Source organism: Papaver somniferum, chromosome 10, assembly GCF_003573695.1.
Source record: "Papaver somniferum cultivar HN1 chromosome 10, ASM357369v1, whole genome shotgun sequence".
Taxonomy (NCBI): Eukaryota; Viridiplantae; Streptophyta; class Magnoliopsida; order Ranunculales; family Papaveraceae; genus Papaver; species Papaver somniferum.
In genome coordinates, this window is record NC_039367.1 from 123506388 (window position 1) to 123578476 (window position 72089).

Here is a 72089-nt window from a genome sequence, read left to right on the forward strand (position 1 = left end):
TATATTTTGAGTAGTGAGAAAGTAATTTATTTTTGACGCATACGGCAGCGATCAGGCATGTCTGCTAACACAAGAACCAATATTCTAGAGTCTCCTCACTCCTCTGCTGTTGGGGGTCATTCTGGAATGCAAGCAACATACAATAGAGCTAAAGCTTACTTCTTCTGGCCTGCAATGAAGAAGGATATTTTGTTATATGTTTCCACCTGTGATGTCTGCCAAAGAAACAAAGTGGAGCATCAATTTGCGGCTGGTTTACTTCAGCCCTTACCAATTACTGATCATCCTTGGCAGCACATATCCATGGACTTCATTGAAGGACTTCCAATGAGTGAAAGAAAGTCTGTCATTTTGGTGGTGATAAACAGACTTACCAAGTACAACCATTTAATTGGCCTTCATCATCCTTACACAGCTTCCTCTGTTTTCAGATTGTTTACTGCCAATGTGTTCAAGCTCCATGGTCTTCCTGCATCAATTACTTCTGACAGGGACGAGATTTTCAAAAGTCACTTTTGGCAAGACCTGTTCAAAGCTCTAGGAACTCAGTTGCACCTCAACACTGCCTACCACCCACAAACTGATGGGCAGACTGGGAGAGTAAATGCTTGTCTAGAAAACTGCTTAAGATGTATGTGCAGTCACCAACCCAAGAAATGACACCTATGGATTCCATTAGCAGAGTGGTGGTACAACAACAATTATCACACATGATTGAAGATGAGCCCCTTTCAAGCTCTATATGGTTACACTCCTCCTCACCTGGATTTTCCATCTGCTACTACTACTTCAGTCATTGAGGTTGCTGCTTACATGAAACAGAGGGATGCCATGCTTTTTCTCTTAAAGGACAATCTCCACCAAGCACAAGAAAGAATGAAATTTTTTGCTGATCAAAAGAGGACTGAGAGGGTGTTTGAGGTGGGTGACAAGGTTTACCTGAGGCTACAACCCTACAATCAAGCATCTGTGGCACTCAGAAGAAACCTCAAGTTGGCATCTAAGTTTTATGGCCCATTCACTATTCTGCAGAAGATATGAGTTGTTGCTTACAAGTTGGACTTACCTTCAGAGGCTAGGATTCACCCAATTTTCCATGTATCACAATTCAAAAATAAGATTGGGACCTCCACTACTCCTTCTCAAACATTACCAACACTTGATACATATGGCCAGATTTTAGTCATTCCTGTTGCTGCTCTGGATTCAAGAACTGTCATCAGAGGGGGAGTCTTTGTACCTCAACTACTAATTAGATGGACTAATGCTTCTGTAGCTGATGCTACCTGGGAGGACACCAAGCACATAGCTCATCATTTTCCCAAATTCAATCCTTGAGGACAAGGATCTGCTGATGGGGAGGGTATTTGTCATGTGCATGTCTTATAACTTTCCTGAGTGGCTGCCCTCATCTGTTTACGGGGTGCCTTAATAACTGCCTCTTAGTGGTTGATAGCTAGTGTCGGCCAACCAATGCTAGGGAGACAGGTGTGTGGACTGTATTCGTCCTTAGCTTAGGATTCTTTTCTCCTTTTGTTTTCATTTAAGCTGTAAGAACATCCCATTTTGGGAACAAATATGAAATATTGAAGTGTTAATGGCTGCTTAGGCATAGGCTACTAAATTTTCCGTTCAATTTCCGATTGATTTACCCTTAATCATTCTAGTACAGTACAAATTGCATTTCTTGTTCCTATTTAAGATCTCTTTCCTTTACCTTCGGTTATGAGATTAATTTTTATTGACTTTAAATTTTCGGTCTCATATTGTTTATCTCTTATGATTTTGTGACCTTTTGATTTAGCAGATTTCATATCTAACTGTTAGGGTTGCTTTAATATTGATTAACTCATGTGTGAAGTCATGATTATACTATTATCGGTTTATGTTTCATAAGTTGTGTATTTAGTATACATATGAGTTCCGTTTTTAGCTTTTTACTTTGTGGTAGGTAATAGCTAAGATTTTTCGACCGTTCGCTGGTAAAGATTGTATTTTATTATTCTTTTATCTTGCATGGAATAACAAAATGATGTGGGAGCATTGAATTGGTGCTTAAACGATATATCTTTGTGGGGTGTTTGGTTGTGGAAACCGAGGGAAGAATTATGTTTGATAATCTCTTTCCTGACAAGCAACTAGATTGATTTTGATCTTAGTGAGACTAGTCGAAACAAGGTAACAATTATTTTTGGTAAATCGTATTCCTGATAAGAGACTAGTTATCTAACCTAGTTGTACTTAATGAAACAAGGTGCAGTTAATTCTTAATCAGTTTCTGGTAAGAAAAACTAAGTCAATTATGATCTTAGTTTAGGCTTATCAAAATAAGGTACGATTATTCAAGTCTAATCGGACCTTGATAAGAAAAATAGTTATCTAACCTAGTTAGGCTTATCAAAACGAGGTACAATTATTTTTGTATAGTTGGATTCTGATAAGTAAATAAGTTAATTCTGATCCTAGTTTGACTTATCGAAATAAAGGAAAATTACTTCGCGTAATTGTTCCTTGGTAAGAGGTTAAAATCAAATTACTTAGGTAGTATTGGTTTTAGTGATTCTTATCAAAAGTGGTATGTTAGACTTTTTTTCTTCATTCTTGTAGGTTGTGTCAAGTTCTTATGAACTTGAGGGTCATTTCAAAATATTTGTTGTATTTCTTCGTTTCTTTATCATTTTTGTGACAAAAAGGGGGTGAAATATATATGGAGTATATGGTGACTCATAATCATTGAGAAATGATATATGTTCTGAAAAGTATATATTTAAACAGAAAAGAGTAAAACATTGATTAGGGGGAGAAAGATATCATGTTGTCTATCTAGTATTACATACTACGAAAGTGAATAACAAATATGTTTGGTTTGAATATATAACTAGCTTTCCTTTAGGGGAGTAAATTTTTTGTTATTCAAATGCTTCAACAACGACATTTATATTTTCGAATATATTCAGGTTATTATGTTGTTAAAACTTGGAATCAAGCGTGAAAAGACGAGGGTACCCAAATACACCACAATCTTTAATTTATCCACCTATAAGTCCTCTAACCGAAAGTGATTGTCTATGGACAAAGTCGAGACAATACTACAAATCAGTATTCACACTTTGTGTGATTGTCTATGGATACGACATTGAGACAATGCGACTACCAAATGTGATTACTTGATAATAAGTTTGGACTTAACCAAACTCTATAGGATCACTATCAAGTAAAGCGGAGTTAAAGTTTGTGTAATTTAATTCAAATTATTTAAAAAAATATAATTGCGGAAATAGAAAAGTAAATCACACAGCAAGATTTTGTTAACGAGGAAAACTGCAAATGCAGAAAAACCCCGGGACCAATTCCAGAATTGAATACTCTCAGAATTAAGCCGCTATACAAAATCTACACCAACTTCGTATAGTTGAGACCAAGCAACTACCCCTAGTTCACTTAGTTTCCTCAGTATGCCTGCGCTTCCGACTTTGATGAGTGCACGCACTGGAACAATTCCTTTGGATCGTATTCCAAACAGTAAAGGAACAACAAATCTATTTGGTAACAACTATATTGATTCTTTAAGATAAGATATCTCAAGTCATATGCAAAGGCCGTTTAAGCTAATAAACTTCTTTGCCTGGTTAGATCAAACTATCCAATAACTACCGAAGTAGCCAAGTTTAGATTCGCACTTAATCCAAATAAATCTCAAAAAGATATATTGCGAATGCCAATCTCACGCAACTATCAATCGAATAAATCCGACTCTAGTTGGATTCAAGCCGATCAAGGTGGTAGGCTTCTAAAAGGTCCTACAAATTATAACCGCAAGTGCACGGTGTCGAAAGTGGCAAATGTGCAAGTACGGGTCGATCCACAGAGATAGGGAGTGTTTTGTAGTGTTTCTAGCTAATTGGGTCCCTAAATTGCTATTGGGCTATGAAGCCTTTTGGCTTAAATTGGGCTTTGAGTACTAATGGACTTATGGGCTTAGTGGGTTTTGTACCTTTGAGCTTTGGGCTTTGATTGAGCTTTGGGATCAATTTCACCCTAACAGTGAAGTGGTCTTTCACAGTAATTGGGCTTTGGGCTTCTGGAATGAAATGTACTGGGCTTGGTTATTGAACTGGGCTATGGGCTTGAGTGCATAGCAGAGCAGATGCAAGCAGTAGCAGCTGCAGGGGAAGGGGAGCAGCAGCAGCAACAGGGTTGCAGCAGCAGCAGCACAAGGCAAAGAAGAAGGAAAGCAGCAGTACTGCAGCAGCAACTGCACAAGGCACAGAGGGCAGGCAACAACAGGGAAAAAGCAACAGCACAAGGGCTTCTGGCTTAGCAGCAAAAGAGGAGTGTAAACAGTGGCTCTAGGCCAAATTGGAAGCAAACCAGAGAACAAAAGAATGGCAAAAACAGCAAAGATTAAACAGACTAAAAACTAAACAGCAACAAAACAGTGAACAAAAACAAAACAAAATGGAACAAAGTGAAAGTGACACAAAGGCAATTAGCCTAAGGCAGGGAAGATGGTGAAACTAACATGGTGACAATGCAAGGCCAAGGGAAGAATACAGGCATACAAATAGAATGGGAAGAGAATTAGCTTGCTATGAGCACTAATTTCTCCCAATGCTCAATCAACACAATGCACCTAAGCATACAAAAATAGAATGGAAAGATAATCAGCTTGCTATGAGCACTGATTTCTTCCATTGCACAATCAGTTCAATGCTTCAAAGGTATCTAGCCTAGCATTCCATCAAACTAACAGCAAATTAAACACATTAACATTACACAAACATCAACAAGAACATAACAAATTAACAGGATATGAAACCAAGCACATTAACAGTAACTTAAACAGGATATGAAAATACATGAAATTAAAACTAACACACATGAACAGAAATGAGTTTGAGCTGAAATTGAAAATTAACAGGACATGAAAGTCCTGGATGCCGGCTAATCCAAGCATACTTTTACAACACACCCATAGTTCCTATTTATAGTCCACAACACAATTAGGGTTCTACCCAATTTTCCCCCAAAATCAGTGAAATTAGGTTTTTCAAATTACCTAATTTTATGGCACAATTTCTCCCCCATGCGTCGACCCATTCTTCCTCTGACTCTCCTGCTCCATTCCCACGCGCCAATTGCTACTCTAGACTCGCCTAATCGATTGATTTTTCTTCTAGGGTTTCAGAGAAAGGTGAGAAGAAAAATCAATCAAATAGGGGGCTAGAAAAAGGGGGGTGATGATAGTAGTGATGGGTTGTGGTTGTTGTGGAGAGTTGGTGGTGTTTGGTGGCGTCAGGGAGTGGTGGTGATGATGGTGGTGCGGCAGGTGAAGGAGATGGTTCTCTGCTGTGGAGAAGTGAGGGAGGAGAGGTCGACTGTTTTGGGAAGAAGGGTATTATGTATTTGGGTGTTAGGCGGGCGTATCGAGTTTGATGTTCTGCGACGCTGAGTCACTGGATGCGAAGCTGGTAGGTGGATCGGATGGTTCCTCCTGATGAGGTTGGTAGCGACCGTCAGATTTTTTGATACAACGAAGTTAACGGCTCTAGATGGGGTTAGGTGTTGTAGTGTAAGGCGGAGATATCAAACGTTGATGAACAGCAAGGGAGCGACCGTTGGATTCAACTACCATCTAATCTGAAGGCTTGGAATTTCAGCGCTGTGGTGCTCGGCAGAGACTTCAGATTTTGATGCTCTATGAAGGAGCGACCGTCGGATGCTTCTGAGAACTGATCTGATGGCTGAGAACGGAGGCGTTTTTGTGTGTAGAAAATGAGGTTGTGCGCACCATTCTTCGCGGCTTCCTTGCGTGATTTCTCCCGGCTTTTCACTACTTTTCTTCTCTTTTCGCTCCGCGACTCATCCGAACTTTATTTATTACCTAAAAATGCAAAATTAATTAATAAAAATATTTATTCTTGAAAACAATGAAAATACAGAATATGGGATAAAATGTAGAATTAATGCATAAAAGATGAGTTAAATGCCAACAAAAAGGGATAAATATATACAATATTTGGCACTCATCACAAGGTTTGTGCAACACAAAGATATGAGAAACCAATAAGAAATCTTCTTCGTCCTCAAATCTTATTTAACCTTCAATTAAACCTGCACAATACCACTTGAATCTCTTGTGATCAATCACGCACAGAACAGAGTCTGATAACAATGGATTATCACAAGATGTCTATAGATCTACAAACAGTTCTAAAGATCCTGTCGATACTTCGATCTAGTTTAAGTGAATCTGATATCAGAAGAGAAGATTCTCAAGCATAAACAAACTAGGTGCAACCAAAGTTTGAACAACCGTTAGTCAATAAATTCAATCGAAAACTAATAATACTGTAATTATCTAGTTTCCCACCAAAGGTACTCGTACAGCTTCTTGATCCCACAAAAGTCTTTAAACTAGCGGTCATAAGAGATTTCGCCTAATTAGGGTACTTTCCTCTCCGGATAGACGACTCCATCAGAAATAAGAAAAAGATGAAGTTTGCCTGGCTCTTAGGATAGTTTGCTAGAAATGGAAACTTAGGTATTTATAGACAAAGGAAGTTTGGACACCAAGGAATTTCCAAAACCGAAAATATTCTCAAGATATGCGATGAATGGAAAAATTTGGTTTTCATAATTACAGTGAATGTTTGTCCAATATTTTTCCGAAATCTCTCAATAGAAAATCTCCAATTAGTAAATGCACATTACTAATTTATATTCTCTAGAGATATGCATTTAATTGCTGGTCATTAAAAGCATATATAACCAAAAACCTTAATTAAAAGATTCTCAATTAATTTCGATACATGATCTCCTTGAGTACTAAGGAATATCTTTGAACAATAAATGATAAGAGTTATTGTCCGTGTTCAAAGTATGTTCACATCTTTTCTCTGTAAATCATCTTTCATATTTACATTCTTGGAATCGGTTGTACCACACTTCCAAAAACTTTAGAAAAGATTCACTTGTATTCCAAGACTACTATGTGAATGATCAAATATCAAATCACATACATGGGTTCAATCGGTTCTACCAATCACTAGGACCGGTTATATCCTATTATGGAAACACTTGTGTCGGTCACACAAGTTAGTGATTTTATTTATTTCTTTTAATAAGCATTTGGGAAATGAAAATAAAGTAATTCTCTATCTATTTACAAGCACACCGAAAGGAAGCACTTGACACAGACATGATATATGTACACGACACGAAGCGGATATAGAGGTGCCGCAATTTCTCATAAACCATGACGCAAATACGTTATGAAATATATAATATTTCCTACTAACATAAATACATATAAAATAAATATGACTTCTAAGAGACTAAAATAATGTGAATAAATAAACATTGTTGATGGTGGTTTTTATTTCAGGGTTAAAATTGTAAAACCTTGCATTTAATATGCCGTCACTCTGCAAAGAGACAGGCCCATGTAAAGTGACGAGTGTTCAACCTCTCAAAGGCGTATTTGTTGAGCAACTCAATATATTCACATGAAATTTATCCAGAATGGTGCATGTAGCAACAATCTCAAATATTCTGTAAATTTTGGCACCTTGCTTGTATTATTCAGTTAATATAAGTTTCTTTGAATGCTTTATGTGCTATGTTCCCCGGTTGAACCCTTAATATTGGTATGGCATGACAATTTGTGTTCACTCGCAGCAGGGTAGCACGAATTTCCAAGTATCAAGGTTAAGTTCCTTGCATAAAAGTATTCAATCGGAAAGCATACTGCTCTCTGGCAATAAACTTAAAGAACTCTGTGTCAACACATAGAATTCAATTAGTTTTGTGATAATTCACATGATTCAGATATTACCCTGACTAATTTGCAAAAATTAGGGTTTTGCGCCCTGCGCAGTATATTAGACCTTACCTGTCGAAATTAAGCCTACGCGAACTAGGCAATTAATACGCCATGGATTAGTAGGTGCAAAATCCTACCCACAACCAGAAAACAAGGAATAAAAGGAGCCGCGGAATAGGAGCATCAACAAAGGGAGGTGTGGCCATGCCACAGGCCAGACGGCGCCACTTGCAAGTGGCCACACCCCATGCTGCTCGAACCGGCCCCTATTTCCCGTCGACCAATCAGGTCCCCTTAAACCCGCCACACGCACATGAGTTGTGGCTGGGCCGATACTTGCCGGCCCTATTTCCCATCGACCAATCAGGTCGCTTTAAATCCTCCACACGCACACCAGAAGTGTGTCCACGCCCACGTTTGGCTGGCCCCTCTTTTTAATTAACCAATCAAGTCGCTCTAAACCTGCCACAGTATCAAAAGAGGCAAAGTTTCTCCAATACGCTAATTAGCATGCCAAACATGCCAAACGTGCATGTCGAACGTGCCATTCCGCTCCGGCATGCTAGTGACATGCCGAACATGCCATGCCTCGCCAATACGCTAATTGGCATGCCAAACGTGCCACTTTGCCACAGAAGCATGCCGAACGTGGCAACGTACCATAAATAGAGCGCCAACGTGCTAACCCACTTCTTGTTCATGGCCAAATGCCATAACATATTCCAATTATGGAATTCTAAACACGGCTCTGCCTTAGTGGCATTAGTCGGAACCCTAATTTCCAGTCGTGGCCCAATTACGCTACTTTGGCCCTACAACATGCCACGAGCCATGGGGGACTCGCCAAACCCTAAAAAACGACGCCATTCTATAATCACCCGTGGCCATCCTTGTGCCTGTGGTTATTCCCATATTATGGCATGCCATAATTCCTTTAATGTGGCAATGGCACCGATTGCATAAAGCGCCACCGTGTCGCGGCCATGCTACACGCGCTAATTATGGTTTCGATAGGCCAAACCCTAATTTAGCAAAAGTTGTCACGCCAATTAAGTCAAGTAATTCTCCTAAGGTCTTAAGTTTGATATGGCAACAGGGCACCAGAGCCATATTTGGGTTTAACACCAATATGCCAAAATAGCTGCCATGGCTACGCCAGGTGCCACTATGCCACGGCTACGCCAGGCGCCACCATGCCACTGGCATGCCGCTATATACCACTACATCATTGGCATGTGCCAATGACGCCATTGTGCTACCATCAGGCGCCAACGAAATGTAGCCATAATCAGTGGCCACCCTTTCTTATGAGTTACGATCTCGACCGTCCAAATTTGCCACGGAATTGACAGGCCTGTGGCAAGTTTTGGGAGACCAACTAAGACAAGCAAAATAACATCTCGTGCTATTCTCTTGTGGCAAGTCTCCTGACTTTGACTTGCCGCACATAGCAACCTGCTACATGTTTTCCATGAAAACACTCGAGACATCAAACATGTCACAAACTGGGGGATGCTCATCAGGGTATTGGTCTGGCGGTTTATAGAGTGCGGCGTGCAACCCTCCCATTATAAGAAAGTGTCAGAAAGCAGGGCAGTTAGTGGCGGCAAGAAGTAGTGGGTGTAAACTAACCAGTTTCTTCCATAGTGGGAACATGTTTTCTGAAAGTTACACATAACCCCACTTCTCCATCGACTCAATCACTCCTACTTTCTACAAGATCATGGTGCGTTCAATATGACTTGTATAAATAGGTTTTACCTATTTTGGACCAAACAACAAGTTTTGGTGATAACAACAACACAGTATCCAGAAAAATACCAAAGAACTGATATCTTTCATTCCGCAAGCCAGTTCCAAATTCTGATACAAGTCATAAAACAGCCACACCTTCAGAATTAACCATTCTGGTCTCAACACCTTCTTCTCTTCCCTCCCTAAGACCAACCCTTCTCTTTTACTTTGTGACTGAAGCAAGACTGGAGCGACCATTTCTTGGTTTAGGTGTCAGGATTGTACAGATTTATCTCTCGAATCTAACGTACTCCCGTGCAGTGCATTTTTTTCGGTTTAGATTTGTTTCTCATCCACACACCCAAAATTACCAAAACCAGCAGAAACAGTTTTTACCCATAATCAACTGACGACCACAGTGGGAGATTAATCTCTCGGTTGCAATATCAATTTTCGATTTCATTTTTTCAATTCGAATTTCAAGATGGTAGAGGTTAGATCCGGATCAGCAACAAGCCCTGATGCCACCAGCGTTGAGAACGTACTTGGTATCAACGTCCCTTCTAGTGGCATCATTTTACCACCTGTCAGCATGACCAACACCAGCGGCTCAGGAAACGTTCCCTCAGGCGTTACATCTCCAATCACCAGAGCCAGAGCCGCTGCCGCCACCCCAATATTTATTCACGCATAACGCCCCCAGTTGTCACCAGAGCTGCCACCACTCCACCATCGGGACGAGAAACTGGAGGAACCAGAGGAGTCCAACCCCCTATTACCATTGCTGATTTGATGGAAAGACAGGAAGTTCTTGCTAAGGCTCGTACGGACATGGATTCAACTCAGAAGGAGGTACTCACTTTCCTCAAGACACTAACGGAACGGCTACCACAAGAACCACGTCAACCAGAGCCAATGAGGAGCACTTTTAATACTCCTGGCGCCAGCACCTCAGCAGGGCGCACCCTTGTAGATGAAGAGGCTTGTCCATTGGAGAGGAATCAGCCATCCAATTTCATCACGCGTGAAGATTTGGAACGACTTCTCCGAAATCGAGACAGAGAAAACCCGGTGGACATGCACCAGCATCAACCTCCATATCCTCCTGATGTGCAAAGAGTTCCTCTTTCGAGGGGATATTCTTCTCCTCAATTCTCCCTATATGACGGCACTGGTAATGCACGTGAACATATCTCTCGATTTCTAAAATCCTTGGGTGAACACGAGTACAATCATGTCCTCCGCCTGAAAGAATTTTCAAAGTCACTTACTAAAAGAGCGTACATCTGGTACAACAATATTGCACCAAACAGCATATCCAACTGCCGTGAGATGGTTGCAGCTTTCTATAAGAAGTATTTATTTGTGTCTGAGCAAATCACCTTTTTAGACTTAGGAAGGATGTTCCAACGAAACAATGAACATCCGAATGATTGTGTCAAGAGATACAGAATTCAGGCGTTGGATTGTCACGATCCAAACGTGACTGAACAACAATTGGTGGAATCTTGCATCAATGGCATGGTTCCCATTTATCGCGCCTTACTGGAGATTCTACGCTTCCAGACATTCTCTGAACTTCATAAGCTGCTAAGCGGTCGGCCACAACAGCACCAGCGTTGTTAGAAAGAACCAAGCCGGCCAGAGGTGAAGATGCACGCGAAACTCGAGGAAACATACGCCTCATCAACAAGCAATATAACACTGGCCCCTATGTAAGCATGGTGGGTGAAGGAGGAAAAAGGAAAGCTCCAACAGCAGAACAACATCCCAAGCGTGCAACACCAGCACATCAGGCGGCTCCACCCCGAAAGGCTGCGGCTAAAGCTCCTAAGCAACACCAAGAAACTGAAGAAGCTTCCCTAGATTTCCCATTCCCAATCGAGGAATTAATTGAGCTCTTGGAGGCATGGATCCAAGATGGTGCTATCAAGCTGCCTCCTATCAGGCGCCCGCCAACGGAAGAAGAAATAGCAAATCCCAAGTATTGCCGCTGCCACAGGTTTGTCCATCAACCGACTAATGAATGTAATAGGTTAAACGCATTTTCATGGAAAAGGTGAAGGCAGGAGAACTTCAACTGGGCAGTGAGGGGGTTCACAGAGATCCTCTTCCAGTCAGGAGTTGCATGCTCTCTGGGGACTCTGTTCACAAAACCGTGCAGTCCATGATGCAGCATGTATGCGAAATCCTATATTTCTCCAAGGCGCAGCGTCAAGAAATATTTACATCCCTCAATCGTGTTGTGTCGGGCAAGCGACTCTTTCCTGCTGAGGAAGCCATTCCGAAATCCCAACCTCTCTCAGGAAGCGCTGTTGGAAAGTGCAACTGGGGACTGCTGACCACGGCTTACCTAAAGGATGCTGCGTTCGATGACACACTGATTGACGCGGCCTCTGACTTCAACATTGTTACCGTCAAGACTCTGAGAGCTGCAGGAATTTCAAAACATGAGGCTACCCATTCCCCAATCGTGGTCAAAAACCTGGAAGGAGAAGCAATAGACGCCTATGGATACATTAACCTCGAAACTAAGGTGTGAGATGCTCAAAGAATGCCCAAATTATGACTTGATTATGGGGCGCTCGTGGGTACATGGCAATAAAGCAAAATTAGGAGTATCCCCTCTGCCGGTGTTAATACCCGAAAGAATTTCCAACAAGCCATCCAACCTTGAAGATTACATGTTGTCGTATCAACAACTTACCGATGTAACTCAATTACCTGGAGAGAGCCCGTCGACGTTCATCCGTAGATTCCGAACACAACTAAGTCTTATTGAACAACCCTTTCTGCACCCAGTTACTTCTCCTCTCGGCCAGGCATGGTGACTCGGTCCAGTTATCAACCCGGGCGTCACTAAGAGATGTGAATGGGATGCGGGGCCTTTTAAGTGTTTCATCAAAAATTTGGAGGCTGTCTTAGTCGAGAATAATAAACCCAAGAATCAAGTAGCCGCGCAACATCAAAACCCATTCCAAGTTGGAGATATGGTAGTAAAAGTTGCCGCTCAGCCTCCTTCGTCCAACTCCACAGACGAACCATACTTAGTAGCGGAAGTTATTTTTGGAGGTTACTGCAAGCTCATCAATTCCCACGAGTTGGAAGGTGTAGTAATACACGCTCAGTAGCTCAAACCCTTTTAAGCCTGAAAGCGTCACACCGCCTTTTACCTCACAATTCTTCTTAGTATTTCCTTCAGCAATTTCCCTTTTCTTGCAATATTTGTAATTCCTCCAAAATGATTGCGCTGGTTGCATTCATAATTAGGTTTTCGATTTTAATTAAAAGCATATTTATTTCAAAATAAGTTTTCCTGAATCATCCCAAAGGAAAAGTACCCAGCAAATCCAAACTCCCACAAATTCATCACCCATCAATTAAAACCAGAAAAATCAAACCCTACAAAAAATATCTTGTTCAAAAAAAGAAAAATACTGAAGAGGGGACTATGCAAGGAAGAAGATCATCAAGTGGCGGCACGGACACCTTCCTTCAAGAACGTCTGACTTCAACTTTTCCCTGGCGAGGTTTATCTACTTCTCACGACGTGTTTACCAGCTTGTGGCAGCTCACGCTTCTACATACCCAGGCGGCATGTCACGTCCTGTGTAATTTTCAAGGGAAAATCCAATAAGAGGTTGGTTAAATCCTTAACTATTGCTACTGTTTTCCCACTGTTTTGAGTTACTGTTGCCAACGACATGCGAGGCGTTGCTATGGAAGTAGCTAGAGAATGTGACACGTCTACTAGCATTATTGTTGCGCTATTTATGTGATTTGGCTTCCCGTCCGCCGAATCGCTCTGGAAGAATGGAAGAACTCGTTTTTCGCAAAATGGGTTTTGAGATTCTTTCAGGAGATTTTATTCATTCATCCAATTAAAGATATGAAATTATCAAAGCAAAATAAATGAAAGAATATTACTCGGAGAAGCATGGCTCTAGTCACATGAACAAAAAAAAAACTGAAGTATCAAAAGCATCTACAAGCTACGAAAAGATTGTTTTTCTACGGAAGGAAATAACATAACGAAAAACTAGTTATCAATGCCAGCGCCTGCTCCAGCATCCTCTCCAGCGGCTTCCTCAGCATCCTTTCCAGCGGCTTCCTCAGCGCCTTATCCAAAGCCCTCTTCAGCGGTTGCCTCAACATCCTCTCCAACAGTAGTTTCGGCATCCTCTCCAGAAGCCATTTCAGTCTCTGTCTCGTGGGTAACACCGACATCCTTCTCAGAAACTGCTCCAACAGCCTCTTGAGGATACTCTGGTTCATCAACATCAGAGTCGAGGATTATGATACCGTCATGAACAGGGTAATTGAACTTGCTCTCGCCTAGAGGTTTCTTAGGCTCGATCCTTCGCCGCTTCAGTCGAGCATCGAATCTTTCAGCCCTGGCACTGGGTTGCTGAGATGCTTCACCACACTGAGACTTGACGCGATGGAACGCTTCATCATGTCTCCACTTCTCCTCCATGTCAAGCGAAGCCATGAAAGCTTGAGCACGCGTCCGAACAAGGCGTATATGAGTGAGATGCATACCTTGTATAATCCGACGTTCCTCACGGAACAAAAGATCGATTTTGTCTAATACCTCCTCAGATGCAGAAACCCTGGGTTTGTCAACTTCAAAACTTTTCTCCGAAGAATTGGAAGAATAACCATTAGGAGTTCCCATCATATAATGCAGGAAAGTATTATGTCTACATCGATAACCTACGTAATGAAATGAGATAAAAGGAAAACTGCAAGAAGAAATGGAGCAATACCTAAAAATAGATGAACATGATCCTGTGGTGATCGATATGAAAAGAAAAGCTCTAATTGCTCGTTTATATCACACAAACTGATGAAACCTGAAAAAGAAAAACTCTTTACCTATCGTACATGAAGGCTCCAGATACGGGATATCAGATGATTAGGTACATATCTATCTGGGATGACTCACTCACCTGGGCTGTTGATGGAAAGAAACTCGGCGCTACAGAAGCAAGGCCAATGGAATAATGAATAAAGGTGGGCAGCGTCTTTTATGTGCATAGCACTTTGGAAGTCGGGTAGAAGAAGGTTTCTTTTTGGGCCCGCGGTGTCAATGTTCCATGGCACCAATCTCAGGAGCCGAGCCAGAAGTACGCTATAGCAAAGCCAGAGGTATGCCAAGCGCAAGCACCTTGTGGCCAGACCGCCAATGCAAAGATCATAGACTACTCATGCCTCTTGCCAAGGTCAGTCTAATTTTTCTCGGCAATCTCTTCATGGCATATGCCTTGCAAATTTTTTATCGTTGTTTGTCACCATCTCATGCTTACCCCGCAACAATGCCACTATTACGTGCTAAGCAGGGGACTTAATGTTGATGGTGGTTTTTAGTTCAGGGTTAAAATTGTAAAACCTTGCATTTAATATGTCGTTACTCTGCAAAGAGGCATGCCCATGTAAAGTGACGAGTGTTCAACCTCTCCACTGGCGCATTTGTTGAGCAACTCAATATATTCACATGAAATTTATCCAGAATGGTGCATGTAGCAACAATCCCATATATTTTGTAAATTTTGGCACTTTGGCTGTATTATTCAGTTAATATAAGTTTCTTTGAATGCTTTATGTGCTATGTTCCCCGGATGAACCCTTAATATTGGTATGGAATGACAATTTGTGTTCACTCGCAGCAAGGTAGCACGAATTTCCAAGTATCAAGGTTAAGGTCCTTACATAAAAGTATTCAATCGGAAAGCATATTGCTCTCTGACAATAAACTTAAAGAACTTTGTGTCAACACATAAAATTCAATTAATTTTGTGATAATTCACATGATTCAGATATTACCCTGACTAATTTGCAAAAATTAGGGTTTTGCGCCCTGCGCAGTATATTAGACCTTGCCTGTCGAAATTAAGCCTAGGCGAACTAGGCAATTAATCCGCCATGGATTATTATGTGCAAAATCCTATCCACAACCAGAAAACAAGGAATAAAAGGAGCCGCGGAATAGGAGCATCAACAAAGGGAGGTGTGGTCATGCCATAGGCCAGCCGGCGCCACTTGCAAGTGGCCACACCCCATGCTGCTCGAACCGGCCCCTATTTCCCGTTGACCGATCAGGTCGCCTTAAACCCGCCACACTCACATGAGTTGTGGCTGGGCCCATACTTTCCGACCCTATTTCCCATCGACCAATCAGGTCGCTTTAAATCCGTCACACGCACACCAGAAGTGTGTCCACGCCCACGTTCAGTCGGGCCCTCTTTTTAATTAACCAATCAGGTCGCTTTAAACCTGCCACAGTATCAAAAGAGGCAAAGTTGTGCCAATACGCTAATTGGCATGCCAAACATGCCAAACGCGCATGCCGAAGGTGCCCTTCCGCTCTGGCATACTAGTGACATGCCAAACATGCCATGCCTCGCCAAAACGCTATTTGGCATGCCAAACATGCCAAACGTGCCACTTTGCCACAGAAGCATGCCGAACGTGGCAACGTACCATAAATAGCGTGCCAACGTGCTAACCCACTTCTAGTTCGTGGCCAAATGCCATAAAATATTCCAATTAGGGAATTCTAAACACGGCTCTGCCTTAATGGCATTAGTCGGAACTCTAATTTCCAGTCCTTGCCCAATTACGCTACTTTGGACCTACAACATGCCACGAGCCATGTGGGACTCGCCAAACCCTAAAAAACGGCGCCATTCTATAATCACCCATGGCCATCCTTGTGCCTATGGTTATTCCCATATTATGGACTGCCATAATTCCTTTAATGTGGCCATGGCACCGATTGCATAAAGCGCTACTGTGCCGCGGCCATGCTGCACGCGCTAATTAGGGTTTCGATAGGCCAGACCCTAATTTAGCTAAAGTTTCCACGCCAACTAAGTCAAGTAATTCTCCCAAGGCCTTAAGTTTTATATGGCAACAGAGCCAATGTCGCCAGAGCCATATTTGGGTCTAACACCAATATGCCAAAATAGCTGCCACGGCTACGCCAGGCGCCACCATGCCACTGGCATGCCACTATATGCCACTACACCATTGGCATGTGCAAATGACGCCACTGTGCTACCATCAGGCGCCAACAGAATGTGGCCATAATCAATGGCCACCCTTTCTCATGAGTTACGATCTCGGCCGTCCAAATTCGCCACGAAATTGACATGCCTGTGGCAAGTTTTGGGCGAAAACTAAGACAAGCCAAATAGCATCACGTGTTATTATCTTGTGGCAAGTCTCCTGACTTTGACTTGCCGCACATAGCAACCTGCTACATGTTTTCCATGAAAACACTCGAGACATCAAACATGTCACAAATTGGGGAATGCTCATCCGGGTATTGTTCTGGCGGTTTACAGCATGCGGCGTGCAACACACCCATTATTAGAAAGTGTCAGAAAGCAGGGTCGTTAGTGGCGGCAAGAAGTAGTGGGTGTAAACTAACCAGTTTCCTCCATAGTGGGAGCATGGTTTCTGACAGCTACACATAACCCCACTTCTCCATTACTCAATCACTCCTACTTTCTACGAGATCAGAGTGCGTTCAATATGACTTGTATAAATAGGTTTTACTATTTGGACCAAACAACAAGTTTTGGTGAGAACAACAACACAGTATCCAGAAAAATACAAAAGAAGTGATAGCTTTCATTCCGCAAGCCAGTTTCAAATTATGATACAAGTCATAAAACAACCACACCTTCAAAATTAACCATTCTGGTCTCAATACCTTCTTCGCTTCCCTCCCTAAGACCAACCCTTCTCCTTTACTTTGTGACCGAAGTAAGACTAGAATGGCCATTTCTTGGTTTAGGCTAGGATTGTACAGATTGATCTCTCGAATCTAAAGTACTCCAGTGCAGTGCATTTGTTTTAGGTTTAGATTTGTTTCTCATCCACACACCCAAATTTACCAAAACCAGCAGAAACAGTTTTTACCCATAAACAAACATATATATATATATGTTAAAAAAATTCGGGCATTATTGGTACACATTATATTAAAATTTTAACAATTGTAAAGATGTTAAAATCTTGAGTATAATTTCCACTACATCTTGGTCAATATGGAGAGATAGGTGCCATGAGCTTTTCCAAAGGAAAAATTGTTTTCCTAATACTACTGCTAGACTTGCAATCAGGTTGTCTGGAGAAACAACCAATGGTTTACCTGTACATAATGATATTCAATCTGTTAGGGCTACGTCTGAACCATGGCCTGCCCAAGATTATTGTCCTAATATCTGTTATAAAATCTTCACTGATGCTTTTTTTGTTGAATGCGCTACTAATATTAGTATCGGCCTTGTTTTAACTGACTTTGCTGGAAATTACCAGGCATGCAAGATAATCCCTGGACTAGCAAAGAGTGCTGAAGAAGCTGAAAGTCTAGCCATCTTGAAAGCTGTTAACTGGGCTATAAGTAAGGACATAGCATACATTTGCATTCATAGCGATATAATGTCACCTATTTCTTACTTAAAGAATAAACTAGCTAGGTTAGCTGGTTAAGAAGTTATATTTTAGATGATTGTCTTCATTTATCAAATAATTTTAAATTCTTTATAGTCTAACATGTTAAGAGAACATTATTTGGTCTACCAATAGCTGATAAAGCAGCCAAGTTCTGTAGAAGGAATAACTCTGATCAGGAATGGACATCCATTGTTCCCACTTTCCTTTAAACCATGTAAGCTTGATAAGTATTTATAATATATATTTTTTACCTATACAAAAATTTTGAAATTTGAAATTTTGTGTGGCGAATGCATACAGAGTTAGAGAAATGAAACTCTATACTTTTTTTCTTTGTTTAAGCACGGATAAAATTCATGTTATATGGAAAATGTTTTATAAGTGACGAAAGTTGAGTATCACTGATGCGGACACGAATAAATTATCAAAAAACTAAGACGCGGACACGTTATAAAATTAGTGATATTTCTCCCTAAAATGTGTATATTATGAATCTAAGTTCTCAACACTGCTAATAAATTGTTGACAAATGACAACTTTGTATAAGAATAAATATATATACTAATGAAATAATACACCAAAAATTCAGGTATTTTTAATAGACATCAAGAATGTAAAGCACAGTTTGGCTAAGTTAACCTAGATAAAGAGTGGTCAAGATTTGTCTAGGAAGAAGATAAATCTACGGTCGTGCTTTGTTCAACTTAACCGTGATAAATATTTTATTAATTAATGTCCATTAATTTTTCATGATGAATGATTAATTAAATTTTCATTATAAATGTCCCCTTAAATAATCTAATAAATACATACTCCATTCGTCCTAAATTAAGAGTCCGCTTTGACTATGTCAAGATATTAAGGAAATCCTATAAAATATCATGACTAGCCCTTGACTAACCTATTTAATGTTATATTATTATCAAAACTAAATTATTAGCTTAAATTTGATAGTATTATTATTTTAGGAAATATTTTAAGAAAATAAAAGCAAATTTATATTGATTTTTATTATGGAATCCACAATTTAATAAATATTTTTTCCTCCATTTGATTTTGGTTTCCAGCACTAAAACTTTGAGTCTTTGAAATTTTTATTTGAGAGGGAAAAAAATTGAAAATTGAAATTGTAGATTATTTCCTCTTTAGAAATACTCGACCATAGAAAGTTGAGATTTTGTCATAAATTGTTTTGATCCTTTCCCATGTATATAGCCATGTTTCAAAAAAAAGAAGAGATGAAGAGATTAATACAGATGAAAAGGTCATGTATGAATAAAAAGAAGTTTTATTAGGAATTTTATAACTATCCTTAAATTTTTTTATTTAAAAAAAGAATGACAATTAATACAAAGATATTCCGTAGGTTGGGCGTTGTTGTTCGGAAAGGGGTTGGAGCGCAGCTTGTTGCTAGGCTACCAACCAAAGGTTCTGTAATTTTAACTTCGATAATTTAATAAGATAAATTAATAATATATTAAAAAGATATTGAGTAAGTTTTTTTCCTTATATATGGTGATATTATTTAAGATTTTGACATTAAAAATGATTTTAAGGGAAAAGTATGCTTATAAACAGAGCGAGCAGATAAAAATGGACAACCCAAAATAGAAATTAGGACAGAGGGAGTATTTTTATTAACAAATAATTTTACTAAAAATTATATTAATAAATATTAATGGTGGTAGTGGAAGTAGTGGGTGGTGGAAACAGTGGCTAGTGTTTGTGAGTGGTGGAGGCGATAACATTATTAGTGGTGGAAGACATAGTGAGATGGCTGGTTTTTATGGTGGTGGGTGTTGGTGAACAGAGTTAGATAATAATAGTTTTGTGTCTTTACAAAAAGGGAAACATTGTATTGTGAAAGATGTAGTTAGTTGTTTTTAGCACGACCTTTGAGGATGAAAATCAAATATTTCTAGGAGGATACCAGCTCATATAAGACAATATGATCGTGACTGCTGGATCAGCTAAATGGTATCCCTACTATCTATGGTACCCGATTGAATAAATTATGGTTTTTGGTGTTAAAATAAAATTGATTAAAATACAAAAGAGAATATAACAACAACAAAAAATAATAGAAAAAATTAATTGACGACTTAATTTTGTTCAATCTAAACTTTATACATGACGTTTGTGATTAAAAATTTAAACTCGCCCAGATGTGGGGGGTGGCAGCGGTGGTGGTGGGGGAAAGAAGTGGTATCAGGTGATTTTGTGGTGGTGGCAGTTGTTGCTGAGTAATAAAATATTATGTTTATTATGGGCCGCCACAAATTAGTTAACATTATACAGGTAAAGAAAATGTGATTTATCGTCTTAATGATAAAATAAACTTGTTTAAAATAGATGACTATTAAAAAAAACACTAGAATATCGTATTACATAAAAGTGGAAATTTCTAAAAAATCCAAATTTGGTTCCTCTCTCTTTTAGAAACCCACCGTTAAAATGGTGTATATCTGTAGTCCAAAATACCATATGTACGGCTAAGATTAATAGTTTTAGATTGGAATTAAATTTTCAAAATTTATGCAAGACTAATTTAGCCTTATTAATTACATATTATTAACAAATTTATTGGAAAAGAAAATTACCATTTTTTACGCTATAGTTTTTGACGTCCTATTATCTAGGCTTTAGTAACTGACGCCATAAATTTTGACCTAAAGAAAAAAAATCAAAAAACCGTTTCCACATTTAACTCTCTCTCTCCGCCCGTCTCTCAAAGTACTTCTCTGTATATTTCTCCATTTTTAAGAGTTTGGTGAATAATTGAAGTTGAAGACAAACCACACTTATCTTCTGTGCTACTCTATATCATCACCCCTTCACTTATTTTCTTGTCTCAATTCTTCGTAAAGTTTTTCGACATCATTATATCCTGTTTGTTTGTTTTTTATTACTCTAAGGTTTGTACTGAAAATGGTGATTGTTTATGGATATAACTAAAAGATTTAATACTAAGGTGATTTAGTTCTTTCATGATTTGACCAAGTTGAATCTTCTTTTTAGCAAGCTTAAACTCTAAAATTCTAATATTTTCGTGTGATAATTAGATTATTTTTTGATGAGAATTCTAATTAAATTTGAATAATGAAAATTGGAATTTTTCGTGAGTTATATTACTGTTATCACAAAATAGTGAAAATCGAAATTTTCCGTGAGTTATGATAAATATGATTATCACAAAATAGTGAAAATTTAAATTTTCCAAAAGTTATGATAATTTCGATTATCACAAAATGGTGAACACCAAAATTTTCCATGAGTTGTGATAATTGAATTTCGCCCAAATCGGTTTGCTAAAAGCAAATGAGTTATGGAAAGGTGAAGCAAAGAGGATTTGTGCCGGTTCGGATGCTTTGGAGTGTTTAAATATACGACCTGATTTAGTTATGTATATGAATAAAGTCTTTTAGCCCAACTTACTGATTACCCCTTCCTGATTATTATTTTTTTCTATGACTTATTTTGATAGTGTAATGGAATATGTGATCATTGCAATTATCCCAACTCCTGATAATAGGGACATGGGATAACTATATTTTTCACGATATTGTGGATCAAAAAGTATTTTAACCCGAAGTATCGATGATCGCCGATTTCTTTTTGTCTTGTTTCTCTAAGAATTATTTTGAATTAACCAGAATAAAACGTTAATTTAGGAGATCTAACTAATTTTATCTTGTTTGACTTTTCAAAATCAGAAATACCGGATTAATTTTCCTATTTAATTAAAGGTTTAATATGAGTTATTTTTAGGAGTTAATAAGTGAGTTAGTATCACAGAAATCTTTTGTTTCCCTATTAAGGATTCTCCGGAGAATTTCAATTTTCACAGTGCTCTTAAGTGCATAATTGTGTTTTGATAAAAAAAAATTGAAAAAAATTATTTTTTACTTAAAAGATTCCATTTTGGTTAGATATTTTAGTAACGGGCACCTAGCTCAGCTGGTCATCCTCGTCTCCCAAAGTTTCATGCGTTCCAGGAGGTCCCAGGTTCGACCCCTCAATGGCGTAATATTGCAGGAATTAACATGGAAGGTAGAGTTAGCTTGTCCTCCTTGTGACACAATCTCAGTTGTTCAATTAATGTAGTAGTATGTCGTGGGAGCTTAGTTTGTTAGGCTTTCCAACTAGTTTCATGTATTGATCATTATCCAATAAAATATGATGGATTTTAGGAATACGTTTAATGTTAGTTGGAGAATTTTTAGGAGTTAATTAGGTGAGTTGTGTAATAAAAGGTGGAGTTATTTTTGGGATGGTATTTAACATAAGAATATGAGTTATTTTAGGGATTATTCAGTTCATGTTTTTTTATAGTTATTTTCTTTATATATCCTAATTATTAACATTTTAGGTGAAAGGTTATTTTTGTAAATAAATTTTATAATACTTAATTATGGGTTATTCATATATAGAATTTTATTGATAGGTTCTTCATATAAAATATTAAAAAATCGGGCTAGAAAAAAACTTCCCAAAAAGTGCAAATGAAAGGTCCGAGTCAAAATCAGTACATAATAAAACAACTTATTATTGAGTCGTCATGTTACGGCACGGGTTAAATCATACCTAGGTGATCTTTTTTCTTTTCTTGTTTCTTTATTCTGTATTATAAAACAAAGTTTGGCTAAGTTAGTCAACTTAAAAGAGCGATCTTTGTCTACGCTCCCCATTAATAAATCCATGGTTGTGGTTGATCTCATGAATGCACGCATTATGTATTCTCTTCTTCCCATCTCAAAATTAGCAAAGGGGAGAAATTTGATCGACCGTAAATAATAAACATATTTTACCATAAAACTAAACAGTTGATTTTCTCACTCACATCTGGTAGGAGAAGTGGATCAAAAAACCTTAGTTCCCCACTTTTTAGCAAACCTAAATCAGAAATAAATTTGGGAAGAAGAGATAGACTATAAAGAAAAAAGAACTTAAATCCAATAACATACTTCCCCTCGACCTGCTATCCTTGATCATTTGATATCATCCTCGAAATATTTCATATTTGGGTTAATTTATTAATTGTTTTTGGTATCGTCCTCAAAATTTGTTTAAGGAGAAGATAAATCAATAGTTGTTTACGTAAGTGTTTACAAGTGACGTGTTCATCCAATGGTCTTAATATGTATACATCATTATTATCTCATTAATTTCTCATAATAGATATTTTATTAATCCCTCATGATAAATGTCTTATTAATTATGTTAAGATATAACAACTTTGTTAATAATTATATCAATAGATACTGGGGATCGCCAGGATATTGTTTGTGAGTGGTGGTGCATGGAGATGGCGGTAGTGATGTTGGTGGAAAAGGTAGTGGTAATGAGTGGTTATGGTTGTGGTACTGCATTTGATCAATATAGTAATGTGCAATGTATATTCAGTGTCGTTATGACATAAATAACATTATATTATGGAAGTTGTACTTGATTTTTATTGTTAAAATAAGCTTGATTATACTCCCTCCGTTCCTTTTTAATAGGATGGTTTTGTTTTTAGAAAAATTTAAGGAAATTAAGAGAATTAATCATTGAAAGTGGTCATCATGACACTTGTCAGCAAAAGAAGTAAAGTGAAATAGTCCACATGACACTTGTCATCAAAAGAAATTAAGAGAAAAGTGGTCCCAGAAAATTAAAGTAACATTTGACTTTCCCAATTAGGAAACCAATTTATTTTTTTGAAACATTTATTTATAGAAATCAACCTATTAAAAAGGAACGGAGAGAGTAATACAAAAGGAAAAACAATAAAAAATTACGGAATACAATTGTCACTTCACACATAGCCATGACGGGGCCAAAATTCCTCTACAGTGGGATCAAACCAAATTAACAACCATATTTGCCCCATAAAAGCCTGAAATTCCTAAAATTTCTAACAAAATTACACTAAAATATATTAGAATTTAAAAGCAAGAGGGGGTTGGTGCACCATTCGTTCCACATGGCTCTGTCACCGTATATATTAACAACAAATGAACGACACCAATCAAAATTAAAGAAGTTTTTTTTTACTTATTTTCGGGACCGTATCTCGACACGGATCAAGTTCTAGTTCGTATTAAAATAGTGTATCACATATATATGTGATGTCACTGATATGTCTGACACGTAAACGCAACCATCCAAATGTCGGACTCGAGTCGAAGGCCGACATGTGACCATTTTAGAAATCAGCATTTACCTTTAAACCAGTGATCACCCACGCGCTACCCAGGACTGAAGCTATCTAGAAATCAGCATTTAGTCATTTACCCTTTAACTAGTGACTGTTTTAGATCCAACAATCACCGATTTGAAAAGCATATAATTTACGAAAGAGAATCTAAATTATAGAAAATTATATTTCATGAAAAAGACATTTTATATTTGGTTTTTTCACTCATGTATTTTTTAAATTTTTTTTATAGAAAGCAGATTTACCAACTCTCGGTGGCCGATGCAGATTGCAGATTACAGAACACATCACATAATTGAACACCTTACACATGTGATTTTGTAGAAAGAGAAAAAGAAAATAAACTTATTTTATTATCTGAAAATAACTCATTCCGTAGCAATTGGGTTGGGTGTTCTTTTGTATCTGTGTATGGTGGTCCCTACCAATTTGCCGCCAATTCTTTCCATGGTTCTAGCATCGCAAAGGTACGGGCTTCTATCCCCACGTAGTCTCCTAGTTTTCGCTGGTTTGGTAACATACTCCCAAACGGGGTTAATTACCGCTAGCCTACTAGGTATGCGTATGTCTACAACCTTTGCTAAGGGTGGGATTAGTCCAGTCCTATGGTGCCGGCGTTGCCAAAATCCAGTTAAGAAAACATCCCGATTAGATTCTAACATGAAATCCGTCTTAACCTGTGTTAACTGTTAGCTTAGGTATAGTCAGATAATAGGGAAAAATATCGTTTGGTCCTTTTTTAGGTGGTCCCATGTCTGTTTAGTCGTTTGGGAAAACGCCTTTATTGTTTGGTCTATAATAATTTAAAAATATATAACAGACAAAATTACCCTTCCGTGTTAATTTTTACTTATTTTCTTGTAGCAGTTCATTCGTCAAAATGAACTCCTGTTAATTTCTACTTATTTTTTCAGAAAACATATAAACCAGAGTTCATTCCAGAAATGAACTCCATATAAAAACCTAAAAAAACCAGAGTTCATTCCAGAAATGAACTCCATATAAAAACCTAAAAAACCAAAGTTCATTCCAGAAATGAACTCCATATAAAAACCTAAAAAAACCAGAGTTCATTCCAGAAATGAACTCCATATAAAAACCTAAAAAAAACAGAGTTCATTCCAGAAATGAACTCCATATAAAAACCTAAAAAAACAGAGTTTATTCCTGAAATGAACTCCATATAAAAACCAAATGAAACTCCATATAAAAACCTAAAAAAACAGAGTTCATTCCAGAAATGAACTCCATATAAAACCTAAAAAAACAGAGTTCATTCCAGAAATGAACTCCATATAAAAACCTAAACACACAAATCTCCATCTTCTTCATCGATTTCAACAGCAGCAGCAACAAACATCAAATCGTCTTCATCATCTTCGTTTCAATCTTCATCTTCTTTGACAACAGCAGAAAAAATGAAAATCAAATCTTGTGACGAAGAAACACATAAATCTATCGTCGTCTTCATCATCTTCATCGTGTTCATTATCATCTTCAACCGCAAAAGCATTAAAACAGAGAGAAAACAAAGAATCTTCGTCGCAAATCATCGCAAAAAATCTTGTTCATCATCTTTATCATATCTGCAAATCGTCTTCATCATCTCTGCAAAATCATAACCCTAGAAATCACACAAATCTTCATCTTTTATGGAGCAGCAGAAAAAGAAGAAAAAAAGAGAGAGAGAGAAAGAGAAACTAGATCTGAAAATATGGAGGTGAGAGAAAGTAAATCTGAAAATGATTTCCTCTCTCTTGATAATTGAGTATATATCCCTAGGATGATGTAATGGTCCCAAAAGGGTATTTCTGACACTACAATATGACAATTACATCATCCATGACGTCACCCTAGGACCAAACCATAATTTTTAGGACCAAACTATAATATATTTTATCAAAAAGGACCAAACATACAGTTGACTGAGTCCACTGGACTAGACTCATCCTATTATATTATTTCTAGGATTATTAGGTATTTCCTACCTGAAAATACCTAATGGTTTCGGCGTCACCAAATACATTGAATTAGGAAAACATTTCCGGTTAGATCCCAATTAAGAATCCGTTTAAGTTTGGAATTAACGAGGATTGGGATAGAGGCATATATAGATAGTCATGATTAATTAGGAGCTAGCTAGGATCGGTTAATGGGCCGAGTTCGACTTGGTTAGCGGGCTAAGGCATGATCTCAGTTGCCCAACCTAGAGAGATCCAGACCATTGTTGTCGTTGTTGAGATTATTAGTCCTATATTTTCTGGGTTATTTAAGATCCTGCGATTTATAATTTTTAGGGCCACTCCACTCATTGCCAATTGGTTTTGAGTTGGATGTCCATATTCTAATTTGATATCAGAACATGCTATTTGTATCGAGTCATTTGATCGCACCTTTACTCTGCATCACCCGATTTATTATTCACGTGTTAGACCCAACAAGGCTACCCGTGAGGGGACGTGTTGAGATTATTAGTCCCATATTGTCTGGGTTACATAAGATCCTGCAACTTATAATCTTTAGGTCCATTGCACTCATTGCAAATTGGTTTGAATTGGATGCCCATATTCTAACGGTCGCTAGAATATTGATATAATATATAGATTATCTTCTAGTGTTCAACAAAAGTTATTTTATTAACCTTATTGAACCACTTTTCGTTTTCTTATTATGGAAGGGGTAAATACCCGTTCTTTTCATTAATATGAAAATGTATTAATCAGATTTTGACTTATTACATCAATAATCAAAAAAATATTCCCAAATTCAAATGACCGAAAAATGAAATGTTTACTAGAGTATTAATAGATTGATGAGAAGGTTAATGGTCTTTTAATAGTTTCAAACCATTTAAATTATTGATTAGTTTAAAATTTTGACGCTCCTATAAAAAAGTAATGTATCCAAGTTTGCACAAAATTGGTTAAAAAGATCAAAATCAACAATTTCTGGGTGAAATGGACAGTTAGATTTTGATACTGTTTAAATGGACAAAAATGTAAAAATAGGCAGGATGTAACCAGTTTTATTGTGCCCATTTTCAAATATTTTTTCTTATTTTTAATTTACACAGGATGTATCCAGTTTCATCCTTGCTATTTTTTAAATTTAAGCTAGGATGAAATCAGTTTCATTAGGGCTGTTCATGGTCGGTTTTGGTTCGGTTTCTAGCCAAACCAAAACCGAAACCAATATTATTGGTTTCTAAAAATCTAAACCAAACCAATCCATTAACCATTGGTTCGGTTTCCAAATGGTTCTAGTTGGTTTCGGTTTGTCCCAGTGGTTTTTGGTTAACCAATAATTATGTCAAACCAAAAAGAAATACACAAATTTACAGATAAAAAAATCGTAGTTGCCGATAGTATTGGTTTACACAAATATACAGACAAAAAAAAATCAAGAATAGTTAAAGCTTACTCTAATTCTAGAAATCAAATGAAGATATATAATATATCTTAATTTAGATATTGACAAATAAAAAAGAAGGAAGACGGGAAGAAAAAAGTCGAGTAGCAGCAGCTGTAGTTGGGGGTGGAGAAGGGAGGCGGCTGAGAGAAGGAGAAAGAGAAAGAGGGAGAGTATCATAATGAAATATTAGATTTAGGGTTTCTATTTATCCTCTAAATTAATGGATAGAATCTAATACTTTTAAATCGACGGTAGAAATTAATTTTAAAAATTAATCGGTTCCCCAATGGTTTTTGGTTCTGTTTTCAGGTCAAACCAAAACCAAACCAGTAATGTCGGTTTTTCAACCTTTTTTACCAAACCAATCCAAATCTAAATGGTTTGGTTCGGTTTCTTGCTTATTGGTCTGGTTCGGTCGGTTTCCAACGGTTAACCGACACCATGTTCAGCCCTAAGTTTCATCCTTACTATTTTTTTTAACCATTTCACCCAAATTATTTTTTACTCGTCCATTTGAACCGTGATTTAAAAATATTTGGACAAATGACTCATTTTCCGCCAAGTTTATGGGATCAATTTCGGTGTTTTTGATCTTGTTATGAATAAATTGATCAATGGGTCGCCGAAGAGAATCTTTCTTGATTATGTGCTCGTTAATCAAGCAGTGCTACTCAAAGATACCTCTAACATCATGTTTGTTTTTTCCTCTATGTAGAGGCTAATCTCTATTAGCCTCTATATAGTGGTGGGTCCCATTTATTTAGTGTTTGTTTTTTCCACTACCTCTACAAAGATAGAGGCAAATCTCTATCTATATAGAGGAAATCAAATAGCACCAATGAGGTGCTATCTTTGAGCCTCTACCTCTATTAAACCTTCAAATGACTAATATATCCTCGAACAAACTTATAATGTCCAAAAATAATTCCTTAATTTAAAATCTACTCCCTCCGTCCCACTATTAAGTGATCTATTTGAAATTTGCACAAATTTTAAGGCAAGCAAGGAAAAAGAGATTTTTAAGCATTTTTTACAATTATATCCTTATGGATAATAATTAATGAAATTTTAAAATGATTTATCTCTCAAACTACACCACGGATGTTCGCAAACTTTATACCATTGAAAAGCATTTTAAAACACCTACGTAACGAATATAAACATGCCTATCAAATTATGCCTATCAAATTATGCATATTTCTTATATATCTTATAATCAATTAAAAGGGTAATTTTAGAAATATCTCCTTGTTTAGTGATATAGGTCACTTAATGATGGGACAAAATTAAAAACCAAATAGGTCACTTAATGGTGGGACGGAGGGAGTAAAATTTTACATGTTTCAAGAAAAGTGACACTTTCGCCCGTTTCAGAAAAAGGGATATTTTCGCGTTGTTTCAGAAAAAAGTGATATTTTGCTCCGTTGCAGAAAAAGTGACACTTTAGCCCCGTTTCAGAAAAAGTGATACTTCCCCCGTTTCAGAAAAAGTGATACTTTCACGCCGTTTCAGAAAAAGTGATATTTTCGCCCCGTTTCAGAAAAAGTGACCCTTTCGCATGCTTCAGAAAAAGTGATACTTTCGCGCCGTTTCAGAAAAAGTGATATTTTTGCTCCGTTTCAGAAAAAGTGATTTTTTCCATGTTTCAGAAAAAGTGATATTTTTGCCCTGTTTCAGAAAAAGTGAAATTTTTGCCCCGTTTCAGAAAAAGTGATATTTTCGTTCTGTTTCAGAAAAAGTTATGTTTTTGCCCCGTTTCAGAAAAAGTGATTTTTGCCCTGTTTCAGAAAAGGTGATTTTTTTTTCCGTTTCAGAAAAAGTGATACTTTCGCCCGTTTCAGATAAAGTGATACTTTCGCCCATTTCAGATAAAGTGATACTTTCGTCCGTTTCAGATAAAGTGATATTTTTGATCCGTCTCAGAAAAAGTGATATTTTTACCCCGTTTCAGAAAAAAGTTATACTTTCGCTCCGTTTCAGAAAAAGTGAACATCTTTGGTTGTATTTTCTAATACATTTTTTTCCTTTTGGAATTTTTGAACATCTTTGGTTGTAATGGATATTCATGGATTTTTTGAATATTATAAGGGTAAAATGAGAAATATATAAAATTGGGTACACAATATAGAGTTGTTAGATAGTGGTCAAACAAACATGATTTTAAGAGAGATTATATAGTGATATTTATATAGATACCTCCTCTATATAGAACACTCTACCTATATAGAGGAAAAAACAAACGTGTTGTAAGTTTATTAAATCGTTCTTACAAAATATGGGAAATGACAATCATGAATATTAATTAATTTATAATGAAAAAATAAATTCATTTATAACCACTAAGAAACATTTGCTTTAACCACTATTAACACAAAGGTTTGCTTACGCCACTGATACTATATCCACAAGGGGATAGATGATTTCACTGGAATTGGGGCAAAGATTACAAGTGTTCTTCGAAATTTATCCAAATATCTTGTTAGACAATGAGCATACATACAACTCTCTCCACCTTATTTCTTCGGATATCTTCAAATTCTTAAAACATTACACGAATTCTTATTTTAGGGTTCAAGGTTAACGGCGAGACTACACTGGTCGTATTTTTGCTATTTCGTGGTCCACCGTCAGTTGTTTTGTTCCTTTCATTACCCAAGCAGGAGCCACCCCTTCACAGTCCCCCGAGCTCTTTTTTATCTCTTCTTAAGACCTATTATAATGAATGCTTAGCGTATTCAAGTGGAATCTGCTAGAGACTTTTTTACCTACAACAAGGATTAAAAGCTTTGTCTCATCTTCAAACTTAACCATCCATGACTTACTCCTTTCCATGTGGCGTCATCTTGGAGAAGTGGATAGATACCTCGTGTGAAACGTGAAATTAAGGATTCGACCTCATACTTCACGTATCCTTTTTCTTCCATTCTTTTACGCGCACATATGTTTTCACTTGTCCAACAGATATTTCATCGTTATATCATTGACACAATGCACTAGTGATTCTAGTTTACTAACACCTCAATAATAATTATAAATTTGAGCACATGAGCTATCGTCTTAAAACTACTAAAAATATGGATTTTCGACTTTTTTGAGTTTGGAATTACGTAGGTTCCTCTAAAATCAAATAGTCCTATGAAGTGTGGCTATGGTTCGTTGTATCGGGTATCGACATTGTATCGATCCGGCTCATTGATATAGATATGATACGTTGGAATCGGTGATATAGATTGAAACTGACCGTCAATGACCGTTATTGGCCGACACAATTTTACCTTCAATTAAGGTATTGTTGTTTTACATCATATTGCATTTGTATCTATTGAATATTTAATTACACTTTTTGAATATCTATTGAATGTTTATTCTTCCTCCGATTTAATCGGATCTTATTCATACATGTCTTTGTCTTACTCCGGCAATTCTTCTCTTTTTCTTGTCGGATTTCTTGTATTGTCCTTTTACGATATGTTCTTGTTACTTCGTATTATCTTATTATTGGAATTTCAGTGAAAAATTATTATGTGAGTGAAAAATTGGTTTTGGAAGTTTATATTTCAAGAGGTGTGTTTAAAGGTCATGCCTTTTCACCATAAGACACTTAGTGCACACGTGTTATGGAGAGTCACCATTAGACATGGTGAGTCATCTATGGATGAAAAGACACCTTGTAGAATCATTATTGACTCTATATAAACCTATCTCCTAGTTTTGTTTTTAGACAAGTTAGAAGAGAACAAAAAAACAAGTTTTGAAGTCAAGAGTCAGAGTCATTTAAGAGCACAGTAATTGTCAACATTCGTTGGCCTAGTAGTATTGTAGTGCTACTTACTATAAGGCGTGATCGTTGTATCTTGGAAGGCTACGCCCAGAAAACCATAAGCACCGTATGCGGGAGTATTAGTCTTTAAGGAAAGAGTGATCCTCGCCTCGATCAATCAATTCGATAAGTATTCTAACTTTTACTTTGTTAATTTTAGGTTTGCTGCATTGTAGTGAGTTTCGAGAAACCGAAGCCGAATCAGTTTTCGCCAACACTTATTTTTGATCTTAAACTCAGTGTAACTTCGAATTTTTGTTAATGAAAAGGTTCCTTATTTATCAAAAAAAAAAATATATATCTATTTTGAAATTTATTTTCAATATATTAACGTTTTCTCTTAAGAAAACAAACAAAATAGAGTTGACTGAGTTTTCAAATCTAAAAGATATTGCAATTCAGATAGATTATTTCATCAGATTATTCTGAGCATATTTCGTTGATAGAAAAACCCAATATGAATTTTAGAAGCAAATAACAATCAGAAAATGGGTCATTTGTCCAAATATTTTTAAATCACGGTTCAAATGGACGGGTAAAAAATAGTTTGGGTGAAATGGAAAAAAATAAATAGATAGCTTAAATTTAAAAAATAGCAAGGATGAAACTGGATACATTCTGTTTAAATTAAAACTAAGAAAAAATATTTGAAAATAGGCGCGATGAAATTGGTTACATCCTGCCTTTTTTATATTTTTGGCCATTTAAACAGTATCAAAATCTAACTGTCCATTTCATCTAGAAATCGTTGATTTTAGTCTTTTTAACCAAGTTTGTGAATACCAATCCATTTTATCTCTTTCAAATTGGTGGAAAACTTATAATCTTTACTTGTATTTTGTATTTTGTATCAGTAAGTATAGTATTGTATCCGTGTCTCCATCTTTCCTTCTCCTTTCAAGGCAAAAAAATTCAGTACCTCGTGATCGTGTGAATAGGATGGACTATTGTCGGAATTGGTGAGAAATGCGTAAACCCCAACATTCACACCTACCTGACTTGAACGGTACTGGTCGGCACGGTACAAATACGATCTATATCTACCGAGAAACTCAGAATCTTGAATCAGTGTGCCAATGTTGAATCAGTGTGTCAATAGACACAGATAGAGATGGGTATTAAACTGATATGACAGGCCCAACCATGGGTGTTGTGTGGCATAATTCTGGCCGAATTCGTATTTTACACAAAATATGTATCGTTTTCCTTCTGCTTTTATTTTCCAGTAACTTTTGATGTGGGTCCCGAAGTCAATTATTGGAAAAGTGATCTGGTACGAGTCAAAAAATAATCCAACGACCGAAACAGAGGATTACATGTTTAATTTAGGCGTACGAAGTATCTTAACTTACCTCTGTGAAACCTTTTCCTCTTACAGGGAGGAAAAGAAAATAGAGTCCTTGGAGGAAAATGGATTTAAATGGCTCCCTAATATCTATAAATACCCAGAACCGTGAGAGGTGGGATCCCATTCAATTTTCTCTATACCAATAAAAATCTTCTTCTCATTCGTTTCCTCTCGCTGTGAAGTTCTAGCTTTTAATTCAAAAGGTAAAACCTTAAATCTTTCTTTAGATTTCTCATTCAAATTTGAACTCTGTTTTTTTGTGTTTCTTCGGGTGATTATCATCAAATTTGTGTACTAGATTTCTTTTTTGTTGGATTGATCTAGAATTACAGAGATTTTGAGTTGTGGGTTCTGTTTAGATATATATATATATATATATACTCCTATATTTTTTTTATTTGAATCATATACAAGTTCAAGGATACTCTGTTTTTCTTTCAGTTATTATTATTCATTTATTTTTTTCGTCCAAATTTCCTCATTCCCTAGTTTTCACGCTTAGATTTTATTGTTTGAATATAAAAAAAGTGTCTTTTATGTTTTTATACTGGTAATTCATCATGGGTTTGTTTTTGTTTCTCTCTATTCGTTTAGTATTCGATCTAGTTTCTGATGGTACTCAACCCTACTTTCCGGTGTAACGTAAACTCGTGCGTGAGCATGCCAGGTTTCACAAAGATATTCATGTTTTTTACATTTTCATGAATCTTTCTATTTTCTCCATCTTTTCGGGGATTTATTGTGAGCTCAATCATGTATGATCCATAGATTCTGGTCAAGATTTCATGTGAATTTGGTGGTCCTTTATGATTCTTCGGTTTGCAAGTGATTAAGCTGTGTAGTCTATAGTCAGTTATTTTGTCATACAGTATGGATGCATTCAGATTTTTTTAGATATTTGACATTCTGATTTGTTAGAATTTTGCAGAATGGGTGAAATCAATGGTCAGTACACTTACGAAGAATTGGAAAGGGAACTTTACTGTCCAGCAGAGAAGCTCCGAGTTTCTATCACTGGAGCTGGTGGTTTCATTGCTTCCCACATTGCCCGTAGATTGAAGAGTGAGGGTCACTACATTATTGCCTCTGACTGGAAGAAGAATGAACATATGACTGAAGATATGTTTTGCAATGAATTCCACCTTGTGGATCTTAGGGTTATGGAGAACTGTTTGAAGGTTACTAGCGGTGTTGATCATGTTTTTAACCTTGCTGCTGATATGGGAGGAATGGGTTTCATCCAATCTAACCATTCAGTCATTATGTACAACAACACTATGATTAGTTTTAACATGCTCGAGGCTGCTAGGATTAGTGGTGTCAAGAGGTATGTCGATTGGTTATCAAGTTTTGGTGCCAAATTTATATTAGAAGTATAATTTTACTCCATGAGAAAATCTAGGTTCTTAAGTATGTAAATTAGAAAACTGACTTGTTTGTGCTTGTTCACGCAGGTTCTTCTATGCTTCAAGTGCTTGCATCTACCCTGAATTTAAGCAGTTGGAGACTAATGTTAGCTTGAAGGAGGCTGATGCTTGGCCTGCTGAGGTTTGTTACTAAAGAACCCCAATGAGGAAAATATATAATATGAAATTGAGAAAAGCGAAGAAGTAATCGATTGCTCATATTCACTTTGATCACCTTATTTATGGCTGTGTTTGGTTTTTATTTTAGCCACAAGATGCTTATGGACTGGAGAAGCTTGCAACAGAGGAGTTGTGCAAGCATTACACCAAGGACTTCGGAATCGAGTGCCGTATCGGAAGATTCCACAACATTTATGGTCCCTTCGGTACATGGAAAGGTAGGAAACTTATTGTTACTGTTGATTTATATTCTTTTTGCCTTTATCCGCATTATCCTTACTAATTGGTTTGAATATATCCTCATTGTGGTTTAAATACAACAGGTGGAAGGGAGAAGGCTCCTGCTGCTTTCTGTAGAAAGGCACAGACATCCACTGAAAGATTTGAGATGTGGGGAGATGGTCTACAGACCCGTTCCTTCACTTTCATTGATGAATGTGTTGAGGGTGTCTTGAGGTAAATAATTAACAAAGCCTCGTAATTATCGTCTTAAAGCTCTAGTATTAGGCTCATGAGTTAAATTGAACTACAATGTTTCCTTGAAAGACCTTGTATGTAAATGTGTTGCTCACGAATACCAGTTTGCATTTTATGATTAAATGCGTATCGTTATTGTTATCCCCTTATGGTCAAAATTTTTTCCACTGATATAGAAGTACTGCATTGGGGAATTTGGAAATTCTGATTACTTTTAGAGATCATATTAATTGAATTTCCAAAAGGGGATCATGCATTGATCTTATCAAATTTGAAGTTCTGGCATGTAAACTTAGTAAACTGTGATCTAAACTACTTCTATATAGGTTGACAAAATCGGACTTCAAGGAACCAGTGAACATCGGAAGTGATGAGATGGTTAGCATGAACGAAATGGCTGAGATTGTTCTTGGCTTTGAGAACAAAAATCTTCCCATCCATCACATTCCTGGACCTGAAGGTGTGAGGGGTCGTAACTCGGATAACACGCTGATCAAAGAGAAGTTGGGATGGGCACCAACCATGAAACTGAAGGTAACATTTCAAGAAGCAATTGGCTCTAATCTTTCAACTTTTTTCAGAAAATCTCCACCTCTTAACTCTTTCTTATTTTAACTTTTGTAGGATGGGCTGAGGTTTACATACTTCTGGATCAAGGAACAGATTGAGAAAGAAAAATCCCAAGGAACCGATATGTCCGCTTATGGATCATCAAAAATTGTGGGGACACAAGCACCTGTTCAACTTGGTTCGCTTCGTGCAGCCGACGGGAAAGAAGGCCTTTGAAAGAAGTGAACTAGTATTTATTTGCACCTGAGAAGTAATGTCCTGGGATCTATATATGTATTTTCGTAATGTTTTCAAACCATATTTGCGGTATGGAAACAGCAACTCAGATTGCAATTTAGTTTGTGAGTTTCCTGTTATTGTTGCTTTTCCGTATATAAGTAGGGATGTTCTTTACTCTTGTGCATTGCTCAAGCTTTTGGGCTGAGCTTTTATTTCAGGATGATGTAATGTGGAAGTAATATATCCTTGCTTTCATTTTGGGTGCTATTTAATACTTGTTCCTACGTTGCATATTTCAGTCCTGTTTTCTTTTCTTCAATCATCTCCTCCCAAGTAAGTAGGGAACTGGTAATCATCCCATGTCATGTTATAGTTGAATAACATGACGAACTCATTTTAGTAAATATTGCAAACATGATCTGGTAGGTTTTACTGTTTGCTTTCACTTCCAAACTCAATAAGAATGTTTCTGAAGTGGATGATAATCAAATCATTGGATATGGTTGATAGGTATGGTGATGGATGTGGTCTTCTGGTATAACTTATCAGTTATCAGTGGTCCATAAAAGTTCAGACAAGATAAATATGCGGATATTCTTCAGGAAGGAAGGGGAATTCATTTGCTTATGTGGGATGCAATCTGCACCTTAGTCATCTTAACTAGGGCTGCACACTAACCGCACCGAGACCGCACTAACCGCACCGAACCGATGATCCAACGGTCGGTCACGGTTTTCATTTTAATAACCGTTAGATCTACGGTTCGGTGAACGGTTCCACCCATAACCGCACACTAACCGCACCGAACAACCGATTAATAGGGACCGTCGACTAGTTTTTATCCTGATTAATTCTAGCCGTCTAGATTAAAGCCTCCACCATATATATTTTGCAACCCTAATCTCTTCGTCATTTTCTCTTCTTCGTTTCTCTTCCTCTCACTCTTCATTTTCTCTTCAGCCTTCACCTGAATCACCTCAGTCGCCTCCACCACCAGTAGACAGCAGACCACCACCACCTCCATCAAGAGCACCACCACCTCTATGGCTCTATCTAGTAAGTAAATAGATCTCATGTTCTATTTCTCATTCTCGTTTCGATTGATTTGTTTGTTTTTCAATTTCTAGGTTTTTTTTTTAATTATTCTTCTGTTAGGACTTAGGGTTTCTTTTATCGAAATCGTTTGCTTGTTGTTTTGTGTTTATCAATCAATTTCTTTTATCAAATCTTATTTTTCTGATTACAGTCATGGGTTTTTTATTTTAGGTTTTGGTTGAGTTAAGGGGAGGAACTCAAGGAAGGAGTCTGAAAGCTATTATGATTCAGTTTGAGTTAAGGGAAGGAAGGAGTCTGATTACAGGTAACTACTAACTAGTTCAATCTTCATTTTGACTTGTTCTGGTTTTGAACTTAGGGTTTGTTGATGTAAAATGTTTTGAAAAAGGTTTGTTGATTAATGAAGTGATTTATGATCTGTGACTGTGTGAAAAAGGGTTTTAATGGGTGTTGAATTAGTCAGGTTTACTCTGAAATTGAAAGAGCAGTTTGGATTTTGCTTGTGTAATTGAGATATTAATGGTATGTGCCTGAAATTGAATGAATAGTTTGGATTTTGGTGGAGATTTATCATGTTTGATGTGATGAAAATCATATCCAAATTATTTTTTCAAATTTTGTTGTATTAATAACTTTGTAGGTGCTAGCCATTTCCAACTTTGTTGTTTTCTTTTAATTAAAATTGAGTTAGATGGCAGGCAATGTCACTCACATGAAGTGCAGTTTCATTATCAAGTTCATAATCAGAACTAACTTGATTGTTTTAAGAAATATGTGTGCTTGTATTAAGAAGTAAGAACTAACTTGTTTACCTTTGGCAGGGCAATGATGGCAGAAATAATGTTTCGGAAGTATAACGCATATTGGGGGGATTATGAAGATATAAACTCTGTTATGTATTTTGCTAAGTTGCTTGATCCTCGGGAGAAAGAATCTGGTTTGAAATTTGATCTGGAATGTTTGTATGAGCAAGATGATTTCAGGGTTACAACTGTTTTGAAGGCTGTGAAACAAGATATGGGAAGACTTTATGATGAGTACACCAGCATATATTCAAATGCCAATGCAGAGGAAGGTGAAATCATTACTTACTATTGATCATCATTAGTTCATTACTTAATATTGCTTATCTGCTTTTTTTATCATAAAGATTGTTATCATCATTACTTACTATTGATTGTTCTGATGTCTTAGGTACTGGGTCAACAACTGCTGTTGGTGTTGATGACATGGTTGTTTCTGTGCAAGAAGATAACATTGAGGATATGCTTGAATCAAGGAAGAAAAGGCGAAGAATGAATGTTCATAGTACTCATCCAAAGTCAGAACTTGAAAGGTATTTGCTTGATTACTGTGAAGCGTCTACCAGGGAGTTTGATATTCTGGCATGGTGGCAGGCTAATAGTACCAAGTACAAGGTGCTATCACTTATGGCGAAGGATATTTTGGCAATACCAGTGTCTTCTGTTGCATCAGAATCTGCATTCAGTACCGGAAAGCGCATTCTTACCCCATGGAGAAGCTCGCTATCTGCCAGGACAGTTGAAGCACTTCTCTGTACGCAAAGCTGGTTGCAGAAACCTATCTCTCTTGATTTTATGTGTGACTATGTACCAGATGACAGTTCCAATATTGAAGATGGTAATAGAATCTCTTCTCTTTTGACTTGAAATTTGAATGAATGTTATCTTCTTTTATCTGTTAGTTTTTATACCTTTTATCATTAGACTTCATTGAATATATTTGAATATTTCTTCTTTGCATTCTTGTTGCAGACATTTTGGGAAAGGATGAAGATTAAGGGGATGATTGGTTTGAGAGATGGATGGACTGCAATCTTTTACTGGTCTGCTACTTGAGAAATGAAGATCAAATGGATGACTCTTTTTCTTTTACTGGTCTTTAGACTTAAGACTTTGGTCAACTTGTTTGTGAACTTCAACTCTGTTTTTAATCTGTAGACTATGATTATCTTGTCAAGACTTAAGTATGGAATGTAGTATCAGTTTATTAGAAATTCAGAATGTATTTATGTACAGGTGCATGGTATAGGTGAAAACCGAACCGAACCGAACCGTATCCGAATAGTATCGGTGCGGTTAAAAACCGAACAGAATACTAAACAGTTCGGCTGTAGTTTTAATTGTGATAACCGCACCGAACACAGTTAGGTGAACGGTTTTAGCTATAACCGCACCGAACCGAACCGTGTGCAGGCCTAATCTTAACCCTTTCTCAGGGAGGGAGGCATGTGATTATATTCCCCAAATGTGGCCCGGTCATGGCCACACAACGCCTTTCCTCTGTCATGTAACTAACAAGTAGGAGTAGTATCTTTTAATTAGTCAGGTCAGAGTTTGTTGCTTTGCCGCTTATTTTTCTGATTGCCTAAGTTCAATATTATGAAACATTTCATTAGTAATACCATTCATCTGATTAAAGATTTTTCTGTTACTCAAAAATACATACTCCTTCCGTCCCTAATAAAATGACCTAGTTGTAATTTGCACAAATTTTAAGGCAAGGATGAAAGTGGAGTATATTTAACTATTTTTTACAATTATACCCTTATGGGCAAAAATTAGTAAAATTTAGAAACAATTTATCTCTTAAACTATACCACGGTTTTTTATAAACTTTATACCGTTGAAAAGCATTTTAAAACACCTACGCAACGAATATAAACATGACTATCAAATTATACATATTTCTTATAGAAAAATTATCAATTAAAAGAGTAGTTTTAGAAATATCCCTTGATTAGTGAAATAGGTCATCTATTTATGGGACAAAGTCTAAAACCAAGTAGATCATCTTATTAAGGACGGAGGGAGTATATCTTTTTTTTTCTCCATACAAAAAAAAAACTAGCCAGAGGCTTGAGGAATCCGTCTAGCAAAGTACTCTGTAGGTTTTCTTTCTCTATACTAGTTAAAACAAGGCCTTAATTCATTACATCTTAAAACTTCTAAAATATGTAAACAAGTTCTCAAAGTTTTTCAGAGTATGATCTTCACAACCAGAGGCAAAGTTCCTCATTTTCCTTCTCCAGCTTCCTCTCGTACTCTTCGACCTCCACCAAAACGTCCCTGAGCCCTATGTTGTGAAAGGCGCTCTAGGCGCACGAGTCGTGCAAGGGGAGCCTAGACAAAAAAACGCCACGGCCCAAAAGTGTGAGCATTTTTTTCTTTTAAAATTTCTGGGCACCTAGGGCTCCTCGCCTAGCGCCTAATAGCCTGAGCCCTTTCTATTTTGGTAAAAGTAAGAGCCGCAATGAGGGCTATGATCACTCCTTCAAAGGTTGTTATGCTGCAGCTAAAACCTGTTTCCCCTGTATTCAAACCCATCTCATCAACAAAAGTTAAACCAATTCTCATTCTCTCTAGGCTTGTATCAATCTGTCCCATGTATTTGTATAGTTGCCGACTTTGGCTCGAACGGTTAGTCGGTGGTTAAGTAACTGGTCCATTGTAGGTTTTCATTTTGGGATTCTCGCATTTGTTGAGTTGAGCATTAACTTAACCTGGGACTGAATAAGAGCTATGGAATTTGTAGGGTGAGAGGAGTGTTCTCACTAGTCCAGAAGGGGCTATAAATGACGAATGAAATCTATTATAAAACATGATTTATCACGGTTTTCATCTGTTATTCGAACCGTCATTTATTTGGTGTGACTCTTTATGAATGACGACTAGAAAATGTCATTTAAATATGACAAATAAAATATGTTACTTTAGATCACGATTAAAATCTGTTATTTAATACCCCGATTATTATATATTAAATACAATAACAGATGATATCCGCCATAAAAAGCGATTTTAATTAATAAAAATAAAAATACTAAATTCAAAATGTTACGCCATCTTCTTGTTGCTGATTCGGATTCGGTATTCAGATTTTATGAATCTGAATTTTATATTTGGTCCTCGGAAACTTATTTTGGTTCAACTGAATTGTGAAGTGAAACAAAATTCTTATTTGAAGTTGAAACAAACACAGAAAATGAAAAAACAGTTGAAATTATATTTTTATTAATCACCCAAAGTGAAACAGAATCTCTCTCTGAATACAATTTTAAATATTATTTACAAAGGAAAAAGAAAGAAGAAAAGAAAATTGAACAAGCGGGTAAGAAACTGTCCTAGTGCAATTCAAGCCTTATCACCTTGAAGCTCCCTATCTATATCTCCAGCTGGCTTCATTTTCCTTATTCTCGTCGCATAGAAACTCAAGGGACCATATCCCATTAGATGCAAACTGAACAAGTAGAAAAAGTGCTCCCATAGCCCATCAGATGCAAATATAAGAAACTGATCAAGTGGCTGCAATTGCTGAACAGAATTAGCTGGTTCAACACTTGTATAGGCCATCTAATAGGATCTGAAAGGCAAAATTTAGCAAATAAAGGATCCATGTTGAACTTAGCCCTTTTCAAGTATACATCACCAGTAGATCTAGAAATATGCAAGACGATAAAGCACCAATGGATAAAATTTGTACAACTTGCTGTGACATGTTGGAACACTTATGTTTAATCATGGTCCATGAACACTAGCTAACAAGTGAAGGAAAAAAAATAACAGAGGAGAATCATACCTTGCTCTCAACTTCCAAAAGCTCAGCAATGAGTAGCCTAAATGGATGAGTACCAAACGAAGCTTAATGGTATCAGGAAGTTGGCCTACAAGTGACAACCACAACGCAACTAATAAAACACATACCTTAAGCTCTTTTTCAGTTGTCGTGTCATGAGCCAGCACCAACTTCCTTATTCTTTCCATGGGATCACCTAAATTAATTACCAAGATTATTAGAAATATGTGAATTGGATATCCCAGTAAACAAGACCACGACTATAGAAATTCGGAAAAAAAATTACCAACCTGTCTCACACTACTAATCTCATATTCTCAGGTTTTATATGTGCTGCCTACGTCTGACATGCACTGCCCATGGTATTGCAAGTGTCTGCACCACATCATCCAAATTATTAATACACATCCACCATTCCTACAACACTAATATCAAAACGCTCAAAAGAAGTTTTGGCAGTTCGAGAAGAAGCCAAATCACAAATATTAAATCAGTTATATGTATTGGCACTGAGCAGAGTAAAATCGATGATATCTTAAGAGAGACTTGGTTTCAATGATCTTCCAAGCTTCAAAAAATTATAACTTCTAGCCACACCTTCCTCATTGCTTGAGCCATAGGAAATCGAAAAATAAATAAAATTGAACAGATAGAGAAGTGTAGACCTTAACATCAACTCAGCTACTTCTGTTTTGACTCCAGTAGCCTTCACATCCTGACATCTTATACAACAGAATCACCACCTCCATACACATAATCGTTACAGACAAAAACTACAATCTTTTTTGTAAATTGATATTATCTGTTCATATGCAATCCTAGTAACAAGATTATATTTCGTTTCCTTCAAAAACTACAACAGATTCAGCTTATTCTACAACAATCATCATTACATAAAACGAAAAAACAAAGATAAGTGGAAATCATTACCTGATATTGAGAATAAATCCACCGAATCAATCCAAATCGATCTCACGAAACCTAAGATAAATACACAGAAACTAAGATTCTCCGCATATATTATTCATTTTCAAACATCAAATCAGTTATAATCTGAGGATAAAAAACTATAATCAGATTCAAAGGAAAAGATAAAGAGATTTTACCTTAATCTCAGAAAGGGGAATAAAGAAAAACCCTAATTCATTGAACAGGGGAGAAGAATCTGTCGAAATAAAGAAAAACCCTAATCCCATAGTTGAATCCATGGCCGACCTGTAACAAAAGTTAGGGTTCTAGATTTAGAGAGGAAAATAAAAATGAGAAAGAGAGTTGAAGTCAATATATGAATGAGTTGTGTCGTTTCGGGGTGTTGATGGCCCATTTTCTCCTTTACCAGGTCCAGAAGTAAATTTAGAAACAATTGGGGTTTGTTGGATCGAACCAGGTGAAAAGATTTATGGCAAGTAAGCCAGTGGTTAACTATTTTTCGGGCTTATAGCAACTTGTACTATATGTGACTAGTCTTTTTTGGGCATGCAAATAGAAGATTAGTGGGGCGTATAAAAACTAAATATATATATGTCAGACATATTTTGTTATATATTGTTCATTATTAAATCACATACCCAGTAAATTATCACGTTTCAGAATGACGGTTTTTTCTGTGTTAAACGATGGAACCCACTATTATGACAAAATTTGCTTGTGAAACCCTATTAACGTAATTAATCTGTCATTTAAAAATGTGATTTATAGCCCTTTATGGACTAGTGTCTGGGAACAGTTTTGGCAACGTGCTTTCCAAATGTACCAGCATATCAACGCACACAAATCTGGGGTGTCAATGCCTGGGCACTAGGCATGGAGAGTTTGAAGAAAGATCAATCCTCCCAGATATCCACCCAGTAATAGTGGTAAAGGTCTGTCTATCTCCTACATGACCAAATCCCATACCAAACCAGACTGCACGGCTGAAGCTACAGTCGCAAAAAGTATGTTTTAACGATTCTGTTCACATTTGCAAATTGTACAAATGGGAGAGCTATTAAATTGTGCAAATGGGAGAGCTATTAACAATCCAGACACTAAGTTTGGCTGCTACTGGGACTAATGTTAGTTATTGAAGACTAATTAATTATTTCCTAAAGTTAGTCGTGGTTATTTAGGGAAGGGGTTTTCTAAACAGGTTAGAATTCTTGGTGGCCAAGTTTGTAACCTATATAAATAGGTAGTTAGGCCTTGTAGAATTTTTGCATTGTGTAGAAAACGATTAAGAGGTCGGTAAGAGATTTCTTGTATAGCTTTTAGGACTAAAGCTAGGGTTTCGTTGTGATAGCATATTAGTGAGGAACAAGAGACAAGGTTATCGTCTCGGGTAATTGTTGCGGTGTAACTAAGGGTTTGCTGGGATTCACACGACGCTGTAATCGTTTTTCTTCATAGTGGATTTGAGTTGGTGCGGCTCAAAGTGGACGTAGACAATATATACAAGTTGTATGTATTGGTCGAACTACTATAAATATTGTGTCTTGTGAGTTGATTTATCTTTCTCGTATTATTATGGTTGCTTGTGCTTGGTTTACTTATTATTCATCATAATATCTCAAGATCCGTTATTCCGCGATTGTCAGTGATTATTCCGTAAGAAAATCCTGACAACTGGTATCAGAGCTCGGGTTAGAGCTTTAGGGTCCGTAGTACGATTGGAGTGGAAGTTATGGGTGATAATAACGAAATTACGGTAGCTAGGGTTAAAGTTTTTAATGGGAAGAACTTTGCATTTTGGAAGTCTCAAATGGAAGAATACCTATATGAGAAAGACCTTGCTGATCCATTGGGTGGAGTTGCGAAAAAGCGAGCGCAAAGACGATGAATGGACAACTCTTGATCGCAAGTGTGTAGCCGTGATCCGTAGATGTCTAACGGAGGAAGTCTACAATAACGTACAAGAGGAAACTAGTACGAAGGATCTTATGGATAAACTTGAGAAGTTGTATCAAAAGTCATCAGCCTCGGGGAAGATTATGTTGTGTGAACAATTATTTAATCTGAAGATGCAAGAAGGCGAAGCGATTTCAGAACATCTTGGGAAGTTTAAATCAATTATTTCTCAGCTTTCAAAAGTTAGTATTACTTTTGATGATGAAGTTCAAGCTTTAAGGTTGTTGTCGTCATTACCAAACAGTTGGGAAACCGCAAGAACAACTATTAGTAATTCTGCAGGGAGCGAGAAGTTGAAGCTTGATGATGTGCAGCAAAGGTTAATTGCTGAAGAGGAGAGAAAATAGAACAAGGTTATGGTTCTAGTACTTCAATCTCGGCCTTAAGTTTGCAGGAAGAAGATAGAGGCAGGAGTTCAAATAGGAACAACAACAACAACAAATCCAGATGGAAGTCTAGAGGGAAATCTAGGGGAGATCTCAATCCCGGCCTAGAGGTGTTGTTGAGTGTTGGGCGTGTAAGAAAGTAGGACACTACAAACGCGATTGTCCGGAAAACAAATGTGCTAATAATGGTGAAAATAAAGGTAATCAAGAAGAGGTCAACGTAGTTGCAGCTGCGGAACCGGTGAAGGTCCTTGTTGATAACAAGAAGGTGATTACGAAAAGTTTTATACTACTATCTGAGGACAAGCAAGATGAGTCTTGGATTATAGACTCGGGAGCTTCTTTCCATGCAACGGGTGATAAGAGTATTATGATCTCTTATAAAGAAGGATACTATGGCCAAGTATTCTTAGGTGACGGTGAAGCATGCGACATCATTGGTTTGGGTGATGTGATCTTGAAAGTCAACGGTTCGACATGGAAATTAAAGGATGTACGACACGTTCCAAATTTGAAGAAGAACTTGGTGTCTGTGGGCCAAGTTTGTGATAATGACTGTGAAGTTGTGTCAACAAAACACAATTGGAAAGTAAAGAAAGGGGCTATGGTGTTATCTCGAGGAGTTAGAGTCAATACTCTATACTGGACTTCAGATGGAACTACTTTAGCAGTGGCTAGTAGTGGTGAAGACACTAACTTATGGCATAGAATACTAGAGCACATGAGTGAAAAGAACATGAAGATTCTATGTTCGGGAGGATATCTACCAAAGGTGAAGTCTGTTGATATGAGTTTTTGTGAAGATTGTGTTCTTGGAAAGCAAAAACGAGTTAGTTTCAGCAGAAGAGGAAGAGACTTGAGAAGTGCAAAACTTGATTTGGTTTACACGGATGTATGGGGACCAATTGATATTGCATCTCACAGCGGGTTCCAGTATTATGTCACCTTTATTGATGATCACTCAAGGAAGGTGTGGCTTTACTTCATGAAGAATAAGTTCGAGGTGTATGAAGTGTTTAAGAAGTGGAAAGCTTTGGTTGAAACAGAAACTGGTCTGAAGTTGAAGTGTCTAAGGTCAGACAACGGTGGTGAGTATGAAAAAACAGAGTTCTTACAGTTATGTGCTACAAATGTAATTCGTTTGGAGAGGACAGTTCCAAGGACATCACATGATAATGGAGTAGCAGAACGTATGAATTGGACGTTAAATACACGTGCAAGGTGCATGAGGTTGCAGTCTGGTTTGCCCTAGACCTTCTGGGCACATGCAACAGAGACGGCTGCTTATCTAATTAACAGGATACCTAGTAGTCCATTAGATATGAAGATACCAGAGGAGGTTTGGACCGGAAAAAGGTAAACCTTTCTTATTTGAAAGTTTTTGGTTGTGTTGGTTATGTTCATCTTAGTCCCGTTGAGAGGTCTAAGATAGGTGCTCAAGCAAAGAAGTGTATATTTCTTGGTTACGGAAATGACGCTTTTGGGTATAAACTTTGGGGCTATGAAGGTCACAAAGTTATTAGAAGTAGAGACGCCACTTTTAATGAGAATGAGCTGTACAAGGACATGAATGCAACACAAGTTCAAGATGTCGGGTCAAGCAACGTCGATAAGGAATTGTATATCGATATTGATGATGTTTCTGGAAAAATTGTGGTACAAGAACGACACGGTGTTGCTTATGGCAGAGAAGTACAAGTTGAAGAGACTTCTACTGCAGTGGGAGTTATTCCTACAGTTTCACAAGAAGTACGAAGATCGTCAAGAAATCCTAAACCAAACCCAAGGTATGCTTTGAATTATCTATTACTTACGGATGGAGGGGAACCTGAAGATATTAAGGAAGCACTAGCGGCTGATGATTCAGGCAAGTAGAAACTTGCTATGGAGGATGAGATAAATTCACTTGATGAGAATGACACTTGGGTGTTAGTAAAATTACCAAGAGGTAAGAAGGCGTTGCATAACAAGTGGGTTTATCGGATGAAGTCTGAAGCAAATGGAGATATTCGCTACAAGGCGAGGTTGGTTGTGAAAGGTTTCCAGCAAAAACCTGGTGTTGATTACAACGAGATATTTTCTCCAGTTGTGAAGATGACTACTATTCGAGTAGTGTTAAGTCTAGTGGCTTCTGAAGATCTCTACCTTGAACAGTTGGATGTAAAGACAGCTTTTCTTCATGGTGACCTATATGAAGAAATTTACATGAAGCAGCCAGAAGGATTCATAGTAAAAGGAAAGGAAGAGATGGTGTGCAAGCTAAAGAAGAGTTTGTATGCATAGAAGTGGTTACTCACGGTGTAATGCAGATCATTGTTGTTACTTCAAAAGGAATGATTCTGACTACATCATATTACTACTGTATGTGGATGATATGTTGGTTTCCGGAACATCTCTACAAGAAGTTGAGAATTTGAAGAAACAATTAGCAAGTGATTTTGATATGAAAGATCTCGGCGAAGCGAAGCAGATTCTTGGTATGAGGATCATAAGAGACGGAGCTAAGGGTGTACTTATGCTTAATCAGGCTGAATATATTGAACGAGTGTTGAAAAGGTTCAATATGGAGAATGCTAAACCAGTTAGTTCTCCACCTGGAAGTCAAATTCGTCTTTCAAGTATGCAGTGTGCGAAGACAGATGAAGAAAAGGAGTACATGTCTAACGTACCATATTCTTCGGCTATTGGGAGTCTAATGTATGCTATGGTGTGCACGAGACCGGATATTGCACATGCAGTGGGAGTAGTGAGTAGATATGCAAGCAACCCAGGAAAACAACATTGGGAAGCTGTGAAGTGGATTCTCAGGTATTTGAGAGGTAAACAAACGTACCATTGTGCTATGAAAAAGGTAGTTCTATTTTGAGGGGTTATGTGGATGCAGACTTCGCAGGTGATGTAGATAAAAGGCGAAGTACGACCGGTTATGTTTATACTATGGGGTCAATTGCAGTGAGTTGGAACTCAAGGTTACAGAAGTTGGTGACATTATCTACTATGGAAGCGGAGTACGTAGCGGTGACGGAAGCGAGCAAGGAGATGATTTGGTTACAAGGCTTATTAGCTGAGTTGGGCAAGGAACAGAATGATTGTGTTTTGTATAGTGACAGTCAAAGTGCTATACATCTAGCCAAGAACTCAACCTATCATGCTAGGACGAAGCATATAGATATTCGTTATCATTTCATTCGGGATCTCTTAGAAGAAGGAGAGTTGAAGCTCGAGAAGATTCTTGGTTCGAAGAATCCGGCGGACATGTTTACCAAGGGAGTTACATCAGACAAGCTAAAGCTCTGCAAGGATTTAGTTGGTCTCTCAGAATGAGGATCTGGGAGGGGAGCCGCACTAACAAGGAAGATGTTTTAGCACCGTCAATCCAAAGTTGAAGAATGGAAGACAATCAATAAGTCTTCAAAGTGGGAGATTGTTAGTTATTGAAGACTAATTAATTATTTCCTAAAGTTAGACGTGGTTATTTAGGGAAGGAGTTTCCTAAACCGGTTAGAATTCTTGGTGGCCAAGTTTGTAACCTATATAAATAGGTAGTTAGGCCTTGTAGAATTTGTGCATTGTGTAGAAAACGATTAAGAGATCGGTAAGAGATTTCTTGTATAGCTTTTAGGGCTAAATCTAGGGTTTCGTTGTGATAGCATATTGGTGAGGACCAAGAGACAAGGTTATCGTCTCGGGTAATTGTTACGATGTAACCAAGGGTTTGCTGGGATTCACACGACGCTGTAATCGTTTTTCTTCGTAGTGGATTTGAGTTGGTGCGGCTCAAAGTGGACGTAGACAATATATACAAGTTGTATGTATTGGTCGAACCACTATAAATCTTGTGTCTCGTGAGTTGATTTATCTTTCTCGTATTATTATAATTGTTTGTGCTTGGTTTACTTATTATTCATCATAATATCTCAAAATCCGATATTCTGCGGTTGTCAGTGATTATTCCCTAAGAAAATCCCGACAACTAAGTCAGTGCAACATTTCCGTATAACATCAAGGTAGGACTTACAAGTTCCAATTTGTTTTTGTTTTTTCCATATTGGGTTTCTCCTATTGATTACCTGATCTCCATTTCTCGTATTCCCATCTGTGCTTTGCCACCTAAACTGCCACCCGACAGAATTTTGTAAACTTTGTTTACAGGAGATATTTTGCCATTTTGGACAGGGTACCCTTCGAGGTGATCAATCTCAGTATCCAAAGTTGGCAATTCTCAAAGGAGACAAAACCTGTTTAACAAATTCCTGAGTATCACCCCCTTTTCCAATTTTCCATTTTGCATCTGCTTTTATTATTTGCAGACCTTTTCCTAATCCTTCCCACAACCACGAAGTGGCTGGGTTAGTTCTATTCCTGATGATTGGGGAAGAGTTACTAAAGTACCCGGCCTTTAGTATCTTGACCCATAAAAGCTAGATAGCGTCTGCTTTGACAGAAACATTACGTTTTGAAATATTTAGAAAGTGGACAGAACATAATTTTGCTTCAAAACTGTGTTTGATAGGAAGTTCATATATTATCGAATCGCTCAAGTAACCATAGAAAATCTTCAGCACATATTTGGAATGCATTTGAGCTTCTTAAGTTCACGAACATTGCCTTGTAAAAGAACTGTTCCCTTGACAAAATTCTAACCTGCTTAAGATAGTCCGCAAGAGATATTACTCCTTCCACAATTGCCTTGTCCAATGCATACACAACATCCTCTATCGCCTCCTCTCCTGCTAGACTTTCCAAGACATTCTTCGCTTCCATGTCTTCAACTTCAAATGCTGCCTCGATTTTATTTCCAGTGGACTTAGGATCACAAACTCTTAACGATTGCGCCATCATATCGGCCTCTTCTGTCATCTCCAACACCCTTTGTTTCAAACTAGTTCTTCCGTTTTCAACTCCTAGTATTATCGAAGTTGCAATATCAGCAGCTCTATCAACAAGTTCCTCTTGCAAGCCTGATAATGCTTTTATGTCTTCCTCTGTTTTCGATTGCAACGCCGCTACGTCAGACTGAAGCATTGCCACAAGATGCTCAAGGATCTCTAATTTTATAGGATCACCGGAATTGGAGAAAAGTAAATCTGAACTTGAGAAGAAAGCTTCGTGGTGAGCAATCAGGTGCACAAGGTTACGAACAAGGTCCAAGAGATTTGACCGAGGATACGTCCAAGTGGTAAGATACTCAGAGGTAACAACACCGGTGCAGTCAACGAAAGGGTGGAGACCATGAGCCTGCGGGAGAACAACTGAAGGCGGTGAATTAGGGTAGTTTTGATGGATCCAAATAGTAAGAGGGATCCGTGAAGCGCATTCAGATACTTGGAGGAATCCATTTACATTGAGAAGGTTAACGGTTCTGCCGTCGTTATATGTGAAGATGTCAACTGACGGAACTAAATGTTCATACTCATATTGTAAACAGATGATGTGTTCGCGAACAATCCATTTGAAATTTGGTTCTTCACACGATAGCATAACAGGGCCAATACACAAAAGCGCAGCATCAACGGACTCGATTGAAGTTTCGGGGGCCATTGTCTGGTACGGGAGAAGTAAAATTGATGAGCACTTGTGTGTTTGAATACAAAAATTGAAGAGTACTCGTGTATTAATAAATTTTTTTGACGAGCACTTAGGAGCACTTCTAATCAGAATCATTGTTGTCGACAATATTTACTCTGTTGGTTGTTGGTTGTTGCAGTTGATAGCCTTTTCCGCCCAACTTATATGACCAAAACTATTAATTGGGACTACAAAACAGCTAAACCACCCTTTTGGCCGGTAGCAGGGAAAGGTCAAGTGTCTAACTTCTAGAATGAAGTGTAGTACAATTTTATTGAAGGACAACCTCCGGTTCTTCCTAGAAAGACAAGCTATACTTCAACTACGATAACTTTCTTTTTCAGCTTTCACAAATCCTTTCGGATCCCGATGTCCTGGCTGGGAACATCAACATCAGATTAGAATCTGTAACTAAATAATGAATAAGAAATGGGTGCACACTGCACAACACTCACTTGAAGAAGAATGAATATTCTGGGTTATTGCAAGTCCAGCCAGAATTCGCCATTCCGAAGTTAGGGACGAAACCAAACACGATAGGAAAGTGAAACGATTAAGACCAAAGAAAATTTGGGTCCAATGAAGAGTATTTATGTACAACACCATTTACTCGTGAGGAGCCGACTTTACACTCAATCCAAACAGTAGCAACGCTTCAACATCCGGGCATCTGCATCATCGAAGGCGGCCAGGATACTAGTAAAAGACATCAAATCCAAGGCATTTGCCTTACCCGAACCCGTTCCTGTGGGTACTCATCCCGTTTGGGCCGGGTTTTACCCACACAAACGCGAACTGATTCGGGTATGGGTGATACCCGAAATTGCCATCGCGGCTATGGGTTGTGGATGAGATTCAAGGTCCCCTCCCTGTATCTTTCATATTTTAGGATTCAGTCTTTTACATAAAAATTTATATCGTATTTACTTGGTATTTTTTTGTGTTCGTTAAGCGTTTCAAGGTATAAGGTATTTCTTTATAATTCTAAACTTCTATGTTGATTAGTGACTGTTGATTTTTAATAGTCAATCATATTTTGGATTCATTATATTATCTAGGGTGGGTTTATAAGGGGTGTCTAAAGGTAGTGTAATTACCTATATATCCCTAAATAATTTCAATTTGTCATAGTTCCCTTATCCTCAAAAACCTAAAATTAAAAATCAAAATAAACTTTAAACTTAAACATGTAGGACTCCAATTCAACAAAGAAATTAATCAAACAAAGGAAACACGAATCGAAGTGAGCGATGTTGGAATGCGAAATCCAAATCTCAATTGCTCTTAGATGTATTTTAGAATGTATGCGTAACAAACCCATCTTGTTTTTGATTGATTTTATTTTGTTTGATCGGTAGAATATGATTTCAAAGATGAAATTAGGGTTTTCAGAAGATCAGTTCGGCTGATCTTGCAGTATCAATTTTGAGCCGAACTTAGTGTATGATTTAGAGAAACACTATGTTCGGCTAATGCAACTTTACAATTTTTCCAGCCGAACCTCAATTTTCCAGTCGAACCTAGTGGATGATTCAGTTTCTGAGTGAAGTTCGGCTGATAACTTTTGAGCCGAACCTCTGTTTTTTTGAAATTATACCTAGGTTCGACTGACAAGTTATCAGCCGAACCTAGGTATAATTTCAAAAAAAAACAGAGGTTCGGCTCAAAAGTTATCAGCAGAACTGTTCATCTGGTCAGCAGATCTGGGTTTTAAAAATTCAATTTTTTGGCAGATTCAACTTATAAAAGGAAATTAAACCTCGATAGAAGTTTACCTCTGATTTGAATCACATATTTTGGTCACTTCTAATCACTAAAATCTGAAAATTCAAAACCCAAGCTTTTTTTCTTCACTTCTTCTCCTTCCTCTCAAAAATCCCAACTCTCTCACATAAATTTGATTTTTCTACTAATTCACCACTAATAATTTAATGTTTAATCAATCCTTAAAATTCATAATTAATCAATTCTAATCATAATCATTTACACTAATTATATAAGGGTAGTTATGCCATTATAAAAAATGGTGGATGAGGGGTGATGTTGTTTTTTATTTAGTGACCCTATTTTAACATTATCTAGTATGCCTCAAAAAAAATTAGTATGCCTCAAAATAGGTTTCTAAGCTAGTACGTACATCTAGATTTCTTTAAGCCTATAAGACTAAAACGAAACAGTAGATGTACCTAATATGATGAGCTTTTTTTCTATGAGATGAAATTGCTCTCTTTCGGGACGACCTTATTTAGAAAATAAATTTAGGTAGTTAAGAACTATCTGAATCCGTACATATGAGTGATAAGTGTTTAATTCACGTATTTGTAGTGTCAGGTTCATGCTTGTTTTCATTAGATTTATTGCATTTTATCTCGTAATGCTCTTGTATTTTGTGCGGCCTGTCGGGTATATGGGGCCAATTTTAAAACTAAACTTACTGTATAAGTCTTATGTGAAGACATTAGTGGCCCACCAAACTGGTGTATAGCACACATGATGAGTCAAATTTGGGAGGCCACACGAACTAAAGACTTTTGAAGTCTGTTGCATGTGCCATTCGCACAAACTAAGATACCTAAGGAAGGTTGTATGTGCCTGTTATGTAAACTGCAACACCTAAAAGTGTTGTCTGCTCTAGCCATATGAGTCGCAATGGTTATGAAATGTGGCAGCGACAACCACGAAATGCAAAACTTAAATGCGTGATACGTGACAGATACACGGGTTGTACCTGAAATGACGAGGGTACCAAGTATACTGATGAGTACCAAATAGTGCATAATTCTATATCTTTTTATTGGCATTTATCTTATCTTTTGTGTTTTATTTCTCTATTTAATCCCAAATTTTGTATTTTAATTGTTTTCAAGAATAAATATTTTTACTAATTTATTTTGTGTTTTAGGTAGTAAATAAAGCATGGGTGATTTGAGAAGCCAAAAGAGCAGGAAATTGGTGGTCAGGCGTAAAGGGAATGAGAAACGGAGAAGAAATATCGCGTAAGGAGCAGATGCAATCCGCTTGCACTCATTCCGCAAGTCGCTTGCAAGGGCTACACCAGCAGTGGGCTTGGTAGAGAACCCAAAACCTAAACCCATATATGTACCTGAAACATCAGATTTGATACAGCTGCTTAACATCCAACAACACCTCCACTCGGGACATCAAATCTTGATGCATCTGCCTAACACTCGAGCACCTTCTATTCCTTCTCCTGATCGAACAGAACCAAAGCAATTCCATTTTTCCTTCTCCTCCATCCGAAGAATCAGTACCACCTTCATCTCCTTCAATAACTTCATCGACCCAACTTTTTGAGCAAAAATTAAACCTCCAATCGCTACCTCTCTCAAAATTTTATTTTTATCAAGAACAGTAACCGCAGAAAATAAGATTGAGAAAGCTAGGATTAGGGTTATCTTCTACAGTTGAGGAACATTAAATTAATATCTTGCAGCGTTGAATTGAAGAAGGAGAACGTAAGAACAACAGTTATGGTGAGTGGGTCTCTAATTCATTGACGAATTAAAGAGGAATTGAAGAAAATTGTGTATAAATAGAGAGGGCCAGGATTGTAGAGAGAAAGGCATGCCCGGATTAGCCTGTTCACCAAGCTGTAGTAGTTTATTTTCAGTATTTCTTTATCATGTTCTAATTCAATAACTACGGTTTAGATGAAACCATTGATCTATTATTAAGTTTGAATCATGTTCTGATATTGTTCTTGTTGTGCTTTATTGTTTAAGATAGATTTAATCTGAACACTTCATTATTTTACTTTCACAGTATATGTCATGCATCCACTGTAGTCAGAATACTTCTATGTTGAATGTGTTGCAACTCGTGCTTAACAGAGTGTTGTTCGATCTTTTGACTAGTTGTGCCTTAATCAGACAGTTAGTACTTCAGAGGGATACCTTAACTAGTTGCGTTTAGAATATCCTTCTTAGTTGTGATTGATCTGTGGTTAGTTGTATTGTGAGAAGACAACTAATACTAGGATTAGGTAATTATCTTAGTTGATACTAAAACATCCTTTTAAAACTACCCTTAAATATGCAGCATACTAGAATCTTCACTGCAATCTGGATAGTCGGCAGAACATAGAAGCTCACCGTTGTCCGTAATAAGGGACAAGAATAGTATTGAGACTGAATTGACTTAGTGTAGGTTAAGCGGTGGATTCAACTGCCCTAGTGCCTTTTATTTGCATTCTTGTTTTATAAATTGTGTTACATAAACATCATCCAGTTGTATCAATAACCCTATCATTTTAAAATAGTAATAGTAGAACTTAGAAGTTTAGCTTCGCATCGTAACAACTCCCTATGGGATCGACCTGTATTTTTCATATCTATGTTATAGACACTATGCGCTTGCAGTTAATTATATCTGCCTTTCCAGACCTACCATATACCACAATCTTTTCGATATCAACTTATAAGTCTGATAACTTGTGCGACTTAATATAGACATAGACTGTCAAGAAGATGACGACAACAAGGCATACACTTGGTATATACTATAAGTCCAGAATCGAACCTTAACTATAGGGATCAACCCAAGTGTTTGGATTAACGTACAATGTATTTATTTTAATTATAACTAAAACGATAATTATAATTGCAAAAAGTAAAAGTAAGGACACAATAAGAATTTGTTACTGAGGAAACCGCAAATGAAGAAAAACTCGGGGATCTATTCCAGTTTTGGATACTCTCAGAATTAAGTAGTTATACAAAGAACAATACCAACTTCGTATAGTTGAGACCAAGTAAACTACCCCTAGTTACCTAGTTTCCTCAGTATCCTTGCACCTACAACCAATCTGGCCAACACACGCAAATCCTAAGATAAAGTCCACTATCTTAATTTGTTTCAGTCGATGTGAAAACTTTTAGTACTCAACTCCATTGGATCGTCTTCCGGAACAGTAAATGACTAATATGTACGGTAACCACTCTTCTAATCTCAAGAAGTAAATCAGAGATTATATGTTGAGTTCAACAAAGGATCTTCAGTTCAATCTAATAAACTTCTTTATTGGGTAAGATCTACAAAGATCTAGATTATCGAGATAACCAGATCTAGGTATACAAACTATCATATTCGGACACTGAAGAATAGCACCAAATGATAGTTTGATGATCTATTACAACTAGTCAATGTATTTTCTATCAAAGATATTTGGGTTCATAATCTTTGGTGTGTACAATACTTGTTTCGGATGGAAAAGGATCCAACTATAATCGGTTTATCTTTGTGATAGATTAGATTGATTAGTTGAGTATATCGACATCAATACAATTCTTTGTGGTTAAAAGTATTGATTGCATAATCTTAACAATTACTTTGGTAGTTGTTGAAAAGATAGATCTAAGGACATGACAAAGGAGTTTATTGGGATAAATGGAAGAGTCTTTTTTCAAACTCATATCACTTGGTTGAAAAGAGTTGTTACCGAACAGATTTGTTGTTCCTTTACTGTTTGGAGTACGAACCAAAGGAATTTTTCCAAGTACATGACTTATTGCAAGTTGGACTTGCATGGATACAAACGGAACTAAGTGAACTATAGGTTTAGTTGCTTGGTCTCAACCATACGAAGTTGGTTTAGATTTTGTATAGCGGCTTAATCCTGAGAGTATTGAATTCTGGACAAGGTCTCGGGGTTTTTATGCATTTGCAGTTTCCTCGTTAACAAAATCTTGCTGTGCCATTTACTTTTAATTTCCGCATTATAATTGTTTTATTATAACTAAAGTAAATTGCACTTTGGACGTTAACATGGCACTTGATATCGATCTCATTGGTTTCGGTTATTTCCGTACATTTTATAAAGTGATCACTTTGTTGTTGTATTGTATTGATTCCATATCCATAGACAATCACCCAAAGTGTATTGGTTTTCTCCACTTGCCTTTGATATTTAATTCACGAGTTAGGCCAGTTCGGACTAACCCTATATCAAGTGGAAACTGTGTTTAATTATTCCTTGAGTGATTGTATCTCCAAGAGGTTTATACACAGTGGGTCTTGTATAAGTTGTGATCAAAATAAAAGATTGTGGTATATTTGGGTACCCTCGTCTTTTCAATTGGTAACAGAGCATGCAAACATGAAAGATCTAACAATTTGTGTTTGGTGCGATCCAACCTATAAGATATGAGTCAAAATAAGAAAAGCAAAGCTAAACTTATGAAGAATTCTGTTAACGTATGTCAAGATAATGAGAATAATATCTCATAAAACGTCAATGGAAATTGGTCTCGTAAGTCTTTTCGAAAATCAAAGAAAAAGTCTGTGACTAATAACTTGATTGCGGATCAGGTATCTGATCAGAAAATAATGAATCCGAAACTGATAGGTGTTGTAAACGCCTTAATATTTATCTATTGTTTATGCTTTCTTTGCGAGTTTTTGTGTGAATTATGTATCTTATGTTTACTTTTGAGTGTTTTAGGTACTTTGGAGTCATTATGAGCAAAAGAAGGAGAAATCATCCAATTGGAGCTAAATGGAGTGAGAAGGTCAATTCACACTGGTATTTGGAGCGGGCTAGATTACGCAAGGAAGAGGCGAAGAATGAACTGTCAGTTTCTCATAACTGACAATTGAGTTGAACAGAGAGTTAGGTTGTCGGTTATTCGGAACCGACAAGCCATATATGAACTAGGCGTCCCTCTATCCAAGATATGGGTGCCTAAAGTCATCCTGGGTTCCCTAGAGCTGGGGTGTTTTAATCCAAAATCATTCCTACAGTAGCCCTATGTTTCATAGAAACTCTCTCTTAACGATTTCTCATCTGATTCAGAGGAACTGAATTAGCGGTTGCACCATCATTCTCAGAGAGGAAGAGAGGAATTGACAGAAGAATTAGGGCTTGAGATCGAGATTTAGAGATTCAGAAGAAGATTATTGTCTGAGTTCGTAACAGAGAAGTTAGGGTTTTTGATATGATGCTGCCATGGATCGATGAAGAGGAATTAGGGGCTTTGTTGGAATTCAATGGAAGAAATTGGAGGTGTTGTTGAGTTACAGAGAAGGATTAGATGATTTTGATGTTTTTGTGGTCATGTAAAGAAGATAAAGATGCAAGTTCTGGTGATGAATCTGAGTTCTAAAGAGAAGCTGATGTTGTTGGTTGTTTCTCAGATTGGAAATTGGTCGTTTCAGTGGGGTTGTTGTGTGGCTAGGTTAGGGATCAGATTTGATGTTTTGATGCTTTGAAGAGATGGGTGTTACTTCCATGGTCACAATGGCGTTGTTGCTGTAAAGAATATGCAATGATGAAGCCACCAGATGCAGTGGAGGAATGAAGTGTAGCTGATGCAGCTCGGTGCCGAGTTGATTGTGTTGTCACTTCAATAGCAGATGAACAAGAAAGAGCTACAGCTGATGAATTTGTGAATTGAGAATGAATCAGGGTTTGGTTTGGTCTGAGTTATGTCGCAGGAATTGCAGTTAAGACTGGAGGAATTAAGATGGATGGGTATGCTTCAGATTGGTGTTGCTGCAATTATGCTTGAAGATTTTGTTGTTGCAGTGTGAACTTAAATGAGCATTGCAGGCTGGAAATGGCATAGATGAATGTCAGGGCTGGTTCTTTAGCTTGATGTTGGGTTGCTAGTGATGCTGCAATGCAGAGAGCAAGTCTTATGCTGCGTGATGTTGCTGTCAGTGAGAATAGAAGCTGAAATGGAAGATGCAGGCAGTAATAGAATGGGAGTGCTGATGTTGCAGCTGCAATCTGAGACTGTTGGTGTAGCTTGTTGTGATGCAGAATTGCAGCTGTAATGAGTTAACTGGAGCTGTAATTGCAGCTGAAGTTAGGTCTGTCAGAGAGATGGAGCTGAGAATACAATGGCTCGAGTTACGCTGCTCAGGTGATGCTTTTGTTGATGAGAATTGAATGTGGACTGAAGTGCTGATGGTATCAAGCAAGAATGAAGTGATTGAAGTCATATTGCAGAGATAAAATTGGTATGAACATGTGAAGGCTTAAGTAAGTGGCATCAAATGAATGTATGAATGTTTTACAGAGATGGGTTGGTCTTGGATTGATGTGCTGATGCCGAGGGAAGGAATGTTGCATAAATTATGGAGCTGAACTTGTGTGTTGCAGTTGTGCATTTGCAGAAGGCTGAATCTATCTTTTCTTCTACTTTTGTTCTAGGGTTTTGTTCTAGGGTTATGAACTCCATGAACATGAGCTAGATTATTATTTTTGGTTATAACATGAATCCTTATTTGATATATTAGTTTTGCCTCAGTATTATTGTTTATGATTCATCATTAATATTGTTACATGATTTGAATGCTTGTTTAGTCGATTCACGAATCGATTGAGTTTGCTTTCATCTTTATTGCTAGATTAGAGTTTATTATACGCAAAAGTGATAAATTTCTGATTGCAAGTAGCATAATTGTGGATATTGCTTGTAGTGATACATTCTAGTAGTCACAAGTGAATCATAACCTTTATTGAATCGGATTAGTGCTTTTACACGTTCATTGCTTTGATTGGCCTGATTCCATAGAACTTAATGCATCCAGGGAATTAAACTCGATTAGTGCTTTTACACGTTATGTTGTTCTCTTAGATAGAATTTATATTCGCATCTTTTAATGTGTTTGTTGATGATAAGAGGAGATTTGTGGGATAAACTTGCGATCAAGGTATCTTAGGGACTTTGATAAAAGTTGAGATTAAAATATCAATTCTAGTTATTATGTCGAAAACATGTTTGTGACTGAAGGCGAAATCCTTAACCAATATCTTTATATTATTGATTTGCTTGTTTATTTCTTTGTTTGCTTTTATTTTAGTTTATAAAAATTATAAAAACCCCCCATTGTTATTATAGGAAACTGAAACAAACGACAACCTAGACCTTTCTGTGGGAACGATCCTTTCTTGTCCTTGCTATATTTATATTTTGAGTAGTAAGAAAGTGTAATTATTTTTGACGCCTACGATAGCGATCAAATTTTGGCGTCGTTGCACGGGACACGATTCTTAAGGAGGTGCAATTTCCTATGTTAACTAGAAATATATAGGTAATGGAGTTCGAATCAAGGGTAGCGCACATGTGTGCTGGTGGAAGAAATGTATAGGTAACGGAGTTCACATCAAGGGTAGGGCACATGTGTGCTGGTGGAAGAAATGTATAGGTAATGGAGTTCGAATGTGTGAGACGAACTTGAGCTTACAAAACAGTGACGATGGACAAGATGCTGCCATTACGGTAGTATGATGAGATCGATGGTGTTGGCAAGGAATTCCGGAAACGATGGAGGAAAGGAGAATGATGTTCGTTGTTGACTGATGGCGACTGCATGATGATATTCATGGTTAATGGTGACGGGATGACAAAGTGAGAAGGGGTTGTTGTTGGTGAAGTGAGACGAGCTCGAGTCTGCCATGGAAGCCGGGAGGATGGAGCTGAGCTGCAGAGAAGTTGATTTGTTGTCATTGTTGATCGTGCATGGCAGTGATATGGTGATCGATGAAATGGACAGAGAAGATTAATGGGTTTGTGGAATATCAATGATAGAGCTGCTGCCATTATTGGCAGTCGATGATGAGGCAGTGACGAGACCGAACGATTATTGTTAGCTGTGGAGGATGGGCACGGTGATAGCTTGCTGTTGCTGCAGTGATCAATGGAGATGGCAGTGAGATGACGAGAGTGGTGGTTTCTGATTTTAGGATGATCACGATGGAGAAGACAGGGAATGGTGATGCTGCTATGTTCGAGTCAACAGGGTATGGTGGTGATCAATGATATGGAGAGTTTGGCCGTGGTGCAGTGGCGATATATGATGGAAGTCGAAAGAGCTGGAGTTGGTTATCACTGGTGTTGGCAGAGAAGCTAGAGTATCGGGGTTAAGTCTGGTGGATGATGATGGCTGCTGCCATTAACAGGGACCGAGCAGTTCAGGGAATGGTCGTGCTGAACGTACCCAATGATGCAGATTGGTAATGGTGATACGGACTGAAATGGAGAAGTTGGAACTTGAGCAGGATTCGAAGATAAAGGGAAGATGGCAGTGGAGAATAATGAGGAGTTGTGCTGATAGGGACTGAACGAAGGAGGCATATCGAGTTTGATAGTGAGTTAAACAGGGACGTAGCACGAGCTGTAGTTGTTGTTGGGATATGATCGAGAGTTCAATAGTTATGTCGCTGTCATTAATTTGCAGTAATGATGATGTCCGATAAAAGAGTTCAAGCTAGAGGAGGTTATGAACTCAGGATGCTGCTGCCAATATTAATGACGATGTAATGATTCAGGCCGACGAGCTTTGCATTGGCAGTAACAATGAAGTGTTGTGATTGATTCTTGATAAGAATGTGAGGATGGAGAAGTTGAGCTGTGAACAGATGCCACGATGTTAGCTGGACTGATGGGGGAAGGAGTCATGGAGCTTTGGTTGAGATGATATTCTTTTCGTGACAAGAGTTACACTGTCAGTTCCACAGGACTAACAACTAGGCTACTAAATGGGCTGGATCTTGAGTGCGAGACCAATAGGCTATTTAGCCAATATTTGCACGACCAGAATTAAGGGTGCGGCTAGTTCAAGTTTTAGAAGGAATTTGCAACTTACTTTGCACGGGGCGTGATGCACGGGGCACAATTCTTAAGGAGGTGCAGTTTCCTATGTTAACTAGACTTTCTAGTTTCTTCAAGAAGAGGTTACAAAACTCTATATATAGGGAAGCTTAGATACAATTTGGGATATCTTTTTTTCACCGTTTTTCGCCCCCTTAGGGGGGAGAACTATCTCTTTTCTTTGTTCTTTTTATTGTTAAGGATGAATTCAAAGTTCTAATTGTGAAGGTCAATTATTTACAAGTTTGTTTCAAGTTTTAAAGTTAATCATTGTGGATTGTTTTTACCATATCGAAGGTTTATGATTGATTCTTAGATTGGTTTGGGTGGCCAACTAGATTAGTCTATTAATCATTCTAATGCTAGTAGAGAGTTGAGTCGATCCATAACTGTCGCTTACCTCCTACATAAGTAGAAATTGCAAGACCTTGCGGAGGGATTTTGTGGAGCAATTGGGAGTAAAGACAACACCAGTAAGTGGACCGAGCGTACCGAGTTTAACTGCTGGGATCAAACCTAAATTCATAAATCTTAATGCGTTCGGGGAATTACATCTTGTAAGCGAACCTGAAGGTGGTTCTTTTGAATAGAATCCGGTAGTCGAGCGCTTCCGTATCCGGTGATACAAGGAGTTTTGGGGATAGATAAGCGTACCTGCTTTCCTACGGTTGGTGACAATTGATTCTAACAAGAGATAAACGGGTACAATGTTGAGTTAACGGTTAGTAACGGAGAAGGATTTCTTCATTATCTTTTTCTTATTATCCTTTTTATCCTTATTTTATATTCTCGCTGATTTAGATAACATATCGATTGCATTACTCCTCATGGGAACGATCCTTACTACCATTATATTATTATTTAATTAGTGGGAAACATCTTATTATTTTGTTGAGTAAACGATGCTCACCAAATTTTGGCGCCGTTGCCGGGGAGGCAGTGGTTGTCACTTGTTTTTGGTTTCTTATTTTTGTTTTTAGTTTTGTTTTTTATTTTCTGGTTCTTAACATAGTTTTGAGAACTCTTGTTTCAAGTACCAATTTCTATGGAAGGAGCATATTTGAACAACGGATACGGTTTTCAACCTCCTCAACACTATGACAATTGCCCACCATCTATGGGATACAATCAAAACCAATTTATTGGCTATGATGCATATCCTAGACAACCTTACTGTCATTTTCTTACATACCAACAACAACCTTGTAGTGGGTATGTAAGTCAAGCACCAAGGTGGGATAATTATACTTCTAATTGGCTTCATTCGATTTGTACGCAGATTTTGAATGGATTGCAAGACATGCAACAAAGACTAGACCAACTTGACCGTGATAGAGAGAATGTCGCACAAACCAATTTCTGCAACACTTTTTCTTACCCGACTCCGGATCGTAGTTATGATCATTCATCCATTCAAAGGGAAGAGTCATGGGAAAGAGAACCTATTGTAGTCAATGGTGGTAAGCGTGTGAACGTCAAGAAACTTGCACAGAAATTATACAAGTTGGAAGACGATGGAGCCTCGGAAGAGCTTGTCGATGAAATTAGTAGGACCATTCGTATGGAGCTTAAACAGCGTCGTGATAAAGGATGGGAAACCGATGAAGATTCTTATTACGGTGAGTCTGAAAATGAAGATGAGTGTGTTGAAAAGGACCAACTTTTGAAGATATTTGATGGCACTAGTGTAGTGGACTCAACTCTTGATCTTTATAATGATCAAGAACCTATTCAAAATGTACATGAGTATGATGAAACTAGTGTTTTACAGAATTTCGTTGCAACAAGGTTTGAATCTAATGAAGATGAAGAGGAATATGTTGACACTTGTGTAGATTACTCAAGCATTGATCTTTATAATGATCAAGAGCCTATTCAAAGGGTGGAGCTTGAGGATGATGCATTTTTGAGTCTTCTAAAAAAGTTTCTTATAGCAAAATTTGGAGCCGCAAAAGAGTATGTGCCTTACAACAAAGAGGAGTGTGTTGAGAATGAAACCGATATGACCGATATTGTGGAAGACCCAATTGAGCTTGCAAAGGATTGTAATGATGATGTTGATGTCGAAATTCTAGCTGAGGCAGAAACGGACGAAGAATGTTTGCAAGGTTTGATAGAGGACCACGATGTGTAAGAGATAAGTAATTCATTTGAATTCTTTAAGGATGAAGAGGATACCGTAACACAAGAAAATGTGATAGGTTTTCCTAACCCTTTGCATATTAACCCTTCTCCTTTACCTCTTATTGGCTTGAATGTATGTGCTTTGAGAATATTGTTGAATGACTTTGTTTCTCGATATCCACCATTAAAAACATTTGATTCTCATATTATGAATGTTTGCATAGAAACCATAGAAGTTCCTGATTTCTATGTTCATTATACACTTCCGAGTGTAGAAAAGAATAAGTGTGGGGGAAACTTCTATTGGGCTATAACTTCACTTTTTGATTTATCGTACTAATGTTTGTGTGAAGTTACTATTTGCAAAACAGGTTCTATGGGTGGATCCCCAACTTTTTAGATTATTGGTGTATGGGGAATTCGTCTTGCAAGTCGGGCTGACGACTTTAAAGCAAGCGCTGCATGGGAGGCAACCCATACGATGAGTATTTCTTGTCTTATCTTATTTTTATTTTTGGTTCTTGTCTTGTATTTATTTTTTCTTGTCGCATATCATTATAAGATTTCCCACCTTGACTTTCTTTGAACGATTCAAGTTACATTGAGGACAATGTAAAGTTTAAGTGTGGGGGAGTGTTTAAGCATTTGCGTTGTAAAATTTTCAAAATTTTCAACTTTTGTGTAAATTAGTGAATAAAAAAACCCCAACTTGTAGTTAGTTTAGAGTCACATAGTATACATGTCGCTAAGATTACATCGAGATTCTCATAAGAGTGACTGAACTTAGAGATGACAGAGAACGTGATCGGGTTTCTTACTTGTATGAGAGTTAAAGTTGGATTTAACCATGCCAGTGGAAAATTAGGTGCAGACTGAATTCAGTATTAGAGTTGTGATCCCCTATAGTGGAGACTACCCATGTTACATCATGAGAGGCACCAACCTTCACTTTTTGTACGTGTCTAAATTTGTGCTTTTAGAGTGTGTGTCACCGTACGTAAATTCCGGGTAGAATGGTGAGCTACCCAACCTCCCACCAATAGAAGCACTATTTTGATCTCTTGAGTGCTATTTTATCAATCATGATGGTGACATCAAATTGCTAACTTACATACCACTTGTAATCTTGTTCGCAGTTAGCACCATCCGCTTTATCTCTCTCTACACCAACAAGTCCATAGAAACACCATCATCATCAACAAGAGGAGCATCACAAATTCTAAGGAAAGTTGAAGACGTTCAAGGTTTGCAAGCAACTGTACAAAAATGAGCAGATTTCAGATTCAAGTAAAGCAACAAGACAAGGAGCAGAATTTTTACAAGTTGAAGACTATTGTACAAGAGTGAGAATTCAAGAAATGTATGATATCGAGACATACAAGTTGTGAAGAATCAAGCGGTAAAGTACTTACACCATGGCCTTTGTACTTGCATTTTTATTTTTATTTTCAGTTTGTGTTTATTTCTGTTGTCTCATAAAGAAAAAAATTGAGAAAAAAAAAGAAGAAAACTTGGGACATGGTCATCATTATGCTAGGTCTCTTGTTAAAAAAAAATCAGAAGAGAAAGAAAAAGAGAAAAAAGAAAAAAGAAAAAGACAAGAGAAAATTTCTTTAGGTTCTTTACTAGTTTTATTATTGTGTTTTGTTTTCATTTTGTATTTGTTTTACTTTTCTTCTCTCATAAAAAAAACAAAAAAAAAGAGACAAGAAAATCCATTGTATCATATTTTTGTTTGTTTAGTTCATTTTAAGTTTTGCATTCTTTCAATAAAGCCAATGGAAGAAGGAATATTCATAATGAAGTTTCAAGCAACAAGGAATTAGAGGAAAGAATCACATTGTCAAGATTCTACGAAGTTCAAGAGTTATCATCAAGAGTTGAAGACCGAAGACGAAGATGAAGACAAAGATTGAAGACCGAAGACGTTTCTATGGATGTTGTGAGAGTGGTGCTAGCTGCACGTCGAACGGATAACGAGGTAAGTAAGCATATTCTCACCTTCGTTAAGTGGTTGATTTCCTTTCTTAGAGATCGTCATAAAATGGGTTTTCAAAATTATAAAATATGTGGGTGTTGAAAACGACTCGGAAGGTTTATGCCTTCCTACCATTCAACGTGTCACAGGATTCTCTCTTCATTTCTACCTGGACACATGTGTGACCCATAAAAAGTTGTTTATTATTGAGAGCAACTTCATAAAACCCTTTCTTGTGAGGCAGAGTCGAGACTTTTGATCACTTCGAACCCGAATTTCTTTCGATAAGGGATAGTTATTTCTCTCTCAACTTTTAAGGATGAGATTTTGTTCATTTATGTGTCTAACTTCTTATGACTAGTGTGCATAATATCTATGTCTTCTTAGCACGTTGGATGCTATCATTTCAGAGAACTAGTAAGTTGGTAAAGTAGGTTTTGTCGGTATATCTCTAGTAAGACCTCACGAGACTTTAACTCGTCCACAAGGGACACCTAGGGGTTCAAAGGCTTGTTATACGTGCTAAGTTTGACCGTATCCTCGACGACACAGAGTTGTATGTATGTTTTTGAATTATTTTATTTAATTTGCTCGAGGACTAGCAAAGTGTAAGTGTGGGGGAATTTGATAGGTGTTGTAAACGCCTTAATATTTATCTATTGTTTATGCTTTCTTTGTGAGTTTTTGTGTGAATTATGTATCTTATGTTTGCTTTTGAGTGTTTTAGGTACTTTTGGAGTCATTATGAGCAAAAGAATGAGAAGTCATCCAATTGGAGCTAAATGGAGTGAGAAGGTCAATTCACAGTGGTATTTGGAGCGGGCTAGATTGCGCAAGGAAAAGGCGAAGAATGAACTGTCAGTTTCTCATAACTGACAATTGAGTTGAACAGAGAGTTAGTCTATCGGTTATTCGGAACCGACAAGCCATATATGAACTAGGTGGCCCTCTATCCAAGATATGGGTGCCTAAAGTCATCCTGGGTTCCCTAGAGCTGGGGTGTTTTAATCCAAAATCATTCCTACAGTAGCCCTATGTTTCAGAGAAACTCTCTCTTAACCATTTCTCATCTGATTCAGAGGAACTGAATTAGCGGCTGCACCATCATTCTCAGAGAGGAAGAGAGGAATTGACAGAAGAATTAGGGCTTGAGATCGAGATTTAGAGATTCAGAAGAAGATTATTGTCTGAGTTCGTAACAGAGAAGTTAGGGTTTTTGATATGATGCTGCCATGGATCGATGAAGAGGAATTAAGGGCTTTGTTGGAATTCAATGGAAGAAATTTGAGGTGTTGTTGAGTTACAGAGAAGGATTAGATGATTTTGATGTTTATGTGGTCATGGAAAGAAGATAAAGATGCAATTTCTGGTGATGAATCTAAGTTCTAATGAGAAGCTGATGTTGTTGGTTGTTTCTCAGATTGGAAATTGGTCGTTTCAGTGGGGTTGTTGTGTGGCTAGGTTAGGGCTCAGATTTGATGTTTTGATGCTTTGAAGAGATGGGTGTTACTGTCATGGTCACAATGGCGTTGTTGCGGTAAAGAATGTACAATGATGAAGCCACCAGATGCAGTGAAGGAATGAAGTGTAGCTGATGCAGCTCGGTGCCGAGTTGATTGTGTTGTCACTTCAATAGCAGATGAACAAGAAAGAGCTACAACTGATGAATTTGTGAAATGAGAATGAATCAGGGTTTGGTTTGGTCTGAGTTAATGTCGCAGGAATTGCAGTTAAGACTGGAGGAATTAAGATAGATGGGTATGCTTCAGATTGGTGTTGTTGCAATTATGCTTGAAGGTTTTGTTGTTGCAGTGTGAACTTAAATGAGCATTGCAGGTTGGAAATGGCATAGATGAATGTCAGGGCTGATTTTTTAGCTTGATGTTGGGTTGCTAGTGATGCTGCAATGCAGAGAGCAAGTCTTATGTTGCGTGATGTTGCTGCCAGTGAGAATTGAAGCTGAAATGGAAGATGCATGCAGTAATATAATGGGAGTGCTGATGTTGCAGCTGCAATCTGAGACTGTTGTTGTAGCTTGCTGTGATGCAAAATTGCAGCTGTAATGAGTTATGTGGAGCTGTAATTGCAGCTGAAGTTAGGTCTGTCAGAGAGATGGAGCTGAGAAGACAATGTCTCGAGTTACGCTGCTCAAGTGATTCTTTTGTTGATGATAATGGAATGTGGACTGAAGTGTTGTTGGTATCAAGAAAGAATGAAGTGATTGAAGTCATATTGCAGAGATAAAATTGGTATGAACAGGTGAAGGCTTAAGTAAGTGGCATCAAATGAATGTATGAATGTTGTATAGAGATGGGTTGGTCTTGGATTGAAGTGTTGATGCCGAGGGAAGGAATGTTGCAGAAATTATGGAGTTGAACCTGTGTGTTGCTTTTGTGCATTTGCAGAAGGCTGAATCTATCTCTTCTTCTACTTTTGTTCTAGGGTTCTGTTCTAGGGTTATGAACTCCATGAACATGATCTAGATTATTATTTTTGGTTATGGATAAAGTTGATTTCACATAACATGAATCCTTGTTTGATATATTAGTTTTGCCTCAGTATTATCGTTTATGATTCATCGTTAATATTGTTACATGATTTGAATGCTTGTTTAGTCAAGTCGCGAATCGATTGAGTTTGCTTTCATCTTTATTTCTAGATTAGAGTTTATTATACGCAAAAGTGATAAATTTCTGATTGCAAGTAGCATAATTGTGGATATTTGTTGTAGTGATACATCCTAGTAGTCACAAGTGAATCATAACCTTTGTTAAATCGGATTAGTGATTTTACACGTTCGATTGCTTTGATTGGCCTGATTTCATAGAACTTAATGCATCCGAGGAATTGAACTTGATTAGTGCTTTTACATGTTAGGTTGTTCTCTTAGATAGAATTCATATTTGCATCTTTTAATGTGTTTGTTGATGATAAGAGGAGATTTGCGGGATAAACTTGCGATCAAGGTATCCTAGGGCCTTTGATAAAAGTTGAGATTAAAATATCAATTCTAGTTATTGTGTCGAAAACATGTTTGTGATTGAAGGCGAAATCCTTAACCAATATCTTTATATTATTGATTTGCTTGTTTATTTCTTTATTTGCTTTTATTTTAGTTTATAAATAATAAAAAATAAAACCCATTGTTATTATAGGAAACTGAAACAAACGACAACCTAGACCTCTCTGTGGGAACGATCCTTTCTTGCCCTTGCTATATTTATATTTTGAGTAGTAAGAAAGTGTAATTATTTTTGACGCCTACAACAGCGATCAGAAACTCAAGAAATATGTTTTGGATCCGACTCCAATCTCTAGTAAAAAATTGCGTGAAAAGAGATTAGATTCACTAGTCTTCCCAAGTTCTAGTCTTCGTAAAATATTAGAAAGATTTTTCAAGCATGTTGAAAACTATTCAGAAAAGGGGAAAACCATTAACATTCTAGATGATGTCCAAGAACTTATTGTCAATTGAATGTAAGAATTTGTGAAGGAAAGCGAGAAACACTCAGTCTTCAAAATAATCTGGCAGATTATTTGGAACGAAAATTGGCTTTATGCAACAAAGTGCAATTTTAGAGGATGACAATAGCCGATTTTAGAACTTTAACCTTCAAGTATGCAAACGGGTACGCATACTTGAAATACCCGGACCAAGATTGGGTTTCGCCAGTACGCAAACGGGTACTCGTACTTCCAATCCCAGCAGAAATATTCGGACATGAACCTTACACCAGTACGCGAATGGGTACGCATACTTAGGTTCCCGGATTTCTCAAGCCAACAGGTACGCATACGGGTACGCATACTATGGTTCCCGGACTGGTGATTACATATGTGCAAGAGTACACAACATGTCATATCCAGTAATGGTTAAGTGTTCTAAACTCTTATTTCAATCATTGAAACTTTCTTAGAGGATGACAATAGCCGTTTTCACACACTATTAGCATCAAAGCAATTTTCAAGTTATTGAAATAATCATAACGAAACATTCCAAGTCTACACCAAATGATTGTATCACACAAACCATGTAAGATGTTACTCGGAAATTTTCACATGATCATCTTTTGACTTGCGTCAAGAATATAAGATGAACTTGGTCAAAGCGAAAGCTTGCCAACACATATTCCGAGAAATATGTAAGTGAGTTAAACTAAGCTCGAAATCTCAAATGTGTATAATAGAAAACTATATCGTAACACGACTTATGTATCAATATAGGAAATAGAGTATAAATAGAATTCCCAAGTGATAGATGAGTTTCAGTCTCCACATACCTTTTGTTGATGAAGTTCCACAAGCTCTCCTTAGTAGTTCTTCGTCTCCATATGATAAACGCCGTGAAGTCTAAGGCTCAACTACACAATCTATGTCCTAGTACGAGAAATCTATAAGTAGACTAGAAATCAAGACTTATAGTTTTGATCACTAACATTGACAAACATGCTTGCGATAGCAACGCATGCGAGTTCGACCGAGCAGTGCTCTAACAGTTTCAACCAAGTATTTTCATTGTAACTTCAACCAAGTATGTGCAAACACAACTGTGACGTTTCAACCAAGACTTGTTTGGGCAGTGCGGTGAATCGATATCATTCAATCAGTTGAGTATGAATACTGATATAAGGCAATTGTAGGAATTCAATCATGGAATATAGCACTAGAAAGTACTCAAGTTGCTCTATACTAGTAGGCAATCCATCTAGGAGCTTGAGATTTCTTATGTAAAAATTACAGAGTATCTGGGAGTATTGCAACAAGCACCAGCACTATTCTGAGAATTTTATACATTGATGAATACTGAATTATTCAATAGATATAGTTGTGTACATGTTATTTTCTGAGTTCAGTCGGGTGAAATACTCATATGACTATGTATATAGAGAGATAGGCATCGAAACATATTATAGCTCCACATATTCCTAAAATTCTCCGCAGAATGAAAATACAATTAAGTTCAATATTTTTGATACCCGTGTCAGATTTTTTTTGACCATTTTAACCTTGAGTCCACCATCAACAGGAGTGAAGTACTAAAAGTGGCTACAGGAAGAGGAAACAGCCTGGACCAAGCTAACCAATCTCCATCTTCTAGATAATTAAAAAAAGATTAACACAAGTCAGGAACCACTCGATTTTGATACATACTGAAGAAGTTATGAGCAAAAAACTAAAAAATAATTAAATTCGGTTTTAATTGGTTGTTGGGCCTAATTGGGCATGCACATGAATGAGTGTATTTATGTTTGGGCGAGATTTTTCCCTAATTTGGGTATTTTGCTAGTTTGGACGAGTCCATACATTTTCTTATTTTTGCTAAGTTTCCCGGTTGAATAAGTATCAAAGGAGGTTATAAAATCCATATAAAGGGGATCTTAAAGCAATACATAACACATTGCTTCACCTCTTTAACAGGGTAACTAGGATATTTTCTCTCATTTTTTCTTCTCAATATTTTCCATGGGTTTTAGTAAATCCATGAGTATGTGATTTTTATTTGTAGTCCAATTTTGCAAACATGTTTCTTTTCTAATGAGTTAGTTTTATATCATAATTATCATTCAAAATCTACTAATAGTATCGTCATGCATGATTTAATGTTTGTTAGTTTGAGATGCATACTAAGTGAACCTGTGTTCATATTTGAAGCTAAATTAGGATTGTTAATTTATTACAAGTAACATATTGTGAATACTGATTATAGATTTATTTTCTTATAATTGCATGTAGATTATTACCTTTATTAAATTTACTACTCAGGTATGTCAATTGAACTTATTAGCCTATTTCACCGATTATAATGCTCATAGAGGGTGAGACTTAATTGTGTGATGCATTACGTTGTTGCAAGTAGAACTCGTATATATGTCGTTATGGTATATAATAACTCCAGGAAATTAATGAAATAGATTAATAACTGTAAAATTTACATATTCTTAAGGTCAAATCCATACTAATATTTGTTATAACTCTCGCATATTACTTGTTATCGGTATTATATTTTATGTTAAGTGAATCATCTTAAAAGAAGCTTAAATGGCTACAAAAGTGTTTAGAAGTGAAGTAATCCAACTATCCAAGTATCTAGAGCCAAGAGAAGTGGAAGAAATGTGATGAAAATAAGCAAAGAACGTCTAGAAATCCAAGTCGAACTAATTCAAATCCGGGATTTCTTATCACCATCTTGAAGATAATGAAAATAGGAAGCCAACACAAAAAGAACAAATTCATCCCAAGGTCTTATGAAAAAGTTATGAGCAAAACGATTAATTTGGATTTGGTTTCTGTTGGGCCTATTTTGGGCCTGTACAGAAAGAGAAAGAAGGAATGTGTTCTGAGCTTGCCTTGGACGTGAAATAAGGGTTTTTGTTGGATTTTGAGGAGATTAAGTATCCTAATTGAATAGGGATTAAGAGGGGGTGTTAGTATTAAAAGAGGTTAAGTTTTCTACTTAGATAAAGATTAAAATGAGGTGGAAATATTTGATGATTATCAGTTTTCCTAGTTGGATAAACATCAAGAACAGGTTACAAAATCATATATAAAGGGGAACCAAGATAAAATTTTGCATTCAATTTTCTCTGCAACTTTTTCTTTTTCTTCTTTCTTCGTATTATGTCTATGTAATTATTTACTTAGTTAGGGATGACTTCAAAGTCCTGAATTATTTTATAAGCTTGAACCTTTATATATCTATCCCAATTTCCTCACTATGTTTTCAAATTAGCTGTAAGTTTGAGATTTTTACCGTAGTAAAAATGGACTCATGATGTCCAAAGACCACTTTATGAATGGCCAAGGAGTCAGAACACTGTACAGGGTTTATGATGGTGCTGCTTCGTATTATCATATCTGGACATTCAAATTCTCACAATGTTATTTATCACTTCGTCATATTTATATCTTGTTCAGGACATGGTCTTTCTTTTGATTTTGATAGCCACATTTTCATTCCAGACTCTCTTTTAGTCATTTTATGATCTTTGGTCTGCATTTTTGTATTTATCTTTAACTTCAAAAGTCATTCTAGTGTTTCAAACATCTGCAATTATATTTGTATTTCTGAATGTGGTTTTTAGTCATACCTTTGGCACTCTCATTTTGATATGCTCAATAGTTTTTTTCATGTTCGCCAAAAGTAACCTTGGGATCTTGCTTTGTCATATAATGATCTTTTCCGACATGGTTTCCTGATAAGTGCTTGATTTACATGTTTTGAGTGTC

The 72089-nt window shown here is 37.2% G+C and overlaps 2 protein-coding genes across 3 annotated transcripts; one reads left to right on the forward strand and one right to left on the reverse strand.

Annotated features, from left to right (window-relative positions):
- Positions 1 to 32848: 32848 nt before the first annotated feature.
- Positions 32849 to 35939, forward strand: LOC113318033 (GDP-mannose 3,5-epimerase 1-like). Of its 2 annotated transcripts, none has more exons than XM_026566157.1 (7): positions 32849 to 33006; positions 33732 to 34130; positions 34258 to 34351; positions 34478 to 34607; positions 34713 to 34845; positions 35193 to 35400; positions 35491 to 35939. In XM_026566157.1, exons 2-7 carry the CDS (start codon positions 33733 to 33735, stop codon positions 35650 to 35652), a joined length of 1125 nt encoding a protein of 374 aa, XP_026421942.1. In that variant the 5' UTR covers positions 32849 to 33006; position 33732; the 3' UTR covers positions 35653 to 35939. The 2 variants fall into 2 exon arrangements, with proteins under 2 accessions (XP_026421942.1, XP_026421941.1); XM_026566156.1 differs by having other exon boundaries at positions 32871 to 33006; positions 33722 to 34130; positions 35491 to 35922.
- Positions 35940 to 49094: 13155 nt separating this feature from the next.
- LOC113316175 (protein ELC-like) lies at positions 49095 to 50117 on the reverse strand. Its single transcript, XM_026564394.1, has one exon. The coding sequence runs from the start codon at positions 50115 to 50117 to the stop codon at positions 49095 to 49097; it is 1023 nt and encodes a 340-aa protein (XP_026420179.1).
- Between the last annotated feature and the right edge of the window lie 21972 nt (positions 50118 to 72089).

Bases quoted from the DNA above. Each gene is read 5' to 3' on its own strand.
- LOC113318033 (XM_026566157.1), top strand. From the start codon at position 33,733: ATGGGTGAAATCAATGGTCAGTACACTTACGAAGAATTGGAAAGGGAA. The intron at 34,608-34,712 runs GTAGGAAACTTA...TAAATACAACAG, and splicing joins TCCCTTCGGTACATGGAAAG to GTGGAAGGGAGAAGGCTCCT. The intron at 35,401-35,490 runs GTAACATTTCAA...TAACTTTTGTAG, and splicing joins CACCAACCATGAAACTGAAG to GATGGGCTGAGGTTTACATA.
- LOC113316175 (XM_026564394.1), bottom strand. From the start codon at position 50,117: ATGGCCCCCGAAACTTCAATCGAGTCCGTTGATGCTGCGCTTTTGTGT.